We start from the raw sequence: 72,089 nt of genomic DNA on the forward strand, positions 1-72,089 counted from the left end.
CAAAAATCACCCAGTTTTGATATTTTGGATTGGTGGAGAGTTAATGCCACCAATTATCATGTCCTTGCGGAGGTAGCACATGATGTGTTAGCCACCCTCATTTCCACTGTTATCTCGGAGTCTACATTTAGTACAGGAGGACGCATCTTGGATCCTTTTAGGAGTTCACTGTCTCCAGAGACCGTCAAAGCCCTCATTTGCACTTAAAATTGGTTAAGGACCAAATCTGTCGACATTCGGGAGTTGGAAGAATACGTACAGTCGATGGATCTTGAAGATAAGTTTGAAACTTGAAATATTTTTTTAATATCTTTCTATCTCGGTTTATTATTTATCTAATTCATTTTTAATATTTTTTTATATGATTACGTAGCTTCATCTTCAACAGAGGTTGTTGTGAGTCTCTCTTCCCATTCATGCTAAAAAAATTTAGAATAAGTGCTTTCTTCTTGCATAATCTTACTTTCTTAAAGTATTATGTAGTTTCTTAAAAGAATCATCCCAATAAACAATATAATATGTAGTTTATGATTTTTTACAAATAATTTATTGTGTATTAGAGTTTAATTAAAGCAATGGATAACTTTTCAATGCTTGGTTCTGCAATTGGAAGATTTCGTATCTGGGGTACCACTTAATATGAAATCTCATTTCTGTAGGTGTTCCTCGGCCATAGTGATGTGGCAGGAAATGAGTTACCTCGTCTGATTTATGTTTCCCATGAAAAGAGACCTGGGTTTGAACACCACAAGAAGGTGGGGCCATGAATGCTTTGGTAAGGCTGATGTCTATGATAATGAAGTTATCTCAAATGCTCCTTATCTTCTGAACGTTGACTGTGATCATTATATTAACAATAGCAAGGTACTTAGAGAAGCCATGTGTTTCATGATGGACCCATATTGGGAAAGAAGATTTGATGTATGTGTACTCTTCTTATTTGTGTGTTGTATCCAATTTGTTTAACTATATATTTTTATGCACTTCTTTGTTATTGCAAAGTCTAACTTCTCCACTGAAAGCAGATCAACATGAAAGGCTTAGATGGTTTACAAGGACCCATATATATTGGGACTGGATGTGTTTTCAGAAGGCAAGCACTTTATGGATATGATGCACTTGCCAAGAAGAATTCCCTTAGCAAAACCTGCAACTGTTTGCCAAAATGGTGCTGCCTATGTTGTGGCACTGAAAAGTAATGCTGGAAAAATTTCTATTTTTTGCAAACAATTTGTTGTGTATTAAAGTTTAATTAAAGTAATATATGTGTTTTGTAATATTTTTAGCAAATTAGTTCAAACTATGTAATATGTAGTTGATTGCATCTTGTATGTCGCATGCATTTTACATGATGAATATTGATTTTTTTATTTTTACATGCATTTAGTTAAAAAGTTTAATTAATTGTTTATAGGCTCATGTTATATTATAGGCTTATGTTGTATTGAGAATATGATTTGAAATTCTAAATGGAGACAAAATATTTGAAGTCCAATTAATAATAAAAAATAAAAAATAAAAATTTGGATTCAACCCGAAATCCGGACCAACCTGGTCCGGGTTCCGGCCCGAGTTTGAAACCTAGGTCCCGGTCCGGGTATACCCGGATATCCGGATTGGAATCCGGATGAACACCCCTACTCGAGTCTAAAATGTTGCAGTTGAAAGTTGAGAAAAAGTTAGTAGAGAGAACAAGAGATATACACAAAGTGAGATAGTCAATTGAGTATTTCTCTATAATGAGATTGTGAGGCTTGTCTGTAATGAGCTTTGGGTTTGAGTGATTCGTTACCACTCCTTTGTACTCAATTTTTTTATTAGTGAATTTCTTTAAAATTACCTCAGCCTGCGGATGTAGGCTTTTCTTAAAGCCGAATCACTTAAGTATTGGTGTATTGTATGGTTGTTGAAATCTATTGATCTTATATTTTTCAACTTTTTTACCATCCTAAATCTCCATTTGTCACAACATATAATAATTAATAAAAGTGAGGGTTCATTGATCCAAACTCAATCTTGCATAAGGGTCAACTCTATACACGGAGAACTAACTAGAATTATGACTCTTTGAGACTTGTAATTCAATTCTAAGATCAAGATGGAAGAAAGAGACACAGAAACGATTTTATAACTTGTGAACTTTTTAATAATATGAGGTGCTTAATTAATAAATATTTGAAGAATTTGGACAGAAATTTCGTAAATCTTGATCCAATGAGATAACGTTTGACAACAAACATGAATGCACTTTTGAACTGGTGCCCCGCCGCCACCCTTCCCCACCCCGAGATGCCCCTTCCCACCCCGCCATCTCTTTCTTTCTCTCCTCTCTCTTTACTCTCAAGTTCTCTCAGTCTCTCTTTCTCTTCCATTGCTGTCTCTTTCTCCCTCTCGTTGTTGCGTCCTCTTCTTCTCATCCTCCTTTTTTTTGTAGAGTTTGAAGTCAAGTCTGTTAAGTTTTGGATTTTTTTTTTATTTGTTGTGGATTTGTATTTTGTTATGGATTTTTTGTGAATTTTCAGTTATTTTGAATTTTTTTGGTGTTTTTCAGTTGTCTATTCGCAATGGGTGGGCGGGGTGGAGTGAACAATCGTAAAAGCCAATTGGTCCTCCGAACCCGAGGGCCCAAACTGTCCACCCCAACCCCAACCCCAACCCATAGGGGCGGAGGGCAAGACTGGGACACATACCCCCATCCGGGTATGGCCACCCCTACTTCTGAACGCGGCGTTTGCTGAATTATATAATCACCATGACCATTTGATAGAAAATTCATCATAAACTACTAACCAAACTGTTGCATGAGTAGGTATACTTAATAAATTCAAAGTCTCCGAATTCATGGCTGGAAAAGTAATCATTTTGACCAGTTTGGGCCTGGGAGTTGGGCGAAGTTCAGTATTGCTTCGAAGAGGTCACTGGTCGCAACACAAACATAAACGTTTTCATTGAGGGTTTTATTTTTTTTTATATAAGAAAATGTCATTTTTGTCCTAAAAAGTAGAGATCATAAGAAAAAAAAGATGTTGTAGTGCGGAAGGTTCGGAACCAATTTCCATAATTTATTATAGAGTATCCATAACATATTATACTATTTTCTCAACGGGTCCATATATAGAAGGAAAGCCTAATATTTTCATGTGAAACAAATAATTAAAAAATTACATTTTCATATGTACTTGTTGATGCATTTTTTTTTTAATATCGGATGTCGATAGGGTGGTCTCATGATCTACGGTGGTGTTTTGATAATAGAAACACATGAATTTATTTTGACACTGGGAGTATAGAATTTTATGAACAATAGTTAAATGATTTGAGTAAATGTTTTATTGAATTTTAGAAATGAAAGAGAAAGTTTAATAAAAATATTATAAAGTACTTATAAAGTTGTTTGAATATAGTTTATAAAAGTTGTATTAGTTTTTTGTGTTCAAGTAATTCTTAGTTAATAATTAAATAAAAAATTATCTTTTAAAATTGAAAAGTGTTTTACGTAATATTTATGAATAAAATTATAAAAAAATCTTGAAAATTTTAAGAAGGAAAATGATAGTATAACTACCAAATATGCTTATTAAATGTGTCTACTCATATATTTTTATTTTTTATTTTTAAATTTTTTTCTTAATGGTTAAGGAAGTGAATACTAATGAATTTATATATTTTTTAATTTTTTTTATAGTTAAGAATGTTTAAAAAATACATAAAAAATAAAATAAAAAAAAATAACTCATTCATACTAGCGTCCTTTTAAGAATTCTTACCCTATTCAAACGTTCCATTCCCTTTTGTAAAAGTTAATTTCCTCTCTCTCTTCCGTTGCCTATGTCACGAGCTGTGATACATTGGGCTTTGTGTTACCGTCGGATCTGATTTATGTCTTCTAAGGCAGATTTCTTTGTTCTTCAGTGGGCTTTGAATGCATAATGGGTTGGGCTTTACCATCGGCCTTTTCGGAGATTTTATACCCACCAGTTCTAACGACGTACTGGAGGTAAGCCGAACCCTTTGAAAACTCCCCCAAACCGCACATAATCCATACGTGTTTTTACAAAGTTATGATTCACGAAAGAAAAAGTTTATTCATCAATTTTTTCTTCATTCTCTCACCATCTCATAATATGACATTAGATAATAGATTTATAAATGAAATATAATAAATAATTTCTAATCCTCTAATATCACATCATGAAATAATGAAAAAATGATGAAAATTAAAATAATAAGTAGCGGTACTCGTAATTAACCACGTGAATTAGCTTTTCGATAAGATTACCCAAGGGTCCATTTTCCTGAGAAGAACTAAAAATTGCCATAACTTTTATATAGACTAACAACTTGAACAAAATATCTATGGCGGATTACAAATAAAATTGCAAAAATATTGTTATTTTAAGAATTTGTCATGATAAAAAGGAGGTAGCGTTGTAATCAAATCGTGTTCGAGTTGAGTAGTGTCTGACCAAACTTGGCTCGATTATTAAAAAATCAAATTCGAGCTCAACTCGAACTCGAATAAAGTTTTTTTTTAATGTTCAAACTCAACTTGAATAAGATATTTTCATGTTAAACTTAACTAGAGATTGATTTGAAATTAAGCGGAGCTCTAGACTTGACTAGTTTATCACTTTAAAAAAAAAAAAAAGAGTTTAATAAATAAGAAATAAAGAAAAATAAAATAACATATTAAAATATTTTACTCACATTATACAGTTAGAAAACAATTTATTCTCAGTCACAATATTTTACAAAATAAAATTAAATGTCAACAAGACTATATGACTGTTTGGCTGATCTTATACAACTCTAATCAATTATACTTATATAAAATAACAATATTTTTATAATATTTTATAATGATGCTCATAAAATAATGAATTATATATATACATGTATATATTCCTTAACGGAGATGCTTGAAAAATAAAATTTTAAAACCCATGAGTTTCAAGAGTTCTGCTACATACACTTTTGCATATTTTTTACGTATTCCATTAATGTGATTAGTCAAAAAATTTATTTTACATTAAAAAAAGTGATACAGTCAATCACAATAGTGAAGTGCATAAAAAATATAGAAAAGTGACTGCATATAAAATTTTTATAATGATAAGCTGGAAGTAAGCCGAACTTGTTTTTGCATTACTTCAACCATAAAGGGGTATAATGATAAGGACTATTATATTTGAGCATATTATTTTTTGAGACAAACTCAGCTTTATTGATTAATCCCTTGCCATCAAGGAAAGATTATATGATGGACATTCCTTCATATCAACAATAAGCAATGCATTTTTGCCCAAGTATGAGCTACTTCATTGGTTTGTCTTTTCACATGCTTCACTCACCACTTGTCATAGCTCCCTAACTTCTTCTTGATATCACCAATAATCATGCTATGACATTACAACTACAAACCAAAAATAGTGAGTTTATCAAGGGCAACATCCTAATTAATCTTAAAAAAATTCTGTGGAGGAGGATCCCATTTATGTGTTACATTTCTAGATGTTTCAGTCTTGTCACTTCTTTGAACTCTTAAGATTTTTCAACTCCAAAAAATCTCATTCGATTGCTTTATCATTGCATTAGGATGTTTGAATTTTGATTGGAAAACAAGTCCACTTCTTCTTTGCCATCTTCTTTTTGCCGCAACTGCTATTTCCTCCGGTTCTTCCTTCTAAAAAAACAATACACATAGCTTCTATTGTTTCCAAGAAAGATTTATTGTAAATATTGCTCTTTTGGATTCTTTTGGAACATTGACTCCAAACATTTTGTACTATTGTACACTTCTCATTAATGCCTACAAATCGTACAATAGGTTGGAAGGAGAGAAATAGTCATTCCCAGCACGCTATGATGATTCGGGCCTCGATCGGTGTAGTGTGGAGTCCACAATGGTGGTCCGGTACAACTGTACAGTGTTCGTGCATACATCCATGATAATAAATAGGAAATAAATGTAGGAAAAATAAAAAAAGATAGAGACATATAAATTTACGTGATTCGGTATAATGCCTACGTCTACAAAATTTTGAAGAGGGGAGAATCCACTTTAATGTGATTGTTTTACAGTCTCTCATCTTCACTGTATAATGGAAATCAAATATCTATTTTATGGTGGAGATCCTGTCGCTGGTACTCTGGTCGCGAGGTTGAAAAGCTGAATGAGAAATCCCAGTTGCAGTCTAGAAAAAGAAGCCCCAGTAGCCGTCTGGAAGAAGAAACCCCCTTTAAGTTGTCTGGTTCTTTTATTTTATCCTCTGCCCAACCTTTCTTTTATGTCACATCGTCTCTCCTTTATATCTCATCCTCTCTTTTCCCTTTAACATCATTTTACTTCCTCAGCCTTTTGTTCCATCTTTCTCTCTCTCTTTCTTTTCTGCTGATGAAACCTCTAACCTTGGGCTGGGCATAGGGTAACCACTTGAACCTATAATATTTTACCCTCTCCACTTCCACAAAGCATGAACCACTTATTCTTCTTTCTCAATACATATTTGACAGGTTAATTGGTAATTAAAAACAGTTCAGTCGTCTCTTAATTTTATTATAATAAGGGACTACATAATTTTCTCAATAATCTATTAGATAAAATTAGGGGTAAAATAGGCAAATTTCTTCAAACTATCAAGCAATTGCAACGCATTCTCTTTTTCTTTTGAATAGATACTAAATGCCTAAATATGTGTTCTCACCAAAAAAGCAAAAACCACATAAAAGAGAAATTTAAATTTGAATATAACAAATTCATGAAAATTTAAAAAAGGAAAAAAATTAAATCTAAAATAATTAAAAATCAAGAACCTTTAAAAAAAACCTAAAAATTAAAAAAAAAAAAAAACATACACACAACCAAAAAAAAAAAAAAAAATAGCCACTTGGGTCCGCCCACTGTGACCACACACCTATATGGACTTTATTTTTTAATAAAAAGTTGTGTTTAATATAAGTTATTATTATTATTTTAATCTCTCTTGTCTTGTTAACTTCTCTAAATAATTAAATATTTAATTGCTATAGCATTTTTATGACAAGACGAATAGGACCCATGGACCTTAACGACCAGGAGCCATGCCATTCGGCCCAAGGGCTATTTTTACAACTGTCAACAGAGCCTAGATATCCACTTGATATATTTTATAATGAGTTACACTATAGCTACTGTTGGAAGTTCTAGCCAGTGTATCATATATTTTTTTAATATTTTTAAAAAATAAAAAAAATTATAATATCCCAAAAAAATATTTCTTTAATTACGAAGTAAAAAAAATAAAAATCTTAACGGGAGTTCCAACGGAAAGACTAGTATTGTTCTTTTATAATTATGTTTTGAAATGACGATATTTTTATAAAATATTTTATAAAATAATTATAAAATATAATTATGTAAAATGTTGTGGTGTGTTTATCTTTTTTTTTTAAATAATATTTATATTTTTAATAACTTAAATAATAATTACTTAAAATAAAAATAATAAAATTGAAAAAAAAAAATCATTTCTCAATGTTTTTTATCCAACGGTCGTCACAATTCACTGATATAACGTTGTCGTGGAAACAAAGAGAGGTAGAGAGAATCGCTGACGGTCCCAGAGAATCGGCGATGGAAACAATTGATGCGGAGGCTGGCGGGGTTTTGATGTTTACAAATAACCTGAAATAAATCTGCAACCCACGCACGAATCACTTGTCGTTGTTAGCTGCTTAAGCTCCTCAATTTCTCCGTCCATTCTCATTCTCATTCTCAATCTCTCTCTTTTTCTTTTATATAAATCCAGCTCCTACTCACTTTCTCTCTGCATCCCATCTGTTGCTCTTTTCATGTGTCGTCGTTTTTTTCTTTTTTGGTCTTATCGGAGGGGATCAGATGGCCACCTTGTTTCAGGGAGTGGATGCTGCAACGGCTTTCTCGGCCTCCAAGTCCCTTGACTCCAGCAAATTCCAGCTCCCTTCTCGAAGATTCCTCTCAGGTTTTCCTTCAACTCCATTCCTCTGGCTGCTCGCCATTTCTTTGACAGTTGACCAAGATATCAATATGTAATTCTTGGATTTCATCCCCATGTTTGGTTTGGTTTGGTTTTGGTTCTGGTTATATTACTGGGCTGGCACAGTCTGGGATTCATTGAAAAACTGCGATACAAAATGTGGTAGTCTTTGACATTTCTCAATGGTGACACACACACATATTCATTTGGTGTTTGTTTGATTTGATTCAGAGAGGAACGCAAGCTTTCTGGTTGTGAGATTCGATGGAAGGGTTTTCCCGCGTTCGAACGCGAAAGCGCGCGCACAGGGCCGAGCAGTTGATTACTAATGCAGTTGCAGTTAACCCTCTCTCTGCCCCCACTCAGTATATTTTCTTCTAATTATATCTAATTTTGTTTTTAGTGGACATTGAATTTTGATCCTGCTTGTGGGTTTTTGTAGACTAAACCCGACAGTTCTGCGGCTTCTACGGCTTCAAAACCCGGGTATATACTTCTTTTCTGTGACCATTGTGGAATATTTGGTACTTATGAAAACTATATAGAATGCTTGATGGTACTATTTGGCGCACTTTGAAGATAATGCAACCACAATTTACCCTAGCAACGGATGCAGAAGTTTCATTGATAGCGGATTTAATTTGCTAACAAGGTCTGCAAAGCTAAACGCAACCAAATAATATGATTTATCTTATATAGATCTTCCTCTCAATGACTGCGGTGGCTTCCTTATAATTATTATGCTATGGTTTCTAAATGATACGAATAAAATCATTATTTTATAGTTTACTAATTACTTTCTGTATAATTAGATGGTCTCTGTATTTGATTAAAGTCCCTTCTTTTTCGCCACTATCATATGGTCTTGTTAACACCCCCGGTGCTTTGTTTGTTGGCTCTCATGATTTCTTTGTCTGAGAATTTTTTTTTTGATAAATTAGTTATGAAAACTACTTGAAAACGCTGGCCCCCCAGTTTTGTCAATCTATGCAGAGTGAATAAGTTGATTCTTTCATATTTCCCATTTCATAGCGTTTAGATCTGTATGCACTAGACCTATCAAAAAAAAGATCTGTAGCCACCAGACGGGATGCTTTTAGAAGTTTAGATTTGGTCTTAAATGGGTCTTCTACATTTAATATGATACTCAAACTTCTGAGGTTCTGCTTAAACATCTAGTCCTTGATTATGAAGCGCTAGTCCGTTTCATCTCTCCCAGATTTCTTTTTATCCACTTCTCTTTTGCACTTGCAATTGCAATAACAATGAAAACCGTCCGTAACAAATGCATAATACCCCTTGCTCTGCTAGGGTTTGGGATTACCAAATGCATGCCGCCGGGGGCCAGGCGAGCTCCTCGGCGCTCCCTGCCCGCCGTTCTTTTGCGGACATGGTGGCGTCTGCTCCATAGCCTATTCCAGTAGTTGCGATCCCGTTGAGACCTCCTAAAATTTTGGATGGCGAAATTTACATCAGTTTTTCCAAGGAGGAGATTACAAAGTTGGCTGAGCCGTTTATTTTTTCTCTGGTTTTAAAATTCTTGAGGAATCGTCCTTCTCTAGATGATATTCGGTCCTGTATTAGAAGAAGATGGGGGCTCGTTGTTCAGCCTGTGGTCTCGTCGATGGCGGCTCCCAAGTCGGTGCTTGTAAGGTTTGCTAATGAGGGGGATTTTAAGATGGCAATATCTAGAGAGTCTTGTGAAGTGAAGGGAGTCCCCTACCGTGCATTCCATTGGTCGACGGAGTACACAGAGGAACTGGAATCCCCAGTGGTACCTGTATGGATTTCACTCCCTGATTTGCCTCTGAACTTGTTTCATGAATCGTTCCTGGAAAATATCACCATGCCAATAGGGAAATATGTGCGCAGCGATAATTGTACCAGATGTGCTACCCGGACGGACGCGGCAAGAGTTTGCGTTGAAATGAATGCCGCTAAAGATCCTATTGAATCGCTGTGGATTGGGGTGCCTCACCAAATGGGTAGTCGATTGCAGAAGGTTATATATGAAAATTTACCAGCGTATTGCAGGCTCTGTAAAACTCAGGGGAACAATATAGCGAAGTGTCGTAAGGCTGGCGCTCAGGATGGAAAAAACAAGAATTTAGAGGGGAATAAGGATAATAGAAGAAGGATTTACAAGGAGAAGGGCCAAACGGAAGGAGAAACGGGGCAGATTACTTTGGTGACGGGTTCGGAAATGGTCAAAGGGAAGGAGTTGAGTTCTTCCATACAAGTTGGAAGCCTGATGTTCATAGAGGAACTAGAGGAGGGGGAGCTTCAGGGCCAAAAGTTGGTGTTAGAGATGGGAGCGGAGAATTCTCTTGCTCGGGTGTTGAAACCCAGCCCGACAGCGAAGTCCCAGTCGCTCAGTTGGAAATAGAGATGCATTCTCAGGATACAGAGGAGGTCCATCTGGTTGAGGATCGTGAGGCACTAGTTCAGGGTACGGAGGTTGCTGAATTGTTCAAAGCTAGTGAGGATTCGGATGGAGGTCTGAGGGAGGTGGTTATGGTGGAAAAGCTAGTAGGAATTTTTTATTCCATGGATGAAGCAAGATTTTTGAAGGAGCGAGAGCTTGTAAATGATCTAGAAAATGACAATCTTTTTGTTTCTCCGGATGAGGCTCGCTGGTCGGAGGAGGGAGTGATTCAAGTCGAGAATGGTGGAGTTGATCCTGATGTGGGGAATGGAATGGAGGTTGAAGGCGAGGTTCTGGGTTCGTTATCAGAAGGTGAGAAAGTGGAGAGTATGTTGCATAGGAGTAAAGAAAAAGATTTTTATTCGGATCTAGAGAGAAGTGAGCAGCAGAGGAAAAGTGAAAGAATTAGAAGTTCTAAAAGGGTTCCTAGCAGACCTGTTCGGTTTAATTTATAATGTGTAGTTTCATCTATTGGAATATACGAGGTTTGAACACCTTGAAACAGAGGCTGGGTAAACTGTTGAGGAAATATAAACTGAAAGTAGTGGCTTTGGCAGAGCATTTTCTAACGGAGGAAGCTGGTTAGGGATTTTCATTTTGCGGATGGTGTATCAAACAGTGCGAAAGGAGGCAAAATATGGTTGTTATGGAGCCAGGGGATGGGCTGTCAAGTGATTGCAAAATCTAATCAACATATCACGGTGGCCATTGAGGACAATAATAGGAGGGTGCGGCTCTTCTTGGTGTACGCCAAGTGTTTGAGGCAAGAGAGAAGTCAGCTTTGGCAAGACTTGTGTGACCTTCCAAGTACCTCTGATGATTGGGTGGTGGCGAGGGATTTTAATGTTATACGTACAGATGCGGAAAGAAGAGGGGGCCTTCCAAGGTCGGCAGCAGCAATGGAGGAGTTTAATCATTTTATTAATCTCAGTGGGTTGCAGGAGATGTCGTTCATGGGGGGTCTTTTTTCTTGGTGTAATGGTCATGCCAGTTTAACTAGAGCCTGGGCTAGGTTGGATAGGATTTTGATGAATAATTCGTGCGCTGTTAATTATTCGTCCTCTTGCATGGAATACCTCTCACGTTCATCGTCGGATCATGCTCCAATGGTAATGTGGCTTGAGAAACCGTTGGCACGATATGGCCCATCTCCATTCAGATTCTAGGAAATGTGGACGAGACATGATGATTTCTTAAACTGTGTCAAAACGGTAGGGGAGGAAGAGGCGATGGGGAATGGGTTATGGAAGTTGGCAGGCAAACTAAAAAAGTTGAGGGTGGCTCTTAAATGATGGAATGTCAATGTCTTTGGTTGGACGCACACACATATTGATCGGTTGGAAAAGGAGATAGTCGAGTTGGATTGCAGACTCCAGGTGGGGGGCTCCGAGGAGGATGAGATGGCCTTATTGGCAGCCAAACTTGAGCTGGCAGAGTGGACGTGTAGAGAGGAAATGAGGCTATCTCAAATTGCGAAGCAACGGTGGGTTGAGGTAGGGGATGTTAATGCTCAATTTTTTCGAAGTCTGAAAAACAAAGGCAGTAACTGGATTCGAGATATGAATCTGGAAGATGGCGCCAAATTAGTTCTCTGGAAGCAGTACATGAAGAAGCGGTTAGTTATTTTTCTGATTTTATGGGAGCTAGAAATAGTAGCCCTTGTCTGGAGTTGTCGTCGTGGGTAAAAAAAGAAATCTCTAAGGCTGAAAACAGAAGACTGTGTGCGCTCCCTTCAATCCAAGATATCAAGGATTCATTGTTTTCTATTTCGATAGATAGTTCACCAAGTCCGGATGGCTTCACTTCGGGTTTTTATAAAAGTTGTTGGGGGTTAGTGGAGAAGGATGTGGTGGAAGCAGTGTGGGATTTTTTCAGAGGTTGTGAATTACCTAGGTTCTAGTCTTCTTCATATGTAGTTCTGATCCTGAAGGTACCGAATCCTACAAGCTTTGAGAAATTTAGGCCAATTAGCCTTTGCTCCGTGATCTATAAAGTATGCTCTAAATTGATAGTGCGAAGATTGGCGCCTATTTTGTCCCGAATAATTTCTCAAGGGCAAGGTGCCTTTATACCTGGTAGAAGTATTCTGGAGAATGTCAGTCTAACCCAGGAAATGATACAGATCTTGAATAAAAAGGTCAGAGGAGGCAATGTAATGATTAAGGTGGATTTTGCGAAAGCTTATGATAGCATTGATTGGGAGTTCCTTCTTCATGTGTCGGATGCTTTTGGTTTTTCATCTCAGTTTTAGGACCTGGTAAAACATTGTGTAACGACGGTATGGTATTCTGTGGTTATGAATGGAACGGTGAAGGGGTTTTATAAGGGTGGAAGGGGGTTACGGCAAAGAAACCCCTTATCCCCATACTTGTTTATCTTAGTGGAGGAGACTCTTTGAAGACTTTTGAAAGAGAAATTTCAAGCTGGGATAATTGGGAGGTTCTCACATCCGAGGGGGGAGCCGATGATATCTCATCTCCTGTATGCATATGACATTGTTATATTTGCAAATGGGGCGAAAAAGGATGTAAAAATAATTATGGACCATTTGAACAAATATGAGGCTTGGTCGGGGCAGGCGGTAATAACCACAAATCAGTGATTTATTTTTCGGAGCGTTTCACAAGAACAAGAAGACGGACCATCTTACGAGCTACGGGGTTTGTGCAAGGTATGTTTCCTTTCAAATATTTGAGAGTCTCCATTGTTACTGGTAGACTACTAAATAGACATTTGGAGGAGTTGTTGGAAAAAATTAAGAGAACAATTGAAGGGTGGAAGGCACGGTTGTTATCAAAAGGGGCGAGACTCATTTTGTTAAGGCATGTGCTCTCAAGTTTTCCAGTTCATATGTTGTCTGTTATTCCTATTCCCAAGGTGACAATTGAAGCCTTGAATCGGGCTTTTAGCTCCTTTTTCTGGGGCATGGAAAATGGAAAGGAGAAAAAAAATGGGTGGCTTGGGGTAAAATATGTAAACTAGGGGGAGTTGGTTTGAGAAATTTAGGTGAAGTACAAAAAGCTTTAAATATGAAATTTGCATGGAAAGTCATCGCTGATAAGTCATTATGGGCTTCCTTTTTTCGAGTGAAGTATATAAAATGGAGCCATATTTCCTTGATAAATCCAATGAGGGGTTTGGGGTTTTGGCGTATGGTGATGAGAAGCATTCCGGAGGTTTTACATCACTCAAGATGGCGGGTTATGGATGGGGATGTGTTTTTGTGGTGGGATAAGTGGTCACCTTTAGAGCCTCTGGGAGATTCTTGCACAAATATCACGACGCCGCTGTTATCTCTAAAGGAATGTAAATCGGAATTGGGTTGGAATGAGGATCTACTCACAAGTTTACTGGGGAGGGAAAAGGCCTTGGAAGTGCTGATGCAGTTGGGTAATAGTAGACAAGGTCCGGATAAACTGATATGGATGGGGAACCTGGATGGCAATTTTTCTGTGAAAAATGCTTGGGAGAAGACTAGAAGAAGGGGACAAGTGTTTTCATTCTTTAATTGGATCTGGAATTCGAGCCTCCCGAAAAATATCTCTATGACCATGTGGCAAGCCACTCATGAGGGTCTCCCAGTTGATGACAAATTGCGTAAGGTGGGTGTTCCAATTGTGTCAAAATGTGTATGCTGTGAGTCTGGAGCCTATGAAGACATGGATCACGTTCTGTCAAGAGGTGATTTGGTGCAGCACATCTGGCGGAAGGTTTCTAATCAGTTGGGCATGTGTTTTGTCTCCTCCCTTTCACGGAAACATTGAATTTGTTTGTGGTTCAATAGAGCAAAAAAATCTTCTTCTCGTGGAATGCTATTGACTAATCCCTTCGATTGTTACTTGGCAGATTTGGTTATGGAGATGCAAAAAAAAAAAAGATGGAGAGGGTTGCTGGTCCGAAAGAGTCCCTTTGGCGGCAAATAATTTACTGGATTTCTTGGGTGGGTTTAAAACTAAAGGCAGCAGTAAAGTGGAATGCGGTTGATGATGTAGTGTTGGCAGATCTTGAAGTACCTATTAAGCACAAGAAAAGGAAGGAACCTAGGCTAGTTGGATGGCAGAAACCAAGAGATGGATGGTGCAAACTAAATACGGATGGATGCACTTTGGGAAATTCGGAAAGATCAGGTGTAGGAGGTGCCATACGGGATGAAAACGGGGCTCTCATCTTGGCATATGCTGCAGAAATTCTAGAAGGGTCCAATAATAATGCTGAATTAATTTCTTTACTCCATGGGCTTCGGCATTGTAGGGATCTGGGACTACAATTTGTGGAGCTGGAAATGGATTCAAACATTTTAGTAAATTGGCTGAGGGAAAGCAAATGTGGTATTTGGTACTTGGAAGACTTCTGGGAGGAGATAATGTTAATGTTACGCTTAATAAGGTACACGGTTCAACATATTTTTAGAGAAGGGAATGCGATGGCTGATGGACTGGCTAAGTTGGGTGCCGATAGAATCTTTGGTCTTTGGATGGATTTGGTTGAGTTGCCAACTCATCTTAAAGGAATATTTTGTGTAGATAAGGTGGGTTTACTGGCTATATGAGTTTGATATGTAGTGTTTAGATGATTTGGATTGGTTGGTTCTTAAGGTTTTCCTCCGCCACAAGTGAGGGTTTCTTTTAATATATTTGTGGGGGGAGGTCACTCTTGGACAGGTGACCTCATCTATTTAAAAAAAAAAAAAAACTATCAGACGTTACATAATGCCTGGAGTCTGCAAAGTTGCTTACCATGTCAATATCAACAATCTTAACAGAACTGAAAAGTTGGCTAGCATTTGAGCCGAAAGCCTTGCAATGCTTCTACCTACTGAGCAGTCCTAAACAGGGCCAAAGGCAACATATGGGTTTTAATCTACTCGATTCAACATACAAATTAATGTTCATCTGTTGTGTGTGTGAGAGAGAAGCGGCAGTAGGAGGGGCTTTTGATGCATCATGCACCAGATGTATTATTGAAAAGATGCCATCAGTGTTTGGCATTTTCAGATGAATTGAAAAAAATTTCTCAAGCAAACATTTTCTTAAATCTCTTCAGTGCATTAGTACTTGCTAGAAAAAATTTTCTCCCAGCTTAAGCACAATGATGCATTAGATTGAAATTTTAGAGAAAAAATAGAGACCCCTCGACACCAGGTTTGGCATTTGGATGAAGCATAGGTCCCTTATAGGTATATCTGCTTCTTATAGTATATCGCAGATGCCCTAATGAGGTGTATCGGTCAGAGATAACTCAGATGTGATATGAAAATCACATCTTGCTTTGTATGTCGATTATTGGAGTTCTTAGATTGTCTTTTCTCTGGTAGTTTCTGATGGGGTTTAGCTATTATAAGTTTGCATGGTACCAGGCTGGTGGCACTATCTGTTTTTCTTTTTGTTTATTGTGGTGCCCCCGACCCCCATGTACGGAAACTTAGGAATCGAGACGCTCGGATGATGACAATACGGTCACGCATCCCAACGATTGTGCCAAGTGTGTATACATGCAACAATGTACAATGAACAACGCAACAGATAATTTAAGTAAGTCAACTAAGTACTAGAATTTTTAATACAAATTTACATAAGTAAAACGTTTAAAAAGAGTTATACAGTTATCCTGAAAAAAAATATAATACAAGGTCTAAATACATAAACGAGTGATCCTATATTACTCCTCTGGTGGAGCCGAATCCTCAGGCTCACTCTCAGCATCATCTGCATCAAAATCTACGTTACCATAAAACGGTACCACAGATAAGTATAATCCAAATAACACTCGAGAATAAAAATACATTAATGCAACCAACAATTATGCATGCATATAATGAAATATGCATTAATCCTAAAACAACATTTTTCCCAAAAATTAGTATTTTCCAACGCAAGCCAAAATCTCATTTGGCCCAAAATATTTCCTGTCATTTTCTTAGAAAATGACCCAAATCAATAATCCACAATTTTCTCAGAAAATGGTTCAAAACAAATAATCCATTTTAACCGTATGCACCATGATCTCCCCTAGGGATCATCTGCACACCCAGGCTCCCTTCGTCACACCACGAGTAACGACAGTGCGAGTGACTTCGTAACGAACGATGCCCGATTTCGCGCCCACTAGCCCCCGCCAGTAGAGGGGCCACGGAGTCGGCACAAGAGCGTTACCATCCCATCCGATCCCGTTGTAGCCCAGCGACAACCTAGGGGACGTCATTCAGTAAATTCCGCTCCCGAGTGACCAGAGGAGCTCCACCGAGATAATGTCTTATCTCGGCTTGGGGTCGTGATACACACGCACCCAAAAACCATTTCTCACATGAAATCCCAGTTTTCAAATATACACATGAACATGTATGCAATTATGTGAAAATCCAGTTTTCATTTACAAACACGAACATGCGTGCAAATATGCAATGTACATGAAACGACACAATATCCAACAACCAACAAATCACAACATAATCCAGTCACACAAACAACTCCATCCTTCAATCCATCCGACCCCCTTACTCCTCGAACTCAATCCAGCACGACCAACCAAATCACTGTAAAAATGAGTTAGTGCAAAAATATATTTAAATCACGAAAGTTCTTTGAAAAAATACTTACAATGCTATAATATAATTTTTGATGGATCACGGAAGTATTAGAAGTGGCGGCACAACAACGTAATAGTGCAAAATGCATTATGGCTGTGGGTCTCAAAAGGCTAGATTTTGAACGAGGACAAACGAAAACTTGAGATTACTAGGGAAGAGCTTAGAGATGTCGGTGAAGCTAATGGTGGTAGTGGTTGACCGTGAGTGGCGGCGTAGAAGGTGGTTGAAGTTCAAAAAGCCCAAAATGAAAATGAAGTTGGATGGACTTCACATGTGACGGATCGGAGCTGAGGATGGGTGGGTTAGGTCGCGAGGGGGTAGCCGGTGATGTGGTGAATAGGTGGTGGCCAATGGCAGCGCGACAGCTGCGTGCGAACACAAGGAGTGCCATGGTTTGAAGCCGTGCGTGAGAGCTCATGGCGGCGCGATAGGGGCCGGAAACGGAAGGAGGTGGTCGCCGGCTAGTGGGGAAGAGATTGGGAGGGGCGATGACGACCACTACGGCACACGGCGGCACTAGGTGGAGGACGACACACGGACGGGGAGAGAGAAATGGACTCGTGTGCGGGAGAAGAGAGAGAGAGGAGAAAAGAAATGAGGAGAAAAAGAGGAAAAAGAAAAAGGAAAAGAAAAAAAGGAAAAAGAAAAAGTGAGGGAAAGAAATGAGGTCCAATCCTCACATCTTGGATTACACAAATGATCCAACGAAAAAGATTTCAAAATAGCAAGTTAAATAAAATAATTTAAACGTAGTGATTAAATGAAAAGAAAATAATTAAACCCAACAATAAACTAATTTAAAATAAAGAGCAATTTGAATGCATAACAATAATTAATATTAAGAAAACATATCAAATAATTTTCACAAATTAAAAAAAAAAATCATAAAATAAACCATCGAAAAATCCGTTAAACTTAAAACAAGTGAATCATTATTTAAATTAATAAAAATAATCATTCCATTAAAAATACACTAAAATACGGGGTGTTATATCCTCACTCCCTTAAATAAAATTTCGTCCTTGAAATTTGCAAGGTCAGACATTAAAGCTATGACAGGAATAAGATTTGAATAAGAGCAGACTTAAGAAACATACCGTCAGGGTCCATTAAACAAATACGGATATTGCTCCCTCATGTCGGCTTCTCTCTCCCAAGAGAACTCTTGAGCCAACAGATCGCTCCATGATACTTTCGCCAAAGCTATCGTCTTGGACCTTAACCTTTGCTTTTTCCAATCCACAATCTGCGTCAGGGTAACTTCATAAGTAAGGTTAGGCTGAAGTTGAATGCGTTCAGGGTTAACAAAACGTGGTTCTTGCTGTCCAAAACTCTTCTTCAATGACGACACATGGAACACATCATGAACTTCCCCAAAATAGTCCGGTAATGCAATTCTATAAGCAACAAACCCAACCTTCTCTACAATATGAAAAGGGTCAACATACCTCGGACTAAGCTTTCCTTTCTTACCAATGCACTTAATGCCTTTCATAGGAGAGACTTTGAGGTAAACCCAATCACCTTTCTCAAAGGATAAGTCTCTTCTCCTCATATTTACATGACTCTTCTTACGACTTTGTGCTTCTGCCATTTTAGTCCTTATAACCCGAACTTGATCTTTCATTTCTTGAATTATTTTAGGCCGAATTAATTTACTCTCGCCAACTTCATCCCAACACAAAGGTGATCTACACTTCCTTCCATACAAAGCTTCATACGGGGTCATCTGAATTGAGACATGAAAACTGTTATTATAAGCAAACTCTATTAGTGGTAGATGATTTTCCTAGCTCTCCTGAAATTCCATGACACAAGCCCGCAACATATCCTCAAGAGTCTGAATAGTGTGCTCTGATTGACCGTTAGTTTGAAGGTGATATGCAATACTAAACTTCAACTTAGTGCCTAAAGCTGCATGCAAACTCTTCCAAAAATGGGACGTGAACTGCGGGTCCCGATCCGACACGATACTTTTGAGTACTTCGTGCAAACGCACTATCTCTTTGACATACAACCAAGTCAGCTTTTCCAAAGAGTCGATATTATTGATAGGAAAGAAATGAGCACACTTGGCCAACCGATCAACAATCACCAAAACGGAATCCTTCCCACTAGGGGTCCTCGACAAACCCACTACAAAATCCATAGAAATTTCATCCCATTTCTACTCAGGAATAGGGAGAGGTTGAAGTTTACCAGCAGGTCTTTGATGCTCAGCCTTAACTTGACGGCATGTGACATATTTCTCAATAAACATGGCGATATCCATCATACTCGCATTAGTCCCCCAGTGGCACATCATGCCTAGTATTCCTAGGGTGGCTATGTTATCCAAAATCTTCTTTTCTATAAGAACCTTAATACAACATCCAATAAATTCAAATGATTAGTAGCTCCATACAATAATTGGTGCTAACCTCAATCGACTCCTATGCTATAACTTCTAAACCTTCATTTTATTCTACCTTTGGTAACCTAATGGACACTTCCAAAGTTAACCATCAATAACATAATTGGTCCAACTGAGTAATTAATCTCCAACTACAAGTATCCTCTCAAAAATTCAAGTCACCACTAATTCCTCAAAATCAGCACAATTTGAACTCCTAATTACAACCAAAATATCACGCTCCTGTTGCGCACTCTGATAATTCACCACATACATAAAATTTTTCTTCATAAAAAAAAGACACCATCGAGTACAAGGTGGCTCCATACCTACTAACCAGAAAATTCTTACCACATTTTGGTAGAAAATACCCTCTTTCCCAAAACCATGAGTTATCACTCATATTCCTCAATTAACTCTTGCTGTCTTGATCAAAATCAATATTCCACAAAGTACATCCATTATCAAAGACAAAAAACCAATATTAATCAACCTCAGCATCCCAAATTGAAAACAAGTAACATTTGTAACACCCCGTATTTTAGTGTATTTTTACTGAAGGAATTATTTTTATGTAATTAAAATAATTTCTCTTATTTTAAATTGGTTGGATTTTTGTGAGTTTATTTCTATGATTTTTATTTGGTGAAAATTAATTTTTATGTGCTTTCTTAATATTTATTTATTGTTGTGCATTTAAATTGCTTTTAATATTTAAATTAATTACCGTGGGATTTAATTATTTCAATTTGACTTTACCATTACGTTTAAATTATTTTATTTAACTTGTGGTTTTAAAATCGTTTCCGTTGGATCATTTTTGTGACCCAAGTTATGAGGATTGGACCTCATTTCTTTTTCCCTCTTTTTCTTTCCTCTCCTTTTCTTTTCCTCTTTTTTTCTTTTTTCTTTTCTCCTTATTCTTTCCTCTCCCGCGCGATCCCTCTCTCTCCTCCCCTCTCCTCCGCCCGTTTCCCTTGTCTACTCCCAGCGCCGCCGTCCGCCGGCGGTGGTCGTCACCGCCCAGCCCATTAGACTCCCCAGCCGCCGGCCGTCCTACCCCACCAGTATCACCGCCGTTCGTGCCGCCGTTAGCCTCCACGAAGCCCACGAAACCCACGACGCCGCGGCACGTTTTCCTCCATTGCGCCGCCGTCGCGCCACCTCCGGCCACCATCTTCCTACCACTTCATCCCCGGCCTCTTGGCAACCCATTGGACCCAACCCCAGCTCCGATCCGTCACCGGTGAAGCCCCACCAAGTCCATCTCCGATTTGCACTTTTCGGGCCTAAAACCGCCCCTTGCGCCGCCACCCACGGCAAACCACCACCACCACTAGCTTCACCGACCTCCCTAGGCCCTACCCTATCAATCTTGGGTCTTCGTTTGTCCTCGTTGGAAAGTTGGTAATTGTGACCCACGGCCACAGTGTATTTTACACTGTGGTGTTGCTCAAACGTCGCTTTTTTTCAACTTCGCAATTCTCGGAAAATTATTATATTGCACTGTAAGTATTTCTCCAAAGAACTTTCGTAATTTAAATGTATTTTTACACTAACCCATTTCACTGTGTTTTTGGCATGCCGGACTGAGTCCGAGGAGTTCGGGGGTCGGATGGATTTGTGATTGGAGTTGTTTGGTTGATTTGGTTGATTGGATATTTGTTGTTGATGGGTTGGTTGGATTTGTTGGTTTGGATATTGTGTTGGTACATGTGCATTTCATTATTTCATGCATGATCATGTTTGTAAAAGAAAACTGGGTTTTCGTGTATTGCATTCATGTTCATGTGATTTGAAAAGCTATGATTTTATGTGATGATATTTTTGGTGCGTGTGTATCACGACCCCAAGCCGAGATGGGGCATTAACTCGGTGGAGCTCCTCTGGTTACTCGGGAGCGGAATATACTGAGTAACGTCCCCTGGGTTGTCGCCGGGCGACAATGGGATCGGACGAGATGGTCTCGTGCCGACTCCGTGGTCCTTCTGCTGGCGGGGACTAGAGGATGTCTGGCCACGTACGCGCTGGGCGCGGAACTGGGCATCGCTCGTTGCGTAGTGTGAGTGCTTGGCCACGTACGCGCTGGGCGCGGAACTGAGCACCGCTGCGAAGCCAGGACGTGCGGATGGTCCATAGGGGAGACCATGGTGCATATGGAAATAATGCATGGTGCATTTGAGATTAATGCACTATTTTCTGAGAAAATAGTGCGAGTTGATTTTTGGGTAAATCATTTTCTGGGAAAATGATTTACGGATAATTTGGACCAAAATGGGATTTTGGTGTGTGTTGGAAATTTATCATTTTCGGGGAAAATAATGTTTTGTGGAAAATGCATGTTTTCATGTGCATGCATGTTAGTTGCATTTAATACATTTTGTATTATATTGTTGTTTGGGTTATACTTACCTGCGAGACCATTTTGTGGTGTCGCAGATTTTGATGCTGAGGAGGAGGAGGGCGAGCCGGAGGAGACGGCTCCGCCTGAGGAGTGATCTAGGATCACTCGTTTGTACATTTAGAACTATTGTGAAATATTTTCAGGGATGACTGTATAACTGCTATTTAAATCTTTACTGATGTTTGATTGTAATTAAATTCTGGTACTTAGTTGACTATCCGCTGCGTTATTTTATTTGAACACTGTTGCATTTACACACACTGGCACTTTGGGATGTGTGACCGTGTTGTCACCATCCTGGCGTCTCGATCCCTGTGTATTTTTATAAGGGGGATTGGGGGCGCCACAGGTGGTATCAGAGCAGTTCGGCTCTGGGTAAAACCACATGTCCTTTAGGATAGTACCAGAAAATTATTTTTATTATTTTTATTTAAAAAAAAAAAAAAAAAAAAATTTTAGTTATGTAAGTTAAGTTATTTATTTTATATTATGAGTTTGTTGCTATGTCATTTTATGTTAATTGTTGTTATTTAAATTATTTTATTTATCGCTTTAATTATTGTTTATTTTTGGTTGAGTATAAATTATATGGATTTAAGCGGGGTTGGAGAATGTTCTATGACAGGATTATGGTCAGACCAAGAAGGCAAGCTGAGGTGCCTGAAGATGAGTTACCTAGAGGTGATGGAAATTATGCTATGGCAAGAGCATTAAATAGAATGACAGAATTTCTTCAACAGAATTTTCGACCGCCGCAGGGAGATTCAAGTAGGGGAGCCCAAGTGGGGTGTCCCTATGAGCGCTTCCTAACGCATAGGACCCCTGCCTTCATTGGGGAGGAGGACCCAATGCGTGCTAGGAGGTGGATTCAGGATTTGGAAAGAACATTTGAAGTTTGTGGATGCACGGAGGCTCAGATGGTATTATATGGAAGTTATATGCTGCAAGGTGAAGCGGCAAATTGGTGGGAGACCAAGCGGACATTATTAGAAATGGAGTTGGGTTCCTTGGCTGCTGTGTCTTGGCAGCGTTTCAAGAAAGAGTTCGATGACCGGTTCTTTCCTGCTTCAGTGAGAAGGCAAAAGGCTCGGGAGTTCAATAATTTGGTCCAAGGTGGCATGACTGTGGAGCAATATGCAAGAAAGTTTATGGAGCTTGGACGGTTCGCTCCTCACCTCATTTCTACGGAGGAGTTGCGGGTCGAGCGCTTCTTGGAGGGTTTGCGCCATGAGGTACGTAAACAAGTGGCCTGCCTTCGGATTAAGGACTTTCAAGAGTTAGTGGATTTAGCCAGCATTGCAGAGCGGGAAAACAGTTTTGGAGCAGGTTCCCCTCCGGGTCAGAAAAGGCGGAGTTACCTTGGCGAAGGGAGTAGTTCTGGGTCACCTCATAAGTTCGTGCAAAGGACTAGTGCCCGTCCGCAGACGACCACCGGTGCTCGTGCTGGAGGTCGAGCTCCAGTTTGTAACAGGTGCAATAGAGCCCATGAGGGTGAGTGTGGCCAGAGAGGAATTCAGTGTTTTAGATGTGGCCAGCCGGGTCACTTTGCTCGGGAGTGTCCTGGTCAAGTTCAAGGAGGACAAGAAGCGCGAGGAGCGCGAGGAGGTCGACGGGGAGGAAGGGGCAACCAGAGACAGTTGGTACAAGCTCGGGTTTATGCAGTGACCCCTGGTGATGTGGATTACGGAGCTCCAGAGACCCACGATGCTGGGGTTATTACTGGTATGCATTTAATTATTTTAATTTGATTTAATATTCGTTATGGTTGGATTATTTGGGATTGTCTGGTGGATGTGTTTGCTTCAGGTAGAGTTCGCCTATATGATTTCTATGCATGTACTTTGTTTGATTCTGGGGCGTCTCGATCTTTTGTGTCTGCCACTTTTGCACGGATGTGTAATCTGGTCACGGAGCCTTTATCGCAAACTCTAGTAGTGGCACTTCCAAATGGTGAGATGGTGTGGTGCTCTAAAGTTGCTTTGGGCTGTCCTTTGGATTTTGGAGGGAGGACACTGGATGCAGATTTGATTGTGTTCAAGTTGCTGGGATTTGATATAATTCTGGGAATGGACTGGCTATATCGATATTCAGCAAATATTGATTGTAGAAGTCGGGTAATTGGTTTTCAACTCTCGGATGATGATTATGTGGAATTCGCGGGAAGTAAGTTGAAGGCAAAACCAACAATTATATCAGCAATTCAAGCTAGGAGAGATATAGCTCGTGGAGCAGATGTTTTTTTGGTCCAAGTTGAGTCTACGTCATCTGAGAAGAAGTCGTTAGTAGACATTCCAGTTGTGGGCGAGTTTCCTGATGTGTTTGTAGATGATTTGCCCGGATTGCCTCCCGTTCGCGATATGGAGTTTGTTATTGATTTGGAACCTGGTGCGGCTCCTGTGCATAAAGCACCTTATCGCATGGCACCGGCTGAATTAAAAGAGTTGAAGACTCAATTGCAAGAACTGGTCGACAAGGGATTTATTCAGCCTAGTACTTCTCCGTGGGGAGCGCCCGTGTTGTTTGTCAAGAAGAAAGATGGTACTCTTCGAATGTGTATAGATTATCGGGAGCTTAACAAAGTGACTATTAAGAACAAGTATCCTCTACCAAGAATTGATGATTTGTTTGACCAACTTCAGGGAGCGGCTATCTTTTCGAAGATTGATTTGAGGTCAGGGTACTATCAGTTGAGAATAAGAGATAAGGACGTGCCCAAGACTGCTTTCAGGACGAGGTATGGGCATTATGAATTTAAGGTGATGTCTTTTGGGTTAGCTAATGCCCCTGCTGCTTTTATGGATTTAATGAATAGGGTGTTTCGGCCTTTCTTGGATTCTTTTGTGGTGGTGTTTCTCGACGACATTTTGATTTATTCTCGAGATTTTGAAGAGCATGCTTGTCACCTTCGCCTGGCACTTGGGAAATTAAGAGAACATCAATTGTACGCTAAGCTGAGCAAGTGTGAATTCTGGTTAGAAGAAGTTAAGTTTCTTGGACATGTGATTTCTCAAGAAGGGGTGGCTGTAGATCCCAGTAAAGTAGAAGCTGTTTTGTCGTGGCCTCGCCCTTCAACAGTTCGTGAGATACGAAGTTTCTTGGGACTTGCCGGTTACTATCGAAGATTTGTGGAAGGTTTTTCTCGGCTATCAGGACCTCTCACTGCCTTGACTAGGAAGAATACTGAGTTTGTATGGTCTGACAAATGTGAGAGAAGTTTTCAAGAGTTGAAGAGAAGATTGACAACGGCACCTATTTTGGCACTTCCGGAGCCACACAAGCCATTTGTGATTTTCAGTGATGCATCCAAATTCGGGTTGGGATGCGTTCTTATGCAAGAGGGACGGGTTGTTGCTTATGCATCTCGTCAGCTGAAGATTCATGAAAGGAATTATCCCACGCATGATTTGGAGTTGGCGGCAATAGTTTTTGCGCTTAAGATCTGGCGGCATTATCTGTATGGCGAAGCCTGTGAAGTTTATACTGATCACAAGAGCTTGAAGCATCTATTTACTCAGAAGAATCTAAACATGAGGCAGAGACGGTGGTTAGAGCTAATTAGCGACTATCAGTGTGAAATCAAGTATCATCCAGGAAAAGCAAATTTAGTCGCTGATGCCTTGAGTAGGAAGTCACAACAAGTGGATGAAGCGGAATCTTCAGATGTGGACTCTCTCCTTTGTGGAATGAGGAGACTTCTTATCCAGAGTTCACAGCAAGAAGAATTATTATCTTCAGTCTTGGATGTCCGAGTAGTGGATTTTGATGAATTGAAGACTCTTCAAAGAAAGGACCCTAATCTGTTGGCTATCAGGAAAAGAGTCAGAAAGTCTAGAGGACCCTTGCATTACAGCTTGGATAAGGATGGCATTCTTAGGTTTCGGGATCGTAGAGTGATTCCCCGAGACTCTGAATTTAAAGAGCGAATTTTAGCAGAAGCTCATGCAGCTCCTTATTCGGTTCATCCAGGAAGCACAAAGATGTATAGGGATTTAAAGAAGAATTTCTGGTGGGAAGGAATGAAGTCGGACATCGCCCTGTTTATTGAGAAATGTGACACATGCCGACAGGTGAAGGCTGAACATCAGAGACCTGCTGGTAGACTCCAACCTCTCCCTATTCCGGAATGGAAGTGGGATGATATTTCTATGGATTTTGTGGTAGGGTTGCCGAGGACTCCTAGTGGGAAGAACTCCATTTGGGTGATTGTGGATCGGTTAACCAAGAGTGCCCATTTCTTGCCTGTTAATAATACTGACTCGTTGGGTAAGTTGACTCGGTTATATGTCAAGGAGATAGTGCGTTTGCATGGAATACCCAAGAGTATTGTGTCAGATCGGGACCCGCGATTCACGTCCCATTTCTGGAAGAGTTTGCAGGTGGCATTAGGCACTAAATTGAAGTTTAGTTCGGCGTATCACCCCCAAACGGACGGCCAATCAGAGCGTACTATTCAGACTCTGGAGGATATGTTGCGGTCTTGTGTCATGGAATTCCAGGGAAGTTGGGAGAATCACTTACCACTTATTGAGTTCTCTTATAATAACAGTTTTCATTCCTCCATCCAGATGGCCCCGTATGAAGCCTTATATGGACGGAAATGCAGATCGCCTTTATGTTGGGATGAAGTTGGCGAGAACAAATTGCTTGGGCCTGAGTTAATTCAAGAAATGAAGGATCAAGTTCAGTTTATCAGGAAGAAGATGGCTGAAGCGCAAAATCGCCAGAAAAGTTACGCAGATACAAGAAGAAGAGACTTATCTTTTGAAGAAGGAGATTGGGTTTATCTTAAAGTCTCTCCTATGAAAGGGGTTAAGCGCTTTGGTAAGAAAGGAAAGCTTAGTCCAAGATATATTGGCCCTTTTCAGATCGTAGAGAAGGTTGGGCTTGTTGCTTATAGAGTTGCCTTGCCAGATTATTTTGGAGATGTTCATAATGTGTTTCATGTGTCCTCATTGAAGAAGAGTTTTGGACAGCAAGAGCCACGTTTTGTGGATCCCGAACGCATTCAATTGCGGCCCAATCTTACTTATGAAGTTGCCCCGACCCAGATCGTAGATTGGAAAGAGCAAGAGTTAAGGTCCAAGGTAATACCTATGGTGAAAGTGGCGTGGGGTGATCCGTTGGCTCAAGATTTCTCTTGGGAGAGAGAGGCCGACATGAGGGAGCAATATCCATACTTGTTTGATTGATTTTGACGGTATGTTCTAAGTATTCTCTTGGTTGAATCTTGATCTTGTCTTGGTGCAATATTTGACCTTGCCAATTTCGTGGACGAAATTTTTTTTAAGGGGGGGAGGATGTAACACCCCGTATTTTAGTGTATTTTTACTGAAGGAATTATTTTTATGTAATTAAAATAATTTCTCTTATTTTAAATTGGTTGGATTTTTGTAAGTTTATTTCTATGATTTTTATTTGGTGAAAATTAATCTTTATGTGCTTTCTTAATATTTATTTATTGTTGTGCATTTAAATTGCTTTTAATATTTAAATTAATTACCGTGGGATTTAATTATTTCAATTTGACTTTACCATTACGTTTAAATTATTTTATTTAACTTGTGGTTTTAAAATCGTTTCCGTTGGATCATTTTTGTGACCCAAGTTATGAGGATTGGACCTCATTTCTTTTTCCCTCTTTTTCTTTCCTCTCCTTTTCTTTTCCTCTTTTTTTCTTTTTTCTTTTCTCCTTATTCTTTCCTCTCCCGCGCGATCCCTCTCTCTCCTCCCCTCTCCTCCGCCCGTTTCCCTTGTCTACTCCCAGCGCCGCCGTCCGCCGGCGGTGGTCGTCACCGCCCAGCCCATTAGACTCCCCAGCCGCCGGCCGTCCTACCCCACCAGTATCACCGCCGTTCGTGCCGCCGTTAGCCTCCACGAAGCCCACGAAACCCACGACGCCGCGGCACGTTTTCCTCCATTGCGCCGCCGTCGCGCCACCTCCGGCCACCATCTTCCTACCACTTCATCCCCGGCCTCTTGGCAACCCATTGGACCCAACCCCAGCTCCGATCCGTCACCGGTGAAGCCCCACCAAGTCCATCTCCGATTTGCACTTTTCGGGCCTAAAACCGCCCCTTGCGCCGCCACCCACGGCAAACCACCACCACCACTAGCTTCACCGACCTCCCTAGGCCCTACCCTATCAATCTTGGGTCTTCGTTTGTCCTCGTTGGAAAGTTGGTAATTGTGACCCACGGCCACAGTGTATTTTACACTGTGGTGTTGCTCAAACGTCGCTTTTTTCAACTTCGCAATTCTCGGAAAATTATTATATTGCACTGTAAGTATTTCTCCAAAGAACTTTCGTAATTTAAATGTATTTTTGCACTAACCCATTTCACTGTGTTTTTGGCATGCCGGACTGAGTCCGAGGAGTTCGGGGGTCGGATGGATTTGTGATTGGAGTTGTTTGGTTGATTTGGTTGATTGGATATTTGTTGTTGATGGGTTGGTTGGATTTGTTGGTTTGGATATTGTGTTGGTACATGTGCATTTCATTATTTCATGCATGATCATGTTTGTAAAAGAAAACTGGGTTTTCGTGTATTGCATTCATGTTCATGTGATTTGAAAAGCTATGATTTTATGTGATGATATTTTTGGTGCGTGTGTATCACGACCCCAAGCCGAGATGGGGCATTAACTCGGTGGAGCTCCTCTGGTTACTCGGGAGCGGAATATACTGAGTAACGTCCCCTGGGTTGTCGCCGGGCGACAATGGGATCGGACGAGATGGTCTCGTGCCGACTCCGTGGTCCTTCTGCTGGCGGGGATTAGAGGATGTCTGGCCACGTACGCGCTGGGCGCGGAACTGGGCATCGCTCGTTGCGTAGTGTGAGTGCTTGGCCACGTACGCGCTGGGCGCGGAACTGAGCACCGCTGCGAAGCCAGGACGTGCGGATGGTCCATAGGGGAGACCATGGTGCATATGGAAATAATGCATGGTGCATTTGAGATTAATGCACTATTTTCTGGGAAAATAGTGCGAGTTGATTTTTGGATAAATCATTTTCTGGGAAAATGATTTACGGATAATTTGGACCAAAATGGGATTTTGGTGTGTGTTGGAAATTTATCATTTTCGGGGAAAATAATGTTTTGTGGAAAATGCATGTTTTCATGTGCATGCATGTTAGTTGCATTTAATACATTTTGTATTATATTGTTGTTTGGGTTATACTTACCTGCGAGACCATTTTGTGGTGTCGCAGATTTTGATGCTGAGGAGGAGGAGGGCGAGCCGGAGGAGACGGCTCCGCCTGAGGAGTGATCTAGGATCACTCGTTTGTACATTTAGAACTATTGTGAAATATTTTCAGGGATGACTGTATAACTGCTATTTAAATCTTTACTGATGTTTGATTGTAATTAAATTCTGGTACTTAGTTGACTATCCGCTGCGTTATTTTATTTGAACACTGTTGCATTTACACACACTGGCACTTCGTTGGGATGTGTGACCGTGTTGTCACCATCCTGGCGTCTAGATCCCTGTGTATTTTTATAAGGGGGATTGGGGGCGCCACAACATTACTCCAAAATACACCCGTCTCATATAAGATAAGGAACATACTCTAAAATGCTCGAATCCAACCCAGCCAACCAATAAGAGCACCTATAAACTTCTACCCGACAACCTAAACCCAAAAGCTCATCTCCTTAATTTTGAATATCATCTAATCTACCAGTGACTAAACTCACTACGAACCACCATTGATTTCACCAAAACATTATCAAAACCTTCTTGGTAACTCGCCCACCTACTTCTACTCCTATAAGCTAGTATAGCACGACTAGTTCCTTCAATAGCACATCACTATTAAACCTCAAGGCAAGCCATACTGCTCAAATCTTCAATCCACCAAAAGCCATTGCAAAGCACCCATGGATCCTAATGCTTTATTAACTCACATACTTGATCATATTATTCACCGCTGATGCCTAAACTTCAACTTCCAAGATCTTATCATACACCATACATGACGACCCATCAATCTCTCTTCAAGTTAAATAACAATATCCTTAATTCAACAAACTGGACGCTCAATCTCCAAAGAAAAGTATAGCCTCAAAATTTAAATTCCTAGGTAACCTCAAGTCACAATTAATTCATATAGATAATCACAACAATTATTGCCAACCATTATTCCATTGAGTAACCCGCTTCGACTTCACACTCCAATCAACTCACAAAAAAACTCCAAGTCAAAATCTCTTGAATTTAATACTATTGTATTTACTCATCTTCAACACCTACCAAAGTCACTTCTTCCAAGCCAAAAAAAAAAAAAAATGAGACTAGGACCCTCTCTGAAATGCGTACACACTCACCACTACTACGCATCGATCTCATGTACCCTTAGCCAAAACCAATAGTCCTCCAAACGTGCAAGTGATCCATCACTTCCATTTCTATCATCTGGACCTATATCCTCGAAATCAACAAGAATCATTTTATAAATTCGCACCATCTATTATCCTTAAAATTGATATGGATTAAATTCTTAACCTGTCACTGTAACCTCGAGCTAAAAACAATCATTTTTTGAATTAGATCGATATCTTCAATTCTCAGAAAATACACGAACTAGATCATTACCTTCCATCTCCAAAGAAATATTCTCCTTGAAAGTTCCTATATCAATAGCTCAACTCTGATCAACCCCATTTTGATGGTTACAGCCTAATCAGTCTCCAAATAATTCATGCTAGCACAACAAGCCTGTGGAACTAAAAACTCCAATCTCATTATAAATCAGTTCGTCAAGTCTGTAATTCTAAAATCTTAAACTATAATAGAATCACTTTCCGAAATATGTAAAATCGATGAACTTATATCCAATAATAAAACAATTGCCTTAAAAAACTTGTAGTTTCTAAAATCCCAAATGATACCAAATTGCTTATCCAAGTCGACAAAATCTAAAACTTCTAATTTAAGTAATCCCTCAAATGCTTGTTAAACCTAATACCTTAAATCCCATAAACTTATTTCCTAAAAACTATAGGGCCACAAACCTTAGATGAACTTCTCATAAATCTAACCTTGAGGTTCATTGAACTTACAACCTCTTACTCCATAGACTCATTACATAAATTTTACGAAACCTAATACCTCAATTATCCTAAGTGATTTAAAACTATTCCCCTCCTCAGTTGCGACTTGAGTTCCTACTCCATAGAGTCCACCCAAACCATCTCGTTCTAGCCTCGATATTAAAAACAAACCAATCGCCAAGAGTTTAGGCCTACTACACTAAATGTTTAAGTCTAACAATGGCCTTCACGGTCGTACCATCTTCCTGCCATAACACAACCCTTAACCCACTTTTCAACTCTGAACAAAACAAACAAAAAAAAAAAAAAAAAAAACAAAATAGAATAAAATTTCATAAATAAAATAACATACGACAAAATGAATAAAACAAATGAAGTAATATACAATAAAATAATTAAAACAAATAAAATAATCTACCATAAAATAAAACAAATAAAATAAAATAACATACAATAAAATAAATAAACAAACAAAGTATAATACAATAAAATCAATAAAACCAATAAAAACAACATGTTTTAAATTAAATAATTTCAATTTACAACTTTTAAAATTTCTGGTACCTCACTTAAGGGATATGTGGTTTTACCCAGAGCCGAACTGTTCTGATACCACCTGTAGCGCCCCCGACCCCCATGTACGGAAACTCAAAAATCGAGACCCCCGGATGATAACAACACGGTCACGTATCTCAACGATTGTGCCAAGTGTGTGTACATGCAACAGTGTATAATGAACAACGCAACGGATAATTTAAGTAAGTCAACTAAGTACCAGAATTTTTAGTACAAATTTACATAAGTAAAACGTTTAAAACGAGTTATACAGTTATCCCCAAAAAAAATATAATATAAGGTCTAAATACATAAACGAGTGATCCCACATCACTCCTCTGGCAGAGCCGAATCCTCAGGCTCACCCTCAGCATCATCTGCATCAAAATCTACATTACCATAAAAAGGTACCGCATGTAAGTATAATCCAAACAACCCTAAAAAATAAAAATGCATTAATGCAACAAACAATTATGCATGCATATGATGAAATATGCATTAGTCCCAAACAACATTTTTCCTGAAAATAAGTCTTTTCCAACGCACGCCAAAATTCCATTTGGCCCAAAATATTTCCTTAAAACATTTTCCCGTCATTTTTTCAGAAAATGGCCCAAATCAATAATCCACTATTTTCCCATAAAATGGTCCAAAACAAATAATCCATTTTAACCATATGCACAATGATCTCCCCTAGGGATCATCCGCATACCCTAGCTCCCTTTGTCACACCACGAGTAACGACCGTGCGAGTGATTTCGTAACGATCGATGCCCAGTTTCGCTCCCAGCGTATTCGTGGCCAAGCATCCTCTAGCCCCCGCCAGCAGAGGGGCCACGAAGTCGGCACGAGAGCGTTACCATCCCGTCCGATCCCGTTGTCGCTCATCGACAACCCAAGAGAAGACACTCAGTAAATTCTGCTCCCGAGTGACCAGATGAGCTCCACCGAGATAATGCCCCATCTTGGCTTGGGGTTGTGATACACACGCACCCAAAAACTATTTCTCACATGAAAACTCAGTTTTTAAATATACATATGAATATGTATGCAATTATGCGAAAATCCAGTTTTCATTTACAAACATGAATATGCGTGCAAATATGCAATGTACATGAAACGACACAATATCCAGCAACCAACAAATCACAACATAATCCAACCACACAAACAACTCCATCCTCCAATCCATTTGACCCCTTACTCCTCGGACTCAGTCCGACACAACTAACCAAATCACAGTAAAAATGAGTTAGTGTAAAAATACATTTAAATCACGAAAGTTCTTTGAAAAAATACTTACAATGCTATAATATAATTTTCGAGGGATACGGAAGTGCTAGAAGTGGCAAGACAGCAATGTAACAGTGCAAAATGCACTATGGCCTTAGGTCTCAAAAGGCTAGATTTTGAACGGGGACAAACAAAGACTTGAGATTACTAGGGAATGGCTTAGGGATGTCGGTGAAACTAATGGTGGTGGTGGTTGACCGTGGGTGGCGGCATAGAGGGTGGTTGAAGTCCAAAAAGCCCAAAATGGAAATGAAGTTGGATGGACTTCACCTGTGGCGAATCGGAGCTGAGGATGGATGGGTTAGGTAGCGCGGGGGGGGGGGGGGGGGGTAGCCAGTGATGTGGTGAAGAGGTGGTGGCCAATGGCGGCGCGCGAATATAAGGAGTGCCGCGGCTTGAAGCCGTGCGTGGGAGCTTATGGCTGCGCGAGAGGGGTTGGAAATGGAGGGGGGTGGTCGCCGGCTAGTGGGGAAGAGATTGGGAGGGGCGTTGACGACCATGAAGGCGCACGGTGGCACTAGGTGGAGGACGAAGGGACTCGTGCGCGGGAGAAGAGAGAGAGAGGAGAAAAGAAATGAGGAGAAAAAGAAAAGAAGAAGAAAAGAAAAAAGGAAAAAGAAAAAGTGAGGGAAAGAAATGAGGTCCAATCCTCACATCTTGGATCACACAAATGATCCAACGAAAAAAATTTCAAAACAGCAAGTTAAATAAAATAATTTAAACATAGTGATTAAATGAAAATAAAATAATTAAACCCAACAATAAACTAATTTAAACTAAAAAGTAATTTAAATGCATAACAATAATTAGTATTAAGAAAGCATATCAAATAATTTTCACAAATTAAAAACAAATCGTAAAAATAAACCATCGAAAAATCGGTTAAACTTAAAACAAGAGAATCAATATTTAAATTAATAAAAACAATTATTTAGTTAAAAATATATTAAAATACAGGATATTACATTTATTTTTGTAATAGTTTAGGTTACAGATGTGGTGCACTGCTTTTTTGAGCAAATTGCTCCTGACAGTCGTGTTTGCTGCTTGTAAATTTTGTTTCTTTGTTTTTTTTTTTTTTTTTTCCTGTTCAATTGACATTTTCTTTTCTTGTGTCAGATTAACACATGCTGCATTTATGCTATCAATGAAGACACATATTTTTGGATATTTCATATATAGTATTCCTGGTGTTTACTTCATACAAACTGTAAATCGCTGATTGTTAAGTTAATTAATAAAAAAAAGTTTAATGGAAGAAGTTGATTCTGCTTGAAGATTTTGTATGCTAATTTTGAAAATTATAATCTCAACCTTAATGTCGGGGGTATTATGCCTGCATTTAACAGCTACTGGATAGGTGCTTTTACTTGGTATTCTGTACCAATATTTCAAATTGCCATGCAACTTATTTGACTTATACTTCCCCTCACACGATATAGATGATTCTTAACTCGAGACTCTGGTCCAATTGTTTGCTACTAAATCATTAATGCCTTCGTGTGCAGACTTATTTTCATATTCATCTGACATTTATTGGAAGTGTTGATTTGAATATCTTTTATGTGGGTGATATGGTTATCTTTCTGCTGAGATTTGCGATTGGGTAGTAACTAAAATGAATTTATTTTCCTTTACATTGCCAAACAGAAGTACATGAGCAGCATCATAATAATATTGCCTTGCATCTTTGCATATTTTTTTAGTTTTGGGTATCGATGAGTCAATGTTCTATCCTCAGGCATGAACTTTTACTTTTTGAAGCCCTAAGAGAAGGCTTGGAAGAAGAAATGGACAGGGATCCCCATGTGTGTGTTATGGGTGAGGATGTGGGTCATTATGGAGGGTCATGCAAGGTGACCAAAGGCCTGGCTGAAAAGTATGGTGATCTCAGGGTTCTCGACACCCCTATTGCTGAGAACTCCTTCACAGGTATGGGTATTGGAGCTGCCATGACTGGTCTGAGGCCAATTATTGAGGGTATGAACATGGGATTTCTCCTTTTAGCCTTTAACCAGATTTCCAACAACTGTGGCATGCTCCACTATACATCTGGTGGCCAGTTTAAAATTCCAGTAGTTATTCGTGGACCCGGTGGAGTTGGTCGGCAACTCGGGGCTGAGCATTCCCAACGTCTTGAGTCATATTTTCAATCAATCCCTGGAATCCAAATGGTGGCATGCTCGACCACATATAATGCGAAGGGCTTGATGAAAGCTGCAATTCGAAGTGACAACCCGGTGATACTTTTCGAGCATGTTTTGCTTTACAACCTCAAGGAAATAATTCCAGATGAAGAATATATATGTTCACTAGAAGAAGCTGAGATGGTTAGGCCTGGGGAGCATGTCACTATTTTAACCTACTCCCGGATGAGGTATCATGTAATGCAGGCAGCTAAAACTTTGGTTAATAAGGGTTATGATCCTGAAGTAATTGCTATCAGATCACTGAAACCTTTTGATCTCTACACGATTGGGAATTCAGTGAAAAAGACGCATCGAGTGCTGATAGTAGAAGAGTGCATGCGGACTGGAGGGATTGGTGCTAGCTTGACGGCTGCTATTACTGAGAAGTTCCATGATTATTTGGATGCCCCGATTGCATGTCTGTCTTCGCAGGATGTGCCAACCCCATATGCAGGGACCTTGGAGGAATGGACCGTGGTTCAGCCTGCCCAGATTGTAACAGCAGTTGAGAAGCTCTGCCAGTAAATTAATTACTCCCACCATTTCTGAAAAGAACCTTTGATCAACCAATCTTTGTTTTAGAAATTGTTATATAGTTTTAAATTTGTTGGCATTTTTTGTTTTCTGAAACTCACGACTATTCTTTAAGGTTTTCTTCATTCTTGATTTCTTTTACTTCTGGTGTGCAAGCTCCCTTCTTCATGATCTAGTGCCGGTAGACCCGTGTCCGAATGTTCCCTTCTCATCAATCTGAAGTGGAGAAAGTGGCTACTCTCCGCTCCATCACTCTCAAGCTGATTAACCTCCAAAATCAAGTAGGGTAGTTAATTAGCAAAACTAATTCCATATTGAATTCAAGACCTTCACGGTATTAGATCGCAAAAGAGGCGTCATTAACCAGGATGTCTCAAATTAGTTTCTCAAAGAGGTTCTATACAAGAATTCTGTCAAGGAAATTACTCTTGCAATTTTTTTATTTTTATTTTTATTTATTTTTATTTTTTTAAATTTGGAAATGTTGCATTTTTTTATTATTATTATTTAGAAGTTTGAAAATTTTGTAATGATTAGATAATAATTAGATGAAAATTTAAAAATTTAAAATTTAAAAATATTTTATATTTAAATGATGCTTATTACGAAAAATTTTAACACTCAATTCTAGAGCTGAGCACTAACAATGTCGGAGTCGGAGTGCCCTACCACCTACTCCGACTTTGTCAGAGGTTAGATTCAATCTCTGACTCTAACTCCAATTCACATAGCCTCTGAGTCGGAGTCGGATTTGGACTTTTTTATTGAGCTTTTTTTCTTAGCCCATTTGAAATTTTAATTTGACAATTTTGGGCTCTCACCAATTGAATTGGGCTTCCAGATTTCAAATTTTTCAAAAAAATATTTTTTTAAATTTTAATTTTATTAAAACACAACCAAAATAAAAAAAAAATAAACCATTGTACAAATTAATGTTATTACACATTAGTATTATATGTTATTATATATTAATATTTATACATTAGTAGTACATGTTATTACACATTGATTATTATACATTACTAGTATATGTTATTATACTTTAGTTATTATTATTAGTATTACATGTTATTATAAATTTATATATTTGTGTTTAACATAACACATTAGTATTAAATGTTATTATACATTAGTTATTATATAATTAGTATTACATGTTATTATACATTAGTGTCTATACATTAGTTGTAGGGGTGAAAAAAAAACTGGTGTACCGGTAAACTGGACAGGACCGAACCGGCGGGTTTGGTCTGGTACCAAGTTCGGTTCGGTCTTGTTCTAATTTTCCTTTTTCTAATACTGGATCGAATTGGAACGTTTCTTATGTATATTTTAATTTTTTCTATGATTTTTTATATTATATATTATATATAATATATAATTATATATAAAATAATTTTGTATTATATGATAAATTACTAATTAATATAATATTAAATTTTAAAATACTATATAAATAACTATATATTATCACTATAACCTATTGTATTAGTAGTTATATTAATACTATATCATTATATATTATAATATACTATAATATATTAATACAGTCTATAATATAATTATAATATACTACAATATATTATCACTATATTATTATATACTATAATATATATACTATATACAGTAAAATCGAAAGTACTGGTTTACGGTGTAACCAGTACAGTATCGATTCTTCAAATCTCAAAACTGATACATACCGGTTCGGTTCTTAAATATGTCCAAAACCGGACTGAACCGGATCGAACCGGACTGGTTACACCCCTAATTAATTGTTATTATAAATTACTATTACATGCTAGTAATAGTTAATAGTATAGTGTTTACATATACTAAACTATTATTAGTCAATTTAGAATATTTATATTATAGTATATAAGGCTGTGCATCCGGATCTGGCATTTTAAAAGCGGGTGAAATCCGGGCGGATATCTGGATTTGAACCCGGATAAACGGTTCCAAACTGGATATCCGGATTTTTATTTTTTAAAATATGTTTTTACCACATAGAATTTTTTTTTTTTTTTTTTAAGAAAAGCATTTTAAAACACTTTAGAAGGCTTTGTCATTCAAATTTGGACATGATATCCGGATTTAATACCATGTTTTTTTTTTTTAAATAATTATGTTTTTCACACTTTTAAAACGCTTTTTTTTTTTTTTTAAAAAAAAATGCTTTTTAACACTTTTTGAAAGGCTTTTTTATGGGCTTTTATGTTTATAATTTTTTATAGGCATTTTTTTTATATAATTTATATTTTTTTAAACTTTTTTTTTATTGCCTATTCAATTTTTTATAAAACAAAATAAATAATAATAGACATCAACATTCACTATACATTCACTACAACAAATTTGAGATTTTGGGACGAAATTATTTAGGGACGAAATTTTTTTCATCCCTAAAAGTCATTTTTTGAGACGAAATTTAAATTTCGTCTCAAAAAATCGATGAATTTAGAAAATCGTTCGAACGTCAAAATAACCGTTCGAACAATATTTTCTGTGACGAATTAAATCGTCTCAAAAAAATTTTTCCGTTTAAAGTGAAAAAATACGTTCGAACAGTAAAATTTGGCGGATAATTACTTTATTATGGCGGGGAAAGTTCAAAAACGTTCGAACGAGAATTTGTTGTGTTCGAACGGAAAATATTTGGTGGTAAATCCTGGCGGGAAGGTTTCTAAACCGTTCGAACGGAATATATTTAGTTAGAACATATTCAAGCACCACATTTATACATTCGAATGTATAATATTAATCTCGGTACGAAACTCAAAATATAAAAAATATATATCATATATACAAATTCATTAATTAATTTTATGTAATTAATTTTAAAATATTTTAATAATTTCTTTTACGTTAAATAAGATTTTTAGTTAAATAAATATTATCAACCACATATATATTTATCAACCAAATAAAGCAAATTATCAAAATGCCATATATATTGTTCATAATTACAACAAAAGAAAATATAAATAAAAGATAAAAACTATTGTGATGCGAGGTCTCTACACACATCCTCGACTGCAGCTAATTGTGTCTCTACCTGTGTCAGTCGAGTACTAACTGTGACCTGAGTTGCATTATTGGCATTAATCATTGTACGTAACTCATTAACCTCTGTACGTAACCCAGAGACGGTAGCCATAATCTCTGTACGCAACTCAGACATGGCAGTATGCACTGCAGTATGCACTGCATTAATCACTGCTGATGTGTGTACGCTGATCTCAGCACGCAATATGTCAGCCATCTCCTCGCGAATATATGTGCGTGATGTCTCAGCCTGTGTAGATGTCTCACCAGCCGATACTCCAGTATCTCCCAGCTGCGCATCTCTCTGAATCTCAGCCCTGTCAAGAACAGCCCCACGAAAACGAAATCTAGAGTGTCCCATGCTCCATGATAGGGTGGTGCTGTTGATCGGTGCCATCGGAAATCGGGAACGCTCGGCAGGTTCGGACACAACCCCGGCATGTAGCAAAAATCGAGTGATGAGGATCCCAAACGGAAGTATATCTGTCGTAATGAACCGTGCCTCTGATCGGATTCTCTCAAATATATAACCAACGAGGTCGATCGGGATGCCACGAGCGACCCGTATCGTAAATCTCGCTCGATCCATGCCGACCTCCGTCTTGTGCTGCCGTGGGTCAATATTATTGGCAATGATCAAATTCATAATCTTGAAGAATGAAGATAAATCTGCCTGCCTAATACTCTTGGAGCCATCGTACACTGGAGCATCTGGACCAACAATCAAGTCTCTGATCTCGTGATCAGCAAGTGTATCGATCTCATCTGTGTAATCTAGTCCCTCGTCCTGAGACATAGCTGCATCACCTGAAGGACCAGACTCTCTAGGCGGCAGGTTTGGATAGGCATCAAGAAGCCTAGGAATACCCAGATATACAGCGAGTCCGTCTGCTGAAAATATAAGAGGAGCTCCTCGGACACAGATCCTATATGCCCCTCCATCGTCTGGGCTAGCAGCACCGAGCTCTTTATAGAACTCAGTAACGATCTCAATAAAGGAAACGAGCTCCATTCCTTCTTCTCGCTGATCTAAGATTGGTGCCCAACCACGATCATTGAATACTGATGGGAGGGAATGACCCTCCCATATAAGAGCGACAAAATCAGACAGTTTTACCTGTCGCTCAAGTAAAACGGTCCGCTCTCGAACTGTTTGGATGGAAGGTTCTCCTGATCTACCACGTTTACGGCCCCGATAAGACATTATTATGATCCTGAAATTTTAAAAATAAAATATACATTCAAGATTAGTGATAAAATCTAATTACGACTAAAAGATTTACAAAATTATATACTAATAGCAATTTAATAAATTAATTGATAGAACATATAATCAATTAAACGATGAAAACAATTTAATAAGCTAATAAAATGTTAATGGAATGAATTTAATAATTAGCGTTCGAACGTCTAAATATATGGTCGAACGGACAATTAATAACGTTCGAACGTGTCGATCAAGTTCGAACGTACAGGTTTACCGTTCGAACGGACTGGTTAATACCGTTCGAACGTAAAACAGATCTAACTCGGCCATGGCTGAGTCAACTCAGTGGCCATGAAAATACTCAAAAATTAATCGATTCTGTGGTTTTTTCGACTAAAAACAAAGTACTCTTCATTTCTAAACATCCTACGATAGATTTATGATGTTCTACGGTAATTATTGATGAAAAAATGCAATTTAAAAAAAAACAAATAAAACAATAAAATTATAAAATAAACGGTAAAACGAGTTTGAAAATACATACCTTTACTTGGGAGGAAAAGTGATTGACGTATGTGCTGATCACGACGGCAGACGGCGGTGAATGTAGTGCGTTCAAACGTTTTCTCGCTTTTTCAAACGGTGGGGACGGCGGCGTGAGAGAATGAGCTGCCTGCGATAACTTATACGTGCATAACCGTTCGAACGTTAATATTTAACGTTCGAACGTTAATATAAAACCGTTCGACCGTTACTATTTCACGTTCGAACAGAAGTTTTGTAAGTTTATTAAAAAATATATTAAATGTATACTATATTTATATTCCTATAAATTGTTATAATATATATACTATTATAGTAGATTATATATACTGTAATATATATGTAATATTATAATATATATTATGATAGTAGAATACTTAAATGAAAGCATAATAACTTATAAAATATTTTTTTATAGTATAATAGTAATATATCATAATACTTTACTATCAAAGTGTTATATATGAGATATTAATATGTATATAGTACCACATAATAGCATGTAGTGCTATATGGTATGAGTTTATACTTAACTAATATATGTCATATTATATATTCCATTATACTTTACCTACTAAAGTTATATATGACATTATACAACATATATATAGAGAGTATAGCTTACTAATATACTATCATCTTATAAATTTCTCTGCACTTTATTATGTGACTTTAGTATATTTGAGGCTATATATATGTGAGTATATATTACTAATACATATGATCTTAATAATATATATGATAGTATAGGTCACTACATATATGATAATATATATTACTATATATATATATACTATATATTTAGTATAGATTACTATATATATGATAGTATATATTACATTATATATGATAGTATATATAACTAATACATATGATGTTATAGTACTTTTCATTTAATGATGAAAAAAATTATATTTAAACATAAAGGATATGTGTTCGAACGGTACTCGTAAACCGTTCGAACACATATGTTAACGTTTGAACGTAAAAAAACATTCGAACGGACAAGGCAAATGGCGGGAAAACATCCCGCCAAAAAACAAGACAACTGGATTACCGTTCGAACGTAATTTGTTATAGTTCGAACGGATTATTGCATTGGTGGGAAAATATCCCGCCAATTAAACTATAGTATCATCTAATATGTCTATATATATTAATGTTGTTCTTTTATTCAAAAGGTGTAATGAAAAAAAAATATAAATAAACATTTACAATACCGTTTGAACAGTTAGAAATTAAAGTTCGAACGGTTAATTTTCGAGCGGTAATAAATCAATAACGTTCGAACACATATGTTAACGTTCGAACGTGAAAATTAGGAGGGAATTTTCTCCCGCTTAATATTTTCACGTTCGAACGGTTAGTAAATAACCGTTCGAACATGAAATGTTCTTCAAAAACACGACAGAACCTCACAATTCTGTTTCTCTCCTCCTGCTGTCGCTCCGTGTGGTCGCCTGAAGATTACCCCTTCGCATATCAGAGGTATTCTTTCTCAAACTAGCCCTTAAGCTCAAAAAAATTGTTCATCTCACTCTATTATTCTCGGATTATTACTTGTAGGATAGTTTGTGATTATTCTCGGATTATTCTCGGATTATTTCCTTTTCATCTTCAAAAATTCAGGTATTTCTTTTAAAATATAAATGTATGGTTTGAACTTTATATTTTGCAATGTTAGAAAGTTGTATGCTTTGAGATTGTTGTTTGTGTTTGTTAGAGTTTGGGATTAATGGAGTTTTCGGCGTTGTTGAAGACGACTGGAATCTGGAATGAATACGTTCGAACGGGTTCGGATATCCGAACCCGTTCGAACGTATTCATTTTGTTCGAACATAGGTTCTCATAGTTCGAACGGATAATGACATTACATCAATAACGTATACAGAATACGTTAGGTTTGGTATGATTATAAATTATATGTACTACTAAATCACAAATAATTAGGACCAACTACCATTTAATATTGTTAATTCTAAATAAATAAAATTAATATTCAAATTAAAATACTACTAAATCTTTAAATTAAAATAGAAATAGTTAAGATTTAATAATACTTAAATACTTAAAGATAAATTAATAAGTTTAATATTCAAATTAAAATACTACTAAATCTTTAAATTAAAATAGAAATAGTTAAGATTTAATAATACTTAAATACTTAAAGATAAATTAATAAAATTAATATTCAAATTAAAATACTACTAAATCTTTAAATTAAAATAGAAATAGTTAAGATTTAATAATACTTAAATACTTAAAGATAAATTAATAAGTTTAATATTCAAATTAAAATACTACTAAATCTTTAAATTAAAATAGAAATAGTTAAGATTTAATAATATTTAAATACTTAAAGATAAATTAATAAAATTAATATTCAAATTAAAATACTACTAAATCTTTAAATTAAAATAGAAATAGTTAAGATTTAATAATACTTAAATACTTAAAGATAAATTAATAAAATTAATATTCAAATTAAAATACTACTAAATCTTTAAATTAAAATATAAATAATTAAGATTTAATAATACTTAAATACTTAAATATAAATTAATAAAATTAATATTCAAATTAAAATACTACTAAATCTTTAAATTAAAATATAAATAGTTAAGATTTAATAATACCTACTAATTAAGTTTTTGTTGTATTGTTGTATAAATAATATGTTATTATTGTTTGACATATATTAGCATATTTTGCATTGTTTGTTCATCAAAATAAACCTTAGACCCGTTCGAGAATTATCAATCCGGATGAATGCTTGATTGATAACTCTTGAATTGTCCAGAGTGGACAGTTTGGGATTGTAAGATCATTCTCGCAAACTATAGAACTATATCTGTTGTCGTCCAACATTATGATTTTGGTAGATTCATCCATTGTTCTCTGGATATGCAGTTTCGGTGATGGTGCAACGACGTGTTAATCGTCAGTGCACACAACCAAACGAGCATATTTGGAGAACTATGGGGAGATGCTGCCGAAATTTTGTTGGACGTGACAGATAATAGATCATAGGTTGGCGACTATGATCTTACAATACCGAACGGGATAGGACCAACTACCCGGTGAAAGGTGGCATACTCATTAATTGGTACATGATACATAGTTGTTTGCTGATGCATTACAATATTGTTTGTAATGAATATAGTTAGGCATGGATAAGAGTTGAATGAGAGTTAGCGATCGATTGGGTCAGAATTACAATGTATATGCTGAAGGTGTTAAAAAATTCTTGGAGTTTGCATTGGGTACATGTGATAGTGATGGGCGTATCAGATGCCCATGCAGAGAATGCAGGAATTTGCGTTCTCATAAGATAGACTTGGTGAGAGAGCATCTGTTTGTCAAAGGTATTGATAAGGGTTATACTGATTGGGTCTTACACGGTGAACCATATCCAACTTCATTTGAAGCTCCACATGAAGAAGAAGAGATCGATGAAGATGTACAACCAGAGATTGTTGGAGATGATTACGATGAGGATATGGAGGAAATGTTAGGTGACATCGGTGCGGGAATGTTTATGAATGAAGGTGACACGGACACATCAAGCTTAAATGATGGGGGCCATAACACTTTTGCACGCTTGTGGAATGATTCACAGCGTGAGCTATATCCAGGATGCAGAAGACATAGTAAGTTGTCGTTTACCGTAAGATTGCTTCACATAAAATCAATGTGTCGATTATCTATTAAGGCAGTCAATATGTTACTTGAGCTGTTTAAAGAGGCACTGCTGACAGACAATACTTTACCTCGTAACTTCTATGAAGCAAAAAAGTTGAAACGAGGACTCGGATTTGATTACAACGTAATACATGCATGTAAGAATGACTGCATATTATTTTGGCGAGAGAATGAGCAATTGAACGAGTGTCCTATATGCCACGAGTCAAGATGGACATCGGACAAGGCAAATGTTCCGCAAAAGGTCATACGCCACTTTCCATTGATACCTAGATTACAACGATTATTTGTCACGCGCAACGGCTGTAGATATGACATGGCACTCATCAGACAGAATAAGGAACGATAATATTTTGTCACATCCTGCTGACTCCCAGGTGTGGAAGGAATTTGATCAAGAACACCCATGGTTTGCTGAAGAACCGCGTAACGTAAGACTTGGGTTGGCAACAGATGGATTTAATCCTTTTGGGAACATGAGCACTAATCATAGTACTTGGCCAGTTGTACTTATGCCGTATAATCTACCACCGTGGAAGTGTATGAAAGATCCATATTTCATGATGAGTTTGCTCATCCCAGGTCCGAGGTCACCGGGAAATGATATAGACATACACTTACAGCCATTGATTGCAGAATTGAAAGATTTGTGGGAGAATGGGGTTGTCACATTTGATTCGTCAACAGGTAAGTCGTTCAAGATGCATGCTGTGGTGTTGTGGACAATAAATGATTTTCCAGCTTATGGGAATTTGTCAGGTTGGAGTACTAAGGGGAAAATGGCATGTCCAACTTGTAACAAATATACCAAATCTGAATGGCTTACGTACGGGAGGAAATTATGTTTCATGGGTCATCGTCGATTTTTACCTGGTGACCATAGATGGCGTGGAAATTCTAGAATGTTTGATGGAACTGTTGAATGGGGCCAACCCCACCATATTTGTCTGGCGAAGATGTACTTGCACAATTTATAAATGTTGGTTGTAATGAATTTGGTAAAAAACAACGAAAGAGAAAACGAGCTACGAATGAGTTGAATTGGACAAAGAAGAGTATATTTTTCGAACTCCCGTACTGGTCGAAGTTAAAATTGCGACATAGCCTTGATGTTATGCATATTGAAAAAAATATTTGCGAATCCGTATTGGGAACATTGATGTCAATTGACGGAAAAACAAAGGATACAATAAACTCAAGGAAGGATTTGAAGCGGTTGGGAATAAGACGGGAAATGCAGTTGCAAGAAAATGGTTCGTCTGTCTACATGCCGATTGGGTGGTATACATTGTCAAGGAATGAAAGGGTTACATTTTGTGAGTGGCTAATGAAGATCAAATTACCGGACGGTTATGCCTCGAATCTAACAAGGTGTGTGAGAACAAATGATTGGAAAATAACTGGATTAAAAAGTCATGATTGTCATTTTTTTTACAGCATATCTTGCCTATTGGTATCCGTGGGTACTTGACCAGAGATGTGCGTGTGGCTTTGACTGAGTTGGGTGCATTTTTTAAAGACTTATGTGCTAGAACGTTGAATGTAGAAGCTTTGGATCGAATGGAACGAGAAATTGTCATAATATTGTGTAAGCTAGAAAATATTTATCCACCGTCATTCTTCGATGTCATGGTTCACCTAGCCGTTCATTTGCCACGTGAGGCTCGACTTGCAGGACCAGTTCAATATAGATGGATGTATCCCATTGAACGATTTCTTGGAAAGTTGAAACGTACAGTGGGTAACAAGACCCGTCCAGAATGATCAATTGCAGAAGCATATATTGACGATGAGTGGCATACCTTCTGTTCCAAATATTTCCATGGAGTTGACACTCGGTTTGATCGGCCAGAAAGAAACTTTGACGTTGACCGAGCAAGACAACAGAATATATTTTCTGTGTTTTCCCAACAAGTTCGTCCAATTGGTGCAGTGCGTGGTTATGACTTGTGTGGAAGAGAGTTCGAGAAAGCTCAGTGGTACGTGCTGAACAATTGCCCTGAGATAGAGAACTACTTGAAGTAAGTTATAACTTTTTCTTAATTTAAATTGCCTCATTAATTTTAAAAAAATACAAAATATAAAATATTTGTGGTAATCATCAATTTCAGTGATCATATTAACGTGCTCAAGGAACTAGGAGTAAATGATATAAACCAAAAACATGAAGAGGAGTTCCCAAGATGGTTTGAAGAACGGGTAATGAAATTACATATGCGTTACTCAATAACAAATGAAAAATTATTAATTTCAACTTTGATATAGTATACGCTTTACTCAATATGTAGGTTGTACAATTGCATGCGAATAATCCAAATGATATATCTGATGAACTGTCTGCATTGGCGCGTGGCCCATCGAGACGCGCTGCTCGATTTTCTGCATGTATTTCTCGGGGAAGTAGGTATCACACACTGGATCGAGATTGTTATAGGAAAACCCAAAATAGTGGTGTCCTAGTCGAAGGAAGTCATGATGGAGAAAATATTGATTTCTATGGGGTTATTGTCGATATAATTGGAATGAAATATTTGGGAGAGCTTGCGGTGTATCTGTTTAAGTGTGATTGGTGGGATTTAAGCAATCCTCGTACTGGAGTCCGTGATGATGAATATTTTTTGAGTGTTAATACATCAAAAAAATGGTATGAAGATGATCCTTTTATTTTGGCTTCTCAAGCATCTCAAGTATTCTACTTAGATGACCCGAAGTTAGGAAATCAATGGCGAGTAGTTCAAAAATATTCTCCAAGAAATATATATGATGTTATCCCTCAGGCGGAAGGACAAGATGAAGAAGAAGATGACTCTTCTACTCAAGAAGCATACCAAGAGAGTCAACCCGCCTTAAATTTGTTTGTGGATTTGAGCCAGTATGAGATGATTCCATTAAATAGAGAAGATATTGAGGCTGAAATTGTTGATGCGACAGTTGAGGAAAATGTTGAATCATCTGAAGTATCTACAGATGATGAGAGCGAATTGTCAAATGAAACTGATACAGATTCTGATTGACCAATTATGTGTTAACATTACACTTGATGACAAATATTTTACTTATTGAATGTATCAGTAGTTTGAAATTATGCCGCCAAAGAGGAAGGAAGTTCGCAACCCATCTCCACCTGTTCCTAGCTCTCCTTCATTGTCACCATTAGAGATTGATTTTACAGAACAAGATAAAAATCTAATACTCATAAAAGTTATTAATTAAGGTCCTATAATTGAGATATAAATGAAATTGATTACAATGTTATATTTTATAGAATCTACAGTACAATCTCGTCAAGGTCGAGGCACCACTAGAGGGGTGACGTTGGAAAAATATCGGAAGGTGGGTAAGATCAAGGTTAACCTTCCTGACGAATATACTGGGGGCGAAGGACAACCAGCAGCTTGGCTTGCATCACATGTGGGTGCTCTTACACGAACTTACGCACCTTTGGCAACGACTTCATGGAAAAAAGTCCCCCAAGATGTTAAAGAGCTTATCAAGAAGCGTTGTTTGGTAATGTTTAAAACATTGATTTAGTAGAATAAATTTCTATATTTTACTTAAATTTAGAATATTATAAATGATAATGTGTTTGTGACTATTTTTTTAAGGATGATTTCGAATTAAATTTTGGTCGGAGAGAGGAGCGTAAGACTGTGGAAGAGCTTATGGGTAATGCATTCTGTAAATATAAGGCGAGGTGTCATGAGTATTATAATAAGTTTGAGAAGAAGGAAGATGCACGCCAACATCCTTTCCAGGATGTCCGACCTTCTGAGTGGGAAAAACTTTGTGACATGTTTGAGGATCCATCATATCAGGTATAATAAAATTTAATTATTTTACTTGTCCTATCTGGCATTTTGCTTCAACATATTTTCAATTTCTTTGCAGGAGCGAAGTTCTATAAACAAAACAAATAGATCAAAATTGAAGATTAATCATCATGCAGGCTCAAGATCTTTCCATCGCCTTTCTAAGAAATTGGTATTGCTATTTTTTTTATTGGATATAGTTAATTATTTGGATGAATCATAATGACTTTATATCTTAACACATTTATTGTAGCAAGATTCAGATACTAATTATGATCTGACAAAATTATATGCTGCATCGCACACTGATCGTAATGGAGAGTGGACTCATCCTGATGCCCATGAAAATTATGTAAGTTTTATAACCTGTTTTAATTAAATATATTAGAATATTTATGACGATATTAATTCTTTATCTTATATATGGCTAGGATAAAATGATTGCCCTACGTGCTGAATCTGCGTCAGATCAAAATTCCTCAACAAGTGATATTGAGATTTTTACACAAGTCCTGGGTCAACGTTCAGGATATTTGAGGGGTTTGGGTCGTTGTGTAAAGCCTGGTCCCTCTTCCTCTTCTTTTGGGAATGCATCTATGACTTCTATAGCGCTAGAGAATGCGAATTCCAGAATCGAAGAATTGACTGCAAGACAGCATGAGTTAGAGGCTCAATTGGCAAAACAAGCAGATATGGAGATGCGCCTCAAACAACATGAAGAACAACAAGAAGAGTTCAGAAGACAGATGCAACTCCAAATGCAGCAGCTTATGCAACAGTACAGGCCTCTAAGCAACTGATGGATTTTGGGATTATCTATTTATGTACGAACAATGCCCGTCTCGACTGTTATTTATTTAATTTGCGCTTATTTTAACACTTTTGTGAGTGTTAAACAGTTTCTAATGTATTTTTTCAAATAGTATGAATGTCTATTTGGTTTTCTATTATTGATTTAAATTAAAGAGATATCGTTCGAACGAACGTAAAACGTTCGAACTCTATGTAACGACAATAGCGTTCAAACGTAAACGTAATGTTCGAACGAAATTTATGTTCGTAGAGTTCGAACGATCACACAACGTTCGAACGTAAATAATTTCAGTCGTGTTCGAACATAGCCTATACCGTTCGAACCCATATACCGTTCGACCTGACCATTTAACGTTCGAACACAAAGACAATTCATAACGTTCGAACGAATTCATGTGTGTTCGAACATATTTCGAAATCGTTCAAACACGTCACTACTGTTCGAACTTAAAATTTTTTCCGTTCGAACCATTTTCTAGGACGAATTTAAACCGTGACAAAAAAAATTTTCGTTCGAACGTGTTCGAACGGTTTCCTTCAATTTCGTCCCAAAAGAAATTTTTTGGGACGAAATGGTGATTTTCGTCCTAAAATACCTTTTGGCACAGTGATATTGGAACGACTTTGGGACGAATTTTTTTCGTCCCAAAAATCTTTTTGGGACGAAATTGGGGTCTTTTGGGACGAAAATTTTCGTCCCAAAAGACCCTTTCTGTTGTAGTGATTACATACTTTATATTGTTGTTTACAAGGAACAAATAGTAAAAAATTTAAAAGCAGCAGTTAAGAACTATGGAAGAATATTTGAAGTCGAGCCCCTATCCTCTTCAATCTTCATTGTGAGCTGTGGAAAACAAAGAACTGAAAATCAAGAAATTAGTAAAAACATCATATCCCAACTGATATGTATATATATTGGAGAAAAAAGGAGATAGTGAGAAAGCATAATAAGCACAATGGCAAGTCATGGAAGATGCATAACACAATGTTTCTCTTCACCTTTCACACTCCACCATTGTCTTCTCTAAAGCTCATATCAGAGAAATAGAAAGAGAAATAATGGTGTGAAGAAATGTAGTTCATAGTTTGAGTCATGTGGATAGTTTTCTCATGAACTTCACACAAAATAATCATCTCAGTAGGTCATGAAGTTCACTTCTTGAGAAAAGACATACCTGAATGAGACTAGGGATCAAGTGAGGCCTATTAAACTGGAGTATGAGTTGGGGTTTCTAATCAGATTTCTCCAGACCCAGATCCAAACCAAAAAGGGATAAACGTTTAATGAACATAGTCCCAACAGATCCAAAAAAACAAATAGAAAAATACCCCAAACACAAATCCAAACCAAAATATTATCGAGAAATAAAAAGGACAAAACAAACAACCCAGAACATATTCAAATCATTCACTATCGGCTATCTGAATGAGTTAGATATGCAAGAGATCTACTAGAACTTCAAAACCAAGCCAGAAACATTTCGCACAAACCAAATCTATACTATGAAATTTCAAAATCCCCATAAAACGTTCAAATCTAGAATGGCAACCAAGATTCACAAACCAAATGGTTATGGACTCAAACAAAAATGAAAACCCAGATCTAATCTATCCATATCTACATTTTAAAAGCGATAGATGCTTACATGGATATGGACTCAAACAAAAACGTAAACCCAGATCTAATTTATCCATATCTACATCTAAAAAGTGAGAGATGCTCACATGGATATGAACTCAAACAAAAATGTAAACCTAGATCTGGGAGAAGCTGCACTGTGAGAGAGTGAGTAACCATATTTGAAACCCATTTGTCCCAAGTTTCCTCAGTAACCAAACAGGAACGAACTAAATCGAGAGAGAAAGAGAGAGGGAAACCTTGTGAATCTTATTTTATAGCCTTTGGCAGAGACAATGGTGAGAGAGCGAAGCCTCACAGTGAGGGCAGCGATTATGCAGAGCATTTGAGGAAGAATCAAGCCACGGTCCCTACTAGTCACTGGCGGCGATAGATTTCATTTAGGGATGCGGCGATAGATTTCGTTTAGGGATGCTAGGGTTTCAGGGGGGAGAGAGAGAGAGCATCGATCTCAAAAAATTTTGTTGGGTAAATTCATTTCTTAGCCAGTATTGGGATCAAGCAAAGGGAAAAGCATCCGGTTACGGATATCTGGTTTAAAAACCAGATCCGTAACCGGATCCGGGTGGGTATAAAAATTTTCTAACCGCTCGGGTTCAATCTAGACGGATGATCACCCGAATTGACCAGGGTTTCGGGCTGGACCGAAAAAAAATCCGGCCCGGTTCTACACCCCTAAATTAGTATAAGTATATTATTGTATAATAATTTACTCATTTTAGTATATTATTAAATTTACCTAACTATATAAGTTATATTTATATAATATCTATAATTAATATATATATTATATATATTTTTATAAAATATATACAGTATCAGAGCATAATCGGAGTCGGTAAATCTCTACTCCGACTGTTTTTGATGAAAAAAATTCCGACTCGGACTACTCATCAGAATCGGAATGAAGCCGGAGCAAAAATTAATGTGCAGTCAGAGTAAATCAGATTTTCTAATTTTTGGACAGCCTACTCACTTACCATATATCTGCTTAATTGTATATATTTTCTCTCTTGGCATTGTTGGCATCTGACAGCTTTGACTGATGTTATTTCCTTTCCTTTAGTGTGACATTTTACTTGGAGTTTTGGATACTGGTCCTCAGCTTTTTGTCTTAACGACGTGGGTTTTCACGTGAAGTACTATATCTGTTTTCAACATTGGTTGTGAGTCTTGTGACAGAAGTGCTCGCTGATTTTTTTTTTTTTTTTTTCTTTTTTCAATGTAGAAATTTCCACGGCTGAATGCATATATGTCAAATTTTGAGGTTGGGATATAAGAAATGTTATATTTTATTATTATAAATATTTTAAAATTTCATATAAAATATAATAAATAATTTAATTTATTAAAATTTTAAAATAATAATAATATTGAAAAATAATATTTTAACAATATTTTATTCAACTTTTAACTTTTATCTCAATTCATCTCATTTCAATTCACTATTCAAACGACACCTAAAAATATAGACTTGCAGCTAACAATATGAAGACCTATCTTGGCACTGCCTCAGTATATATATTTAGAAAAAAAAAATTAAAATAGGGTCTAAAATAGGATAAAATATTGTTATAAATTTATTATAATGCTAAATGTAGTCGCGGAGTGCGTAAGCGCCGTGTAGTCGTTTTGAAAAAAATAAATCTACAATTAAAAAATTATTTTTTTTTATGTGGATCTCGTATATATCCACTTTTTTCAAAGTGATTGTGTAACGCTTGCGCAGTCACAACTACAACTATCATTTTTGGCTCTCAAATGACGGGGAAACTATACCAACATGACTATATTTAACGGCTTCCGAAATAGGTTTACGGCTGTAAAATGATTCCAAATTCTTGCTCTAGTTTGAGAGAAAGATGGATGTACGAAGTAGGTAGCTGCACTACAAGAAAAACAGTCTTTCTCAGAGCCAAAAATGCTGGAAATAACTCCTAAAATTGCCAGATTTGATCTTTCTCGAGGATTTCACTACACCGGATGTTTGTCGCAATTGTCTGCTCAGTTATAAGTTAAACCAGCGAACTGCAAAAATCACCGCAAATAGTTACTTTTTTCGGCAATTTTTTTCTGCCACAAATATCAACTCAAACGCCGCAAATGACCATTCGGTTTGCCCATTAAATTGTTGGGAACATATTTGCGGCGAATTTTGGTCGTCACAAATATTAAATAAATCGCCGCAAATGAAGAGTTATATTCCAACGGCCTAATTAAATCGCTAGAAATACTTTTTTTCGACGCTTACTTATCGTCGCAAATACTATTAAAATCACTGCAAAAATAAGTATTTTCGACGATTTTAAACGATTTTAATTTATCGTCAGCAGAATATATTTTTGGCGAAATTTACTCACCAGAAAAGGGTTTTCACAAAAAAAAAAAAAAAAATCACCGCAAGAGAATTTTACCTTATAGATTGATTTATAGTTCTTTTGAGATTCTCAAAAAAGATCCCTACTCCTAATATGACCATATTATGATCTCCTTAACTCAAATGAAAGGACTATAGTATATACTTAAGAATAAAGAAACTAAGCCTCCAAGTGAGCTTTCATGCTTCACTTTATAATTCATTACAAAGATTCAAGAACTTCATTATTCCATCCAAACACCCATTTTAAATTTAAAACATCAATCCGAGTTGCACAATTTAATTCGAATTCAATGTAAAAAGCCCTTCCTCCATTCCTACACAAAAGCTAGCTCAAAAATACTACACAATACATATTCATTCAAGACTTTCCATTGAACAAACATAACTTATTAACTTCAAACTAATTACTTTAATCACTAAACATCACATATATACATTACATGGAAACAGTTTCCAACCAAGAGATAATCTGTCCAACTAGTATGCTTCATTATCTCATAAAACATCAATCCATAAGCCATAAAACTAAACACAATCTATCCCCAATGTGCAATACATACTTACTACACCACCTCCTTTAATACTCATTCACATTCAACAAGTAATTGATTCCATTCCTTGTAATAAAAATAAAGAAAAATGGACGGAAGTGGTACCATGAGGGAGAAGGCTAGAGGATGGTTTGTCCAAGCCAAAACCAAGAAAGGGAAAATGAGAGAACTTGAGCTGGTGGCATCTTGGAGGAATTCCTAGCTGAATCTCACGCAAGAGCTCTCTTGTATATTTGAAGAATCCAACAATGAGCTTCATAACAATATTACCAGCAGATCCATAATGAACTAAACACATGCAGTTTTTCCTCTAAAGGCATATATAACTACGACACTTTTTCTTATGAATAATAGCATACCCCTGGTTACATAACTCATGAGAAGGCATCTTTTAAAAAAATTAGTAAAAACAAAAAAGAGGACACCTCACAATAGACCACAAAAGTTTTAAATTTTCCAACTGAATCATATGACTTAGGAAGGTAGGGGTAAATGGTAAACATCATTAGCTGAGCAGTCATTAGATTCTCACATTTCCATGGTTACCTTTACTTGTTGCAACTAAAGGGAGTTCTTGGCCCCTTATGTTCCGAGAGAGAGAGAGAATGGGGGGGGGGGGGGGGGGGGGGGGGGGGGGGGGGGCGTTTAAGTGGATATGGAAAAGAATGGAAAAAGGCGACTAAACATAGGCTCTAACAGCACAATATTAATAATGAAAAGATCTTAATTGCTCACCCATAAACCATAGCTGGAATAAGGTCCTGTCCACTAATTGAATCTATTATAGGGGGAAAGCAATCTTGAAATACAAAGACAATCATCTCAAACTAAATATAGCACAACTTTCCACTCATTTTCAAGCATATGAAGAATGCTTCACTTGTCCCACAGCAAACCTAATAACAAATGCTCATGCACCATAGCAGATATCATACACAATATTTCATTAACAATGATTTAAAAAATGGAGATACAAGATCCCCCTTGTGAGTTGTGCAAATCACAATAACTATTGAAAAATCCTTTAAAATAGTATTCACCAATACCAAGAATCAAATGGAAGGCATCCAATTGAATTCTCCAATTATACTATTAAGTATACTAAGTCTCATAAAACTACACAATATGATCACTTATCTCATATTGATAGAAGAAACTATACCATTCACAGACAAAAAATCAATAAAACTACTCTCCTCTTAGCATAATTATCAATGCCTTTTCCTAAAAATAGGAAGAAGAAAGACGAACCATATCAAACCTGTAGCAGCTCTCAGGCTAGAAACTAAATCGCAATCAGCTTCATCTCTTCTTCTCCAAAGCTCCCGAATAGCATCCTCAATGCCCTTGACCTAACATATAGAAATTTTTAGTTACAAAAACAACAATCAAATGCAAGAACCCCCAAACCAAAACCTGATAACAAATGGAAGAATGCTCTCTCTTTTTAACCAAACCTGATACCATTCCCCACGACATGTGGGGCATTTATACTGAAGATTTCCATCTACTTGAAATTGTCAATATTTTTCATCACTGACAAACATGGTTCGCCAGTTCAGAGTTAAAAAAAAAGAAGCTAATTTTAAAAAATGAATTATTTTCAAAGACATTTACTATTGCAACTAACCTTACCTAATGATCTGTCCCAGGAAACTAGGAAAAAAACACAATAGCACAGAACAAACATAGTTGGTCCATCAAGAACAAAGGCAGAAATGAACCTGATGTTATCACACTGACAATGCACCCAGTGCTGGCAAACATCACCGCAAACCATTGGTGTTGATTCTGAATCTCGATATACCTACAAAATTAGGAAACACTTGCACCAATATAGCATAAAGAAGGCACAGTTTAATAACTGGTTGTTATTAAATGGTATGTTTTATTTTATAATAAAACATCATTTTCAAATGCATGTAACCTAGCTATTACATATTAAAGCAAACCAAAATTCACTCATGAAAATGACTATTTAAAAATGGCAAAGTGAATCATATAACTTAGATGTATTCAAAGAAGCTATCAAATACCATTTGGTCTGATTATACCATAAAAACAATATCAAAAACTTCAAGAACTGAAGTATCTACACGTAAACTGGGCTGAACTGAACTTACATGGAAAATGGCAATAGACTTTGAAAGATAAAACCTAGTTTTAGGAGACGCAATTATGCCACTAAGAAGCCTCCATCTAACATCCATGTCATGAATGGAGTAAACAGAGTGCAGAGATTGACAAAGGGAAGAATCGAAACTCACAAGGGAATGGCAGAGTAGTAAACCGCATGGGGGCAGTGGGTTGCGAATAGAGCAAAGGAGAGAGGGAGGGCCTCAGGCTGTTGGGCTAGGCGTGGAGGAGAAGGGGGCTCTGACTGCGGACTGGTGATGGCGTCGAGGTGTGATTGGTGTCGAACAGCTCCCCTAACGGCTGTTGGGGCAGAAGGAGGTGGTGGCATGGTGGGGTCGCCCAAGAAGGAGGTGGTGGCATGGTGGGGTCGTTGGCGACGGGCCGTGCGCGACGAAGGCTTAACGGAGAAGAGGGATTGGGGAGGGATAAAGGGGGGGGGGGGGGGGGGAGAGACAGCAGGAGGGAAAGAAATGAGGGGAAAACGTTAGGCGTGGGGTTTAAATTTTATTAGTTTTTCCGGCACTTTTGATTCGCCGCTAATAAGCTTTAATATGCCGCTACAGTTAAAAATACTTTATTGCGACAAAAAAAAATCACTGCAACAAGTACAAAAGTCACCGCAAAAGTAAATTGTACATTAATCTACTTCGTGATTTCCCACTTCGCACTTGACATTAAGCGGCGACTTGGAAATCGCCAAAAAAATGCCTGATTATTATTTGCAATGATTTTAAAATTGCTGAATAATACCTGATTATTATTTGCGGCGATTTTTAAAGTTAAAAAATTGCTGCAAAATGTCACTTTCGCAATTGCAGCGATTAACTAACCGCCGCAACAAGTTTTTTAATATGCCGACAAATTTTTTCATCGCAAAAAGTGAAAAATTGCTGCAAAAGACTAATTTAGTATTTACAGTGAATATGTCCGTCGTAAAAAGTGAAAAAATTGCCGCAAAAGACTAGTTTTAAAATTTTATGTAAAAAGATCGCGACGATGTAAAAATCGCTTAATTGCGGCGATTTTATTTCTAACAGACATAAAATCGCCATAAAAAGTCTTATTTCTTATAGTGCTGGCTCTATATATATGTTTTGTTATCTATATAAATATTTTGACAAAATTAAATGAGCATTAATATATGTTATATATAAAATCCACTTTAAGATTTTACGTGATCTCTCGTTTAAAATTTTCAAGTTTAAATAAGAACTTTAAGAAATGTTGATTTAATTTATATAATTACTAGATAGCTAACTAGCCAAGACTAGACATTGACCAATTGCTACGTACGACGTACGTGCACGGACAATAAGCATATGCATGAGCTATATATATCTATATCTATATATATATATATATATATATATATATATATAGATATCATGTATATGCATATGTATATACACAAGCATCATTATTCTAACTCTAATTAATTAAGATGACTCGATTTGATAGTGCTAAAGAGATAAATGAGCACAACAACAAAATTTTTTTAATTTCCTTTGCAGTTGATCATCTGCGCGCAGGCACCAGATCAGGTACGGTGCATGCAGCTAGCTAGCTTGAACTCTCATGCGTGCATGCATGCATGCAGCGCCAAGTGGGTGGATCAGACGTAGCGCGCATGAATAGAGGGCAGAGGACATGCTTGCACTTTGATTAAATATAGCAGTGATCACGATTCACTTCTAAATGATCAATAATTTATTACATATGATCGAGGGAATTAATTAATAAGCTTAGTCACGATTCGGAGATTAATGCAGCATGCATGCCATTGGCAGGCAGGCTTTTGCAAGCAGATATTCTTTGCATGAAAAAGAAGAAGAAAGACAGTAGCTACAAATGACTTATGCATTTTAATTTTTATGTGAAGATTAATTATTATTATTAATGCATGTTTATTAGGTATAACTCATTAGTTTTTTTTTTCTTAATATTTTTCTAAATTTGTGGATTGATTTTTTTTTTTTTTTTAAAAAAGATTAGAACGGTATTCTAATTTTATCGATAATCTTTACTTATATAAAGCCCGAAACTGTTATTATATCTTAACACTTGGGGGTTACACATTCACAACAATAACAAAATCACCAAAAGCATGCAGCAAATGATCTTCTCATGGATTGAATTAGTAACACATTTTAAATAATAATTCCTTGCGTCAAATTAGTAATTTGAAAATGCATCATTTCACTGCGCAAGATATTCCTGCATGACGTTGGGAAACGCTAGCTAGTGCAAATACGTACATGAGCGTTTTGCCTTTATTTCTTTGTTGCAACGACAGTACTAGTTTTTGGCCACAAACATGCAATAAAAATGACAAACTTATAAAAAGGGTTGAAAATGACGCAATGGTACTTTCCACGAAAACGACACCCATTATTGTTTTCTCCACGCACTAAAACTATATATATAAGCTAGTTAATGTGTATTATATATGCGCTCCCATGTAGATCGAACTTTGGTTAATCCTTCAACGTACGTTCAGGTTCTTCAATTAACCTAGCTAGCTAATATATAATGAGCTCCACAGCTAGTCGTTGTACGTAAACATGGAGATTATTAATGCATGCAGTATATGTTTTCAAGCAAAAAACAAACCTCCATTAATGTAGAACATCGATCCACATTATAAGTAAACACAAGGACATGAGTACGACGTACGTACAAGATTACTATTACTATTTGCAAGCATTGGGCAGGACGTACGTAACAAGAGGAAGATCTATGAGATCTTCCATACATACCAAAAGCAAACAGAAACCAGCTGAGCTTGAAACCTAGCTAGCTTCATTCCAAAAGCTTCAAGCTGCAGAGTCCTCATCAAAATTACGATCGAGTAAAAACACTACCGAAAGTAAAAGGTTGTAGGGTTTTAAAGTTTTTTTTGCATGCAGTAGAGTATTCGGGGAATAATCTCCAAGATTAGGGATCCTACGGTGATCATTCTCATTGCTACGCCTGGTTTGTCAAGTCCTTTGAGTCTATAAACGTGCCATGAAAACCATACGGAACCCTCGAGGGCAGCTTTACTGAAGCTTCTATCTGTAAATTCGTGGCGTTCACAATCTGAAGCTCGGATTTCCATGTCGTCTCGTCGTGGACGAAAGTAAGAATATACCCTTCATCTTCCTTTTCTGAATGGGGGTCTCTTGGCAAGAAAAATGGCTCTCCGCCGTACCTTTTATCGCCGTATAAATACTTCTTTACCTCCCCAGTTGAAAGATCGACCTTGGCGAACCCGGACACCTTTGGCCACGGTTCAGCAATGGCGAGGTAACCGTACCTTGTTTTCCTCCCAAGCTTGTTCCGGTTCACCATCCCGGCCTCTAGGTTCACCTGCTCGGAGGCCGAAATTATCGATCTCCGCGCCGACTCTCCAGTCTTCAAATTGAACCTGATTTCAGAGAGCACACTTTTCAAGCTCTCATCGCATTCATTAAAAATAGAGTCCGGCGGTGTCATGCATGAGCCGATCACCACGACCTCTTCAGACTCCTGTTCCTCCCAGGCATTCCACAAGTGAAAGCAAAACGTGTCTGGGGACTCGACCCAGACAATATCTGAAGCATTACGGGCATTTTTTGAGAGAATTCCGAACCGTGACTTCTTGTTCTTGTCGTAAATCACGGAAGAGCCACCTCTAATCATTTCGTCGAGCCTGAACACCACCTGTTGATCTGGAATCACCACAAAGTTCTCGGTGATTGCAAAGTCATGCATCATGGCAGGCGCCGGCACTTGAATTTCAATATCCGGGGACTTCTTTCCATCCGGAGAAAATTTGAAGTACTTGAGGTACGGTTTCTGGACAACGTCGTAGCTGAGAGCAAAGAGCTCTTTGGAAACTGGGTCGACCTTTGGGTGAGCAATCATGGTGGACTTGAGCTGGTTATCGAAATTGTATCGGCCTACGGTTTCAAGGTCCCCGGAGGTAGTGACTCTTACCTGATATGGCAAGTCGTCCTCCGACATGGCGAGCAGTCTGTCGTTGAAGTACACTAACCCGGCGTTGGCGACTCCGGTGCCATGGTTATTGTCCAAAAGTCCGAAAAGCCCTCGAGCGTAGAATAAAAGAAGGCGTGCGATACCGGAGTGTCCGTGGAGCTCACCTATGGCCTTTGGGAAGACCGGACGGCCGAGTTCTTGCTCTTGGAGAAACCTTTGTGTCTCGGTGAACCGGCACGCGTAGCTGGCGGAGTGGCCATGAATGGTGACGGCGTGAACCATGCCGTCGCCGTCGAAGAAGTGGTGGCCAGCGACAGGTTCAAATAGAGGGTTGGCTCCGTTTCGGAGGTAAACGCCGTTGATGCAGTCGGGGATTGTGCCAGTGATCGGAAGTGAGTGCATAGCAGGTTGTTCGGGTACGGGAGCGAAATTTCCGGCAATCTGAACTCTCGGGTCCGAGGTTTTGGGAAGTGGGTGTTGGCGCTCGAGGGAAAGCAACACGCCTTCGGCCATGTTCAAGGCCATGGCAGCAGCTCTTTGTAGCAAATTCCACTGTGGAGGAAATTGATGGGTGTTGAATTGAACAGAGCTGTCAGGTTTCGAAATTAATGGTTGCCGGGAGCTCTGTTTTGGGAAATGAAGCACCGAAGAAGAGTGCAAAGAACTGTTTACGCTATGAACAATGCTTGCTCTACTATTGTTGGGCTTCTTCAGGTAGATAGACCACAATGGAAAGCCCAGATCAGTGGGGCGAGGCATCTGGGCTTTAGCCCAACTACTAGAGTTGAGTGGAGTTGAAGCAGCAGTCATGGCTTTGGGTGCAGTCTCTCAGATGATGACTGAAGGCAAGAGAGGTTCTAAATAATTGGTTTGGTTTGCGAGAGAGGGAGGGAGAGAAGAGAAGAGAGAAGGAAGTGAGTTTTGAAGAGAAAAGGGTGAGAAAAGAGGTTATAAATAGGGCATTTGGAGTCTGGAGTTGTGTTTGAAAGAGGAGAAATTCTACTTGCAAACCGCCGCCTGGGTGAACCGCCGCGTAACCAGCGCCCACGTGGAAAATCAAGCTGTGTTTCATATATGGGGCTTGAAAGTTTGGAACCCCCCACCATATGAGAGAGAAGATCCTCTTTGTTAAAAAGAAAGAGAGAGAGAGAGACTTTGGGTACATAATCGGAGGGGGTACTATAATTTAGGACCTAGCTAGACAGACTCATCACACCTCCCTCCGTGACTCGAACCCATTATCTCTAGCTTTCATATATTCTGAAGTGCATCAATGCGCTCAGACAGAAATACATATGCTTTTGACAATTCCGGCATGCAATAATGCAAGCATAAGTTAGTAACATTGCCAATTGGTTCTTCTAGAAAACATAACTGATTTCAGATTATTTAATTATTATTCACAAATTATTGTTTATAAATTATTTGAGATATTCTTAATATTCAAACGGAGTCGTTCAGATGAGATCCTATTTCTCATCTACACATTTTGTTTCTAATAATGATTAATTTATCAATACTAGCCGTTCAGATGAGATCATATTTCTCATTCTCAAGTTAAAACCCTACACCATATACGTTCATTTATGTGTGGTTTGAATAATGAGTTAAGACGAAATAATTTGATATGAAAAATTAAAAATTAAATAAAATATTATTAAAATATTATTTTTTAATATTATTATTTTTTTAAGATTTAAAAAAGTTAAATTATTTATTATATTTTGTATAAGAATTTTAGAAAATTGTAATGGTGAGAAAAAATGAAACTATTTTCGCATCCAAACATGATAAGTGTTTTATTTGGTTTATTATATATATATATATATAAGAAAAATGCTATGGATTTCGACACATTAACCCGAATGTATTTTTTTTACTTAATAATTAAACAAATATTTTTTAATAATATTGTGAATTTTTTTAAAAATATTTAAGAAATAAAAAATGCATAAAAAAAATTTGAAAGGGTAGTAAAAGAGTTTCTATCCACTTACTACTTATTTACTTATAGTATATTTGAAATTTTTTATTTTTTTATCATTTTTTTAAAATTATTTTTTTAACAATCTTAAAAGAAAAAATTAAAAAAATATATATAATTTTATAAATAATCACTTCTTCAACTATTAAGTAAAATTAAAGAAATCAAATAAAAATAATAATAAGTAGATAGATAATAACCTATCATTATCCAAACAGCCTAGTATGATCTATATATGAAAAAATAATGATATATACACAACATTCTTTATATTATTTTTCACAATACATGATGTAAAATGAAAATATTTTTGTAATGTAATGTTATTTTTATATGATATTTTATAATAATATTTTTTATTTTAAAATATGATTATAAAATATATTATGAAATGATTGTAAAAATAATACCCCTTATTTTTTAAATGATTGTAAAATATGTTTGTCATTTTTCTATATAAAATCCCTGTATTGATTTTACGTCTACTCAAAAGCACAGCTGTTTGATGTTATTTTATTTTTCCCGCAAGCTGTTCCCAAAGTCGTCGACCCCGTACACGATGCATTCCGTCCTTCCAAGACAAAAGTACATTTATAAACAGCTACCTGAACACTACTTATTAACTTATTAGGACATTCTCATCTGTTAGGCTGCGTTTAGATATTATGATTGAGTTGAATTAGATAATAAAATATTATTATAATATTATTTTATTTATTATTTATATATTAAATATTTGATAAAAAAATAATAAAAATTAAAAAAAATGATATATAGATGTTGTATGAATAGTATAAAGATTGGATAGATTTTTTCCTAAAACTGGCTATCAATTTAAAACAGTGATAAACAGTCATTTTTGTTCTTCCATTTTCTTTTTTTGTTTTACCGGTTTTGTCGTAGCCAATGTGCACAACTATGTTTTTGTCCTCATTTGCATAATTACGTTATTATCCACTAATTCATATTTAAAATACAATTAAATTTTTTGTTCTTCTAATATTAATTAGAATATAATAATAATAATAATAGTAATAAAATATTAATATCTTACAAATAATCTCAATTGAAAATTTTTGTTTATTAAACTTTTGTGGAACAAATTAATAACTTAAGATTTTTTTTTTCATTTTACAAAATGCAATTTTTATTTTTAGGTTCTAATTTATGCATCAGCTTATAATTGATCTTTAATTTATCATATTCACTATTTTATTTTTTGTGATAACGCATTCCATATTAATCTATTTTTTAATGCATTTTTTAAATTATTATTAAAAGAATTAATAATACTTTTTAGCCTTTGAAAATTATTTTGACAAGAATATGTTTTTATTTTCTAAGGTCGATATTGCAATTCTAGATTTAAAAAGAATAATAATATTATATTTAAGTTAAAAAGTGAAAATACTGTCTTTAAATTTAAAGAATAAATGTTTTATTACCATAGGATATCATTTCAAAAAAATAATAATTGTCTTCATATTATTTCTCATAATAATTCATCATAATAAATCACTTTTTGAATTAATAATATTTTGATTTGACAAAAAGACATTATACTTTTTTAAATTTCAAATTAATACTTTCTTTTTACATTTTATCATTCCAGTAACGCTTACATGTATATAGTTTTCTGAGAAAATTTAAAATATTATTATCTTATTTTATTTTCATTTATTGTTATTGTTGTTATTGTTGTTGTTATTATTATTATTATTATTATTATTATATACATGTCTAATTGGTCTTATAACGAGTGGCGCAATACTTGTCTTATTATGATTTCAATATAATTAATTAATTTTAAATATTAGATTTGTTGTGTTCAATAATTTTACATTTTTTGTTTTCTTCATTTTTTTTAAATATATCTATAATAATTTGTAAATATTTTTACATAGATTTATGATTATCTTTACATTTATCATAAGTGTTATTTTAATTGATATACATCTTAAAATTTATATCTACCATATTAAAAATGCAGTATCAAGAAAACGACCTTGCACGTAAAAGTATTGGTAGTGGTTTATGCATTTTCATATGTAAAATCATCCTTTTTGAAGAATAATTTTGTATATGAAAAAAAACTCTCACATTGGTTTATGCATCTTTGAACTAAATAATAATAAAATATTATTTTTTTTATTTTTTATTTGTTTCCTAAAATTATTTTTTTATATATATTTTACAATTAATATTCACTTTGTATTATCAACTTAATATAAATTTTATGTATTAAAATCATCTTAATATAAATTCTATAAAATTGATTTTAATGAGTAGGAGAGATAAAAAAATAATAAAATAATATTTAAAGAATGAATAGTAATACTTCTTTAAATTTGAAAATGTACTATTTATAGTTATATAAAAATTTAGAGATATATAAATTAATATAGATAAATTTAAAGATATATTTTTTAAATTTAAAGATAAAGATAAAGATAAAGATAGAAATTGAGATTGAGAAAGAGAAGGTACTACCAATATTCTAAGCTCTTATCCAGTACTAGTAGCAGTATTTACATGTCTATATATCGTTATTTTCCTTAGAAATAACGACGTGACACTACTTCATTGATGACCACAAAGCTGCTAGCTAGCTAGGCATGTCCACAACTCGATTGTTTGGATTGACAATGACATTTTGGAATGACAAACTACCCAACTGGCTTATGGGGACAAATAAATGTACTATATGATTTTGTTTGGATGTTTTGGTTACATTCAATTAAAATTAGTTAAGTTGAAATAATAAAATATTATTAAAATATTATTTTTTTAATTTTATTATTATTTTAAAATTTAAAAAATTTAAATTATTTATTATATTTTATATTAAAATTTAAAAAAATTATAATAATAAATTAAGATGAACCAATCATCCAAACGATCTATTCAAGTAATCTCATCAATCTGCTTGCAATAAAGATTTTGTTTGGATGACTATTGTTATGTTTGTTTTTATATATCAAATAATGATAAAAATTAAAAATAAAATAAAATATTATTAAAATATATTTTTTAATATTATTTTAATTTTTAAATTTAAAAAATTAAATTATTTATTTTATTTTATGTAAAAACTTAAAAAAATTATAATAATTAGATGACTTTATTTTCAATAATAAAATTTAAAATTTTGAAAATTTTTCATCTTATCGTTATAATTTTTTTAAATTTTTAAATAAAATAAAATAAAACATTTAATTTTTTTAAATTTTAAAATTTTAAAATATAAATAATATTAAAAAATTTCTTATAATAACATTTTATTTAATTTTTTTAATTTTAATCTTATCTCGTCTAATCAACTATCTAAAAACAAGCATAATCATCTTTTTTCTTTCTTTATTTGCATTCCCACTTCTCAACAGATTGGAGAGATCTTTACTGCTAACCTATGCTCCATTACTAGCTAGTAGCTACTACTTATAAAAAGGACAAAATAAAGGTGTGTCCCACCCATTTGATTGTTGGGAGATGTTAACAGATTTGCAGATCATGATGAACACCCCAGCTATGGAAACCAGACAACTGTCAACAGCATCCGTGCAGGCTGCAAAATGAAAGTATCATCGCTGCCTCAAAGAACAACAGTACTGGTTTGGTGTGCATATCAATATTTTAGATGCTATATCGCACGTCGTATCGGTCAAAATATTAAAATAAAATATTTTAATATCAATATCAGTATTATTTTGAGATAATATTTTAAGATAATATTTTAAAATAATCGATATATGAATAAATTATATATATAAATATATATAAAAATTATATTTTAAAATAATAATCTATATATAAATAAATTATATATAAATATATATATATATAAATTATAAATAATTTAGTCCGAATTAAGAGTTAAAAAATAAATTTGTAGTTTGAAAAAATGAAAAAAAAAAGGCCGAAATATCAGCCGGTACCAGTCGAAATATAGGTCGGTACATGCCGAAATTTAAGCCAATACCAGTCAGTATTTTGACCGGTACGAAACAGATATAGTACTTGTACAGACCGAACGGCCGAAAAGAAAAATTTCGAATTGAGTAGCTAGCTAGTTAGGAAGTCCAAACCCACATTTTGATTATTCTATGGTTAATTTAGCAGGTAAGATTAAGCAAATCCACTTTTTTTTCTTTCTTTTTGTTGAGAAATCCAACAGTCATTTGTATAAACTCGACAAATTACAGAGTAATTAATTACAACAAGAACAGCCACTAGGATTAGACACTAATAATACCGAAAGCATCAACTGTTAAACAATTAGAAAGAAAATCAGGAGATTATTGCCTCCATTGAAAAGTATCATGAGCAAATCCACTTTTAGGTACTCGAGACTTGACCCTCTTCAAAATATCTTATCTTTAGGCCTAGTTTGGTTAAGAATTCTTAACTATTATTTATTATTATGCACTATTATTTAATATTTTATTCTTATTATTTTATTAATTTTTTACTATTATTCATAAAATCTTTGAGATGACTTCACTATTCAAACATAACTTTAATATATATTGATAGACAACACACAAATATAAATTAAGCACCCAAAAGTAAACACTATATAGAGAAGGATAATACTAAAGCCACAGCTTGGGGCCCGTACTAGCTCTAGCATGTGTTTTTTTTAAGTTATTTTTTACATATATTTTCTTAATACTTTTAAATATTTTGAAAAAAAAAATAAATTTAGAACATCATTAAAAAACACTTCCTTAATCATAAAGTAAAAAAAATATTAAAAAATACTTCCATAATCACGAAGTAAAATAAATATTTTTTTATGATTTTTTATTTTACTTCGTGATTAAGGAAGTATTTTTTTAATGATGCTGTGAATTTTTTTATTTTGTAAAATATTTAAAATTGTTAAAAAAATTTATATAAAAAAAGAATTAAAAAAAATATATAAAAAAACACATGTTAAAACTCAACGAGAGCCCCAGCGGTGGCTCTAGCATTATTCATATCTACTTATATATAAAGTGTGAATGAGGTGTGAACAGTGTTTTCGTCTAATATTTTTTCTTCCCATTTTGCCACTACTTTTATCCCAAATTTTCGTTCTGCCCAGTGTATTCCCTCTCCCATAGACGACAGCCACTCTCCCCTTGCGTTTCTCTCGGCTCCTCCCAGCCACAGCAGCCCACCACCGCTCGTCGCCAGCCACCACCGTGCGAGCTCCCCTTTCCACCGGCGACCACCTCTCAAGGACCCAGCCACCACGAGTCTCTCTCTCTCTCCCCCACCCGAAATAGCTTCCCTCTCTCACAGATTCACCCTCCTTAACCCCGCGCCACTGTGAGGCACCAGCGATGTCATCGACCACCACGGCAGCTCCCCCTCACGCTAGTGAGCACCATCCCACCGAACCCAGCCCCTCACGGCAATCCCTCTTCCCCCACGTGAGCCCCTCTCTCCTCTTGGGTTCCTCACTTCACACGGTCGTGGCACCGCTATCGTCAACCTCCAGCTCCACCGAATGCCACCAAAGGTCTCCCCTGACCTCCTCCTTCCTCCTCCCCTTGACCTGAAGCCTGTAGCTCCTCCCTAGGCCACTCACGAAACCCACGGGTTTCTCCCCCAGAGCCGCCGTCAGCCGTTCCCACGGCTACCGCACCACCACCAGAAGCTCCTCCTCCCACTGACGACCTCCACTAGCCACCCCCATGCCCAGCCGAGCCACCCAGCTCCCCCACTCTCTCTCACTCTCTCACGGGTGTTCCTCCACCTCACGCTCTCTCACTCTCTCTCGCGGGTTTCTCTTCGTCTAATGTCAATAATAGATCAAATAAAATAATCAAATCGGCAGTTTTAATAGATTTTTTCTTCTATAGATATATTATCAAAATTTATTTATTTTATTTATTAATTTTTACAATATACTATATATCAGTTTATCTATATTTTCTTTATATTATTTAAATATTATATTTTTTTAATAAAAAATCAATAACAAAAGAGAGAAGTTAATTTAAATTTTTTATAATGATAAATAATTTCCTCTCCATAATTCATGCAACAAAATACAGAATAAGGAATCAAATATAAAAAAAGTTACATTTGAAAGAATCTCTTTATATTTTTAAAAAACTATATTACAGAGGAGTGCTAAACTGCACTCTATCTATTGTTTTATGAAAAATGCTAAACTCACCGAATGTGGGTCTCAAATTTGTGTTCCAATTCATTGTTTTTTTTTTTTCACTTAGTGATTAAATAAGTATTTTTTTAGTAATGTTGTGAATTTTTTTATTTTCAAAAAAATATTTAAGAATATAAAAAAATTAAAAAAATTAAAAAAACTTTTTTCTACCTTTCTCTCTGGGTTATTGAGCTACATCCCTCGGGGATGTACCACTACTCTTACTTTATTTGATTCATTTTTTTTATTTCCCCATTTTATTGAATGGTGAGTCCAAGGCCTAGAGCTATTGGAATTATCTTCTTTTTTTATTTTTTGTTTTATTAAAAAGAATAAATATATGCTCCAAATCTTATATTCTTCACTTTGATTTTAATTCAACCTAAACGATGCATGCCTACATTAATTATTTCCTGCACTTAATTCATTTCAACGCATATTAGAAACCATTATGATTTTGTTTTTTTTTCTTAAAAAAAGAAAAGAAAAAAGGAATATAGATATCTTTTAATTGTATTCGATGATTCATAATTTCATACAATAGAAGTACAGAATCCCACCAAATGACGAAACAGTTAACTTAAATAACAGAGGGAAAGTATTTCCAAATGATTTATAAATTTTATTTTTTTATTTTTAAATAATAAATTTAACTTATTATATAAATTTATAAATTTATTTTTAAAAAATTTCTACGTGGTTGTCCTACTTCTTAGGAGTTATCATTTCCACAGCATAATCCCACCTACTTTAAGCAATTATTTATTGTAAAAAATAAAATATCATACCAAATAATACAATAAATACCCTAAAATTAATTTGACATATTAAAATATCTTATTAAAGTCTGTAGAAATAATTAAATGTTATTTCCAATTTTTCAACACGCAGACATTGAAGATAAAGGAATGGACATTGAAGAGAAATGAATTTGTGTGCTATAATTGCAAAAACATGAGCATCTCATAGCCACAGTAAATAATTTTATTTCATCAATTTAAATGATCATTCTTTACATTATAAATATAACATAGTAATTGTTAAAATTACGTAATTATTAATATTCTCACTAATTTTAACTGACGAGTCTATCTAGAAGTAGAGGAAGATACTAGATGTATAGCGGTTGCTATCTTTGGATTGATAGCAAAAGAAATATTGAATTGTACAACTGTTGATCTTTTCAAACAAACAGACGAGGTAGAATATTTAATACATTATGTCTTTATATTTTTTCATTATTACAGGAGCACCTACCATATTTAGCAAATATTGCAACTACAGTTTCAGAAAATGAATGGATTATGCACTTGCGCATAGAAATGAATCAATATGGACAACTGAGCTAGAATAAACTCAACGTACTCTTTGCCCATCCTATAAATCAAACTACGTCATAAACACTCAAAATCTCTTTTTCTTAAACTTCTTACTGTTGTAATTATATACGTAAATAATTAAGACATTAAATTGTATATAAAGTCTATACTTCTTTCTTCACTTTATATATTTCGTTTAATTCTTGTTTAAATTTTTTTTTTCACCTTCTCATTTACTATTTTGTACTTCTTTTATTTTTATTTTTTATATTTATCAACTGTTGCCATTGCTAGTAGAGAATAATGTGCGGATACCGGCCCGCTGCATTACTTATACATGATGAAAAGCCATGCATGTGTTCTTCTTCTCTTTCTTCTACGACAATATACTATTCTAATTGGGTCTCTCAAGAAGATCTATAAAATAATTTTTTTATAAGCAAAGATAATGAATAAAATAATTAGAATAGATTATGTTAAGAATATTATATAAATGATTAAATCTACATTTTCTCATTAGTGTGCCATTTTGGAAGTATAAGCGTTTGGTATATAAAGTTATCTCAATTCATCTCAACTCATCATTACAATTTTTTCAAATCGCAACATAAAATATGATAAACAATTCAACTTTTTAAATCTTAAAATAATAATAATATTAAAAAATAATATTGTAACAATATTTTTTTATCCAAACGCAGCCTCAGTAATGATTTCACATGATATCAGAACAGAAGTCTTTATTCAAATCCTGACTCTATTTCATTTAATTAAATATTCAATATTTTGGACCACCCCTTGAGAATAAGCTTTTAAAACAAACGATGATTTTATAATTTACATAAAATCTACATAAACTAATCAAGTGTGTTTCATGCTGTAAATTTTAATTAGCTACTTATTATAAATTAAGGAAAATCAAGAAGACCTTCCTCAATCGTTTTCATCGTAAGGTTCTCTACTTGTTGAAAAACATCACGAATTAGATAAGATCTATAAAAAGATCATATATGTAAATATAAACCTATAAATTGACGTGGCTTAAATGTGATACGTTAAATTATTATAAAACTATTTTTATTATAAAGTAAATTTAATATATCATATGAAACTATATTAATTTATAGATTTACTTTGATTTATGGCTCGAGCACTAATTCTCATATTTTAACTCGCGTTGAAATCCAAGAATTAGGTACAAAATGTTTAAAAAAATAACTGGCATAGCATTGTGTTCGGCAGCAGATGCTCATGCGTGGTGGATGGACATATATTTACTTTGATGATCTTATGAAGATGATCATCAGTACTAAATTAAATAAATCTCGTGGGTATGTTTGCAATTATAAGTACCGTTCTTTTCTAGCTAGGCAACTAAAGAATACTAAAACATCAACCATGCATATAATTAAGGTGGTAATTCTTTGTATTTACATGTGTTATCTGTCTCTGATCTATCTCTAGATCTGAGCATTACTAATTCAAGTAGTACTGTGTCTCACGTACATACTAGCTAGAGTACTAAGCTTTCCCACCTCAAGTTGTTTTTTTCTTTCTTGGTTAAGCATTAATAATGAGTTATTACTTGTCCTGGTTCATGAACCTACATATACAGAGTAATGTTACTCATCATTTTTTTATTATCACATAATGTAATATTAGATAATTAGAGATTATTTATTATATTTTATTTGTAAACTTATCATCTAATGCTACATCATGAGATGATGAGAGAATGTTGAATAGATTTTTTCATCTACTAATCTCCGTACGAACTAAACTTTATATTCTATCTCAAAACCATGCGCACGTTCATTTGCTTGCAACATGGTGTCATCCAAGAAATCGTGTACTGTATGCATGATCTGTGCAATTCATGCCTATATATATAGATATATACACATTAATTGGCAATATACAAGCATTTGACCGACCCTTATCTGGCCATTTCAATTATTCTGTGGAAAGAAAACTTTTGAGGTACGAAGATAAAAAGTATTAAAATGACCCCTCTTGTACTCTATATATATCATGATGGTTCTCATAATGCTTGCATGACATCAACTCTGACTATTTTTCTACGTGCATGTCCTTTAAGTATGTCAGAAGTATATATTTTTAAATGAAAAGAAGTATGCATGACAATTTTTTAAATGGAAAGTACTTAAAAATAAATTATGTAATGGACACTTGACATTTTTACGGATGGATTAGAAGAAGTTTCTCCTAATATGTGCACTAAAATAAAGGATAAATTGTGAACCACACCGTTATAATTAATTGCTTTGCTTTCATTAATCTGAAAAACAAAAGTGATGTTCAAAATCTCATCACATAGCTAGCTAGTTAGGTACGCACTGACTATATATTTGCTGGTCTATGAGGTAAAGATCAACCATTTAATACGCCATATACATCGAAGTTCCAAATTAAATATGACTTGTGAAGTATGACTATTGAAAAACAATATTTGTAATTTTAGGGCATGCAAGCTAGTCCAATAATACACTTTGTTTACAAAAAAAGCGGGGTCCTTTTAGGGGTGAAAATTTTTCGATTTGAACCGGAAAAACCGACCAGACAAAATTCATCCCTACTCGGTCTCGTTCTTTGGTGTCTCCAAAATTTAATTTTTGAACCGGTCCCAAGATGTGGTTTTTTTGGACCGGACTGGACCGAAACCGACCGAATCACTTACATATAAATTTTAAAAATATTTTATATATGTTGTTGGTAGTGAGTACCCCATGACTCATGTTGTGTCCACATAGGTGAAAAATTTATTAATTAACTCTCTACCACTATCACTAAACTTCAGGGAAGTTAATTAATCTCACATGAGAAAACTCTTTAATTAAGAGTTTTACGTACATTAAATTAACAAGAGTGAAAAAGTGAACTTACACTACAACACAATCCACCTTTTGCGTCTGATAAAATCGCTGCAATAGCTCAAATATGGGTCGCAAACTCTTTTTCCCGTCTAAACAATTTCGCCGATACATGGTAGATAAAAATTTGTATCAAAAAGTCTGTAACAGCGCTCCAGGAGAGCTACGCGAATGAAGTGATATTTCCGGCAAAATCGGGCGCTGTAAAATACTATTTTTTCCGACGCAATCAAATTTAATTGGCTGGAGAATGCATCATTAGCGGCCATTTATGATCGTCACAAATATTCAGTAACATCGCATGTAATGTTTTGCAACGCTACAACTAGAGTCGCAAATACATATAATTTCGCACCGCAAATTTAAATACGCAAAGGTGCGGTGAAAATTTTGAGACGCAAATATATATCTCTTGCGGTGAATATTTGCAGCGAGAAACATCGTAGGAAATAATATATATTTGCATCCATTTATTGGTGTCATAAATGGCTAGGCATAGCTGTCATTCCTACACTGTTAATAGACAA

The 72,089-nt window shown here is 36.0% G+C and overlaps 2 protein-coding genes across 2 annotated transcripts; one reads left to right on the forward strand and one right to left on the reverse strand.

The window, feature by feature from the left end:
- The first annotated feature begins 7,540 nt into the window (after window positions 1-7,540).
- On the forward strand, window positions 7,541-35,570 carry LOC121268042 (pyruvate dehydrogenase E1 component subunit beta-3, chloroplastic-like). Its single transcript, XM_041172149.1, is given in 5 exon segments — window positions 7,541-7,979; window positions 8,226-8,296; window positions 8,298-8,333; window positions 8,437-8,480; window positions 34,448-35,570. Coding segments are annotated over 5 exon segments (1,227 nt in total). The 5' UTR covers window positions 7,541-7,876; the 3' UTR covers window positions 35,421-35,570.
- A 22,648-nt stretch (window positions 35,571-58,218) lies between these two features.
- On the reverse strand, window positions 58,219-60,021 carry LOC121266891 (9-cis-epoxycarotenoid dioxygenase NCED2, chloroplastic-like). The gene has a single exon (XM_041170737.1). It carries the CDS (start codon window positions 60,019-60,021, stop codon window positions 58,219-58,221), a length of 1,803 nt encoding a protein of 600 aa, XP_041026671.1.
- Window positions 60,022-72,089: the final 12,068 nt, after the last annotated feature.

The sequence above is a fragment of the Juglans microcarpa x Juglans regia genome, chromosome 5S, assembly GCF_004785595.1.
Source record: "Juglans microcarpa x Juglans regia isolate MS1-56 chromosome 5S, Jm3101_v1.0, whole genome shotgun sequence".
Lineage (NCBI taxonomy): Eukaryota > Viridiplantae > Streptophyta > Magnoliopsida > Fagales > Juglandaceae > Juglans > Juglans microcarpa x Juglans regia.

What these genes read in the sequence shown, in the direction of transcription:
- LOC121266891 (XM_041170737.1), bottom strand. Translation starts at nt 60,021, where the DNA reads ATGACTGCTGCTTCAACTCCACTCAACTCTAGTAGTTGGGCTAAAGCC.